A 72089-nucleotide genomic window follows, 5' to 3' on the forward strand; every position below is an offset into this window, starting at 1 on the left:
AAATCCCCAACTAGGGTTTTGGCAAGCCATAACAAGGAGGCCTTTTCTACAATTACACAGAGAATATAGAGAAATTGTTGCTTACACAGGAAAGGGGATCCCTCCTCCTCTTCTTGGCACCTCACAATCACTCAAACACTCTCTAATCTAACTCAAAGATGAACCCTAGGCTCCTTGTTGTGCTGCCTCTCCTCTGCTATCTTCAGAGCTCACACTCCAAAGTTTGTATGTAAAATTTTGTGCAAAAGCGTAATAATTTCTGTTGCCCTAATTCTGACAATTCAGGCTTTAAATAGGCTCTGAAATTGCGTCGTCGCGCTTAGTGCGAGTAAATGGACTTGGGCTTGGCGCCAATGCTGTGCTGAGCCTGGCAAGAGACGAATGACTCGCTTAGTGAGCTGATATTGTGCTTAGCGAGCTGATTTCGTGCTTAGCGAGCTGAGCTCGTGCTTAGCACACTGCTTGGATTCAGGTGCTCTTCTAGATTCCTTCTTCATGCTAAGCACGCTGAAGCCGTGCTTAGCGATGGATACGCACTACGCCCACTGAGTTCGTAGCACGACAGCCACTTTGGCACTTCAAGAAATTATCTCCTTTTTACCTAAAGTTATGCAGACTTTAACATTAATTCCAATAAAACAGACCCTAATGACAGAGATCAAAACACAACAAAGTTTATTTACGACTCCTACAAAAGAACTATAAATTGGGGAAAACTATACATATTTTGAAAAAAAAAATCTATACAAAAGTTAGTCATATAAGATGACTAACAAACTCCCCCAAATTTACAGTTTTGCTTGTCCTCAAGCAAAGAAAGAACATCTCACTTGTCCTCAAGTGACAATATCTACAGTGGTTATAAAAAACTTGTGTTTGTCTCAAGAGAATTCAATCACATGAAAATGAATGTCATTAAATTCTTCAATCAACAGCCCTTCACAAAACATGCAGCCTTTCAAAGATAGGAACATTTTTATTAGGATTCACAACTAAAATAAGCTAGTAGGAATGGCAGATATCAAGGAAGGATCATTACCCAAAGCCTCACAGTCACTGTTTCACTCACGCACAAGTGTTTAGGCTTATTTAATCATCAACAACTAACACAGATCTCAACCTTTGCAATTCATCTTATGCCATTCAATTATAAACACACAAATTGAATCAAAAGGACTTTTCTTAGGCTTGTAATGAGGCTAGGCTGCAAATAATTCATGGTTTTTCTAGGATGCAAAAGCTTAGATTCTAGGAGAGCATTCATCCATAGATCAACCTTTTTATTTTTATTCCCAACCCTATTACTTTCCCCTTTTTTACACTCAGCTTTCTTTTTATTAAATGGTAGCATGCACACACTTTTATTTTATAATTACAGTTTTTTAACTGTGCGCTGCTCTTTTCTTACCATTTCACACTTTCACCCAGTAACTCCCCCAAATTTGGGACAAATTTGACTTGAAACATAACTCCCCTAAATTTGGAACAAATTTTCCTTGAACCAAGATTCTTTCTATGAATGATGCTCTTCTAAAACCAAAGACAAGGTAGCAGGAGATAAATTGTGCAGACTCAAGGTTCAATCAATCAAACATACTTTCAGCTTAAATTGGGTGCAAAGGATAATTCATTCATACACATGGTAAGCTTTTTGGCTAAGTGGCTATTTACAATCAAAACATAGCCTTCATTATCCTCAGATTCATGCATTCATTCCATAATTTAGAGATTTATGCAAAATTCATTACCCAATGTTATTCGTTTCTCTCAAAATTAAGATCACACTCTCACTGGGTTACAGTTAACGCATTCCTTCACAATCAATCTGACAAACCGACTAACATTTTCAGTCATAATCCTAATTTCATGTTCTTTCTCTTCTAATGACTGCATGCTTGTTCAAGACAAAAGATCTATGCATTCCACTTCAATCAATTCATACAATTGCTTCATTCAATTCAATCAAAAACATTGAATTTCACATCAAAAGTCAAACCACTGAATAACATTCAATTCATTGTTCAATCTTGTTTTTCACAAGCTACAAACATACTGAAGTTTAAAATTGATTGAAATTTAAAAGCTAAAACAAATACATAAACTAAACTAAAAACATAATAAAGATAAAATGTTCAAAAGATGAAGAAATTTAAAAGTCTTGGGAATGATCTTGTGCATGCTCATTAAGATCCAACACCAGTGCAACTGGTGGATCCTGAACAATGGGCTGATCAGGCGCTGATGCTGGTGCAGATGGCAGTGGATCATCAAGAACTGGAGCTGGAGATGATTGAGGAACGGGCTCTGGTGATGCTACCTCCTCCTGAGCACTAGCTGGATCAGTATCATAAACAAATGGCTCAGGAGGGATGGGCTCGTCCTCCTCTGGCACAGGCTCCTGGGCTGCAAAGGCCTCACCCCCTCCCAAAGGAGAAGGTTGGACTCCTGGCCAGGCCACCTGACTAAGGAACTCCTCAATGCTCAGCACTGGCTGCTGCTAGCCTGAGCTCTGCAAGCTCTGCATGATTATAATTTGGCCTTTATGCAGGCTCTGCAGCATGGCAAATAAACTCTCAGAGCTAAATGTGGAGGGCCCGAAAGAAACTAGGGCTGAAGCTGGAGCAAATGCAGCTGTAGTAGAAGTAGAAGGAGTTGAGGTAGGGAAAGCAAAAGATGGTGGAGCCTCATACCTCTTGTCCTTAGCCTTGTGGGCCCCCCGAAAAGTGACTGTGGGGTCATCAAGGTTCCAGCAATTCTTCTTCACATAAGCCAAATTAATGGATGGGCTGAGGCTATCAAAAGATAATGAATCAGAAGTGACTCCTCTGGTCTTGAACAGGGCAATAATGAGGGCAGGAAAACCAACCCGTGAGGAGTCATGTTGTGCGATCATAGAAATCTGACTTAAGATAATGTACCCCAAGTTCATATCCATCTTCTGAATTATGCCATATATCAGCCTGGCCCTATCCAATGTAATATCAAAAGTGTGGGAAGTAGGGGCCAAGTTAGAGAATGACAAAATGCTCCTGGTCTGAGCCAGTGTGGTCAAATTCTTTCGCAAAATTTTCAAAGGCAGCCCATCTATATTTAGCTCAAATCCCCTCCCAGGGATGCATAATCGGGCTACCAGTTCCTGTGGATCTGGCCTCAGTCTACAAAACCTGGAGTAGGCAGATAGGCTCTCCCCCTCCTTAATAATCACAGGCGTGTTGAGGAAAGTGTTGAGAGCATCCTCATCAAACATTATCAAGTGACCCTTAACCCTTACATGCTTAGGAGATTTATCTTCAGGGTATTACAAATTAGCATAAAACTCCTTCATTATAGCAACATCGATGCTCTCGTCTAGAAAATTGGTCAGCTCCTTGTGCCAATTCCTTCTTTCCAACTTAGTCTTGAATTCATCAAATTCTATATGATATATCATTACATTCCTCTCAGGAAGAATCTTCCTGCCAATCACAATGTCAGAATAGTGATCCCAGGCCTCTTGGGATGTGAATCTCGATCTATCATAGTAGGCCTAAGATGCTGAGACTGGTTCCTTTCTTTTGCGGGAAGCCATCTGAAAAGAAATAAACAATAAAACAGGATAAACAGAAGTTATTCTCAATTGAAAACAGAAAAATAAAACTAAAAATAAGATTGGGCGCTTAGCGCAGAAGCCGAGCTTAGCGCGCCTTATGAAAATTAACTCATGGGCTAAGCGCGATAGCCACGCGCTTAGCGAGAGAACACAGAAAATCTTTTTCTGCAGAATAAGCTTAGCACAACGGGTGTGCTTAGCCTAAATCCACAATTTTTCAAACAGAGGGAGATTTGAGCTTAGCGCGGCAAGGCGCGCTTAGCTCAACCTCACAAAAACATAGCACAGGCTTAGCGACCAGGTTCGCTAAGACTTTTTCCACAAATAGGAAAAACAGAGACAAAATTGCACTTAGCCTAGTAGCCAGGCTTAGCGCTGAACAAAATTTTGAAACTTTTCTAAGTGTCAAAAACACTATTCTCGCATAGCGCACAGACGCGCTTAGTGAGTTCACCATTGATGCTCAACAGAGAAGATGAACGCGCTTAGTGCGACAGGGCCACGCTTAGCATGTTCATCTGGAAATTAGAAATCTTCATCAGAAGTGATGAACTCGCTTAGCGCAGCATGGCGCTAAGTGTGTTCATCGCGATTTCAAGAAAAAACCCAGGGGGTTTTCACCCCTTTCGACTAAGGCCTCTATTAGGCCCCTAAACCAAACTACATTACTCCTACAGCAAAACCCTAAGTATATTCTAACCATAACTAACCTAATAACACTAAACCTAAACAGAAATTCAACCTACAAACTACTAAGTCCTCTATCCTAAGGTTTGAAACTTTAATAGAAAATAAAACAAATAAAGCTTACTTGGATTGTGAAGTATGAACTGCAAAGAAGAAGAAAAATGTGGGGAATGCAGGGACTTGATGCACAAAACAAAAGGAATGCCAGAAATGGGCGAGTCACAGAAGTGTGTGTGGGAAAAAAATGCTCTTTAGTGTAAAATGGTAACTGCCTAGGCAGTTCCCATTTTATTTTAGCAGTTTCGTGTTGCACGCTTAGCGTGACAACACAATGTTTGGTCCTAGAATCTGCGCTTAGCTGCCAAAGGTAGGGCTTAGCGCATAAATATGCTCCTCCATGCAGTGATGGGTTGCACTTAGCGCTTCATCGGCACTTAGTGCTATTACAAAGAATTTCAAAATAGAGAGGGAATTGCGCTTAGTGTGTCACCTCGCTAAGCCCAATGAGAGAAATTAAAATCCGGAGAGGTATTTGGGCTTAGCACAACGACACGCGCTTAGCGCTATCCACAGATTTTCAAAGCAGAGAAGGATTGGCGCTTAGCCCATCACCTCGCTAAGCCCAATTTGAGAAATTCAGATTCCAGAGATATAATTGGGCTTAGCGTAGTAAAGCGCACTTAGCGCTACCATCCAACAACTAATCAGGGGTCTAAGCGCTTAGCGCGAGGGCACGCTTAGCACGTGAAGACTTGGCGCTTAGCGTGAGTGTTGCGCTTAGTGAGTGAACAACTGAAAAATTTTCTAAGTTCTTTTTCTGTTCACCTCTTCACCAAAGCTTATGAACCCCCTTTTTCAATATTAAACAAGCTGAAAACACATAATCACAAGCAAAAACTACACTAAATGCAAGCAAAACAAAATTAAAAATGACTAGGTTGCCTTCCAGCAAGCGCTCATTTAACGTCATTAGCTTGACGCATCGTTCTGTTATCCTGGATCAATCTTGGTTCTCTCCTTCAAAACCTTCTTATCCAACTCCTTTACTTGTAAGCATACATCCTGGTCCAGCAATTCTCTTCCTTCATTAAATAGATCAAGGCTGATTTGTTGGTTTTCAAGACTCATTTCCAACTTTTTCTTCCCCATGTCCACCACACAGAGATCAAAACACAACAAAGTTTATTTACAATTCCTACAAAAGAACTATAAATTGGGGAAAACTATAAATATTTTGCAAAAGTTTTTCTATACAAAAGTTAGTCATATAAGACGACTAACACTTTACTCCTTTTCTATTAAGTCTGCATATTTCGTTTAAAGAGAGAATTAAAATTTGTTAGGGGAAATTTTTTAAAATTAATTCACCCCCCCCCCCCTTCTTAAGTTATTGAGGTTGCTTGTCTAACACTATGAAACATAAAGCAAAATACTTCGAGTCCTATGAAACTAAAACCAAAGGATGTTGAGTCCTATGAAACATAAAGACAGAAGACATTAAGTCCTGTGAAACATCAAACAGAGGACATTGAGTCCTACGAAAGCATAAAGACAAAGGATATTGAGTCCTATGAAACATAAAGGAGAGTCTTAGACAAGTGGCCTCAGATATCTTAAGAAGGGGGGTTGAATTAAGATATCACAAACTATTCCCTAATTAAAAATTTCTATTTTGATTTAAACCCAAATCCCAAGATTCCTTTTAAAATGAATTCCTAAATAATTATTCAAATTAAACTTACTGAATAGAAGCAATAAGCAATAATAAATAAAAGAGTTTAAGGGAAGAGAAAGTACAAACTCAGTTTTATACTGGTTCGACCACACCCTTGTGCCTATGTCCAGTCCCCAAGCAACCCGCTTGAGAGTTTGCAAAAACCCTTTACAAGTTCTAAACCACACAAGAACAACCCTTCCTTTGTGTTCATATTGCTTTACAACAAGAGACCCTCAGTCTCTTAATCCCTTTTCAGAAGTAAGAAAAAGAAAAGAAGAAATCCCTCTTGAAAGAGATAGATTGAACAATGAAGCACTCAAATAATTCCTTATTGAATTGCAAGTGTTTTGGCCAAGGAATGCTTTTAGAGGATAAGCCAATTTTGCTTTTGAGAGGATAAGACTTTTTGTTCAGAAAAAACTATAAGCAAATTTGTGTTCCAAGTCACATATAAATAGACCTTTGATGGCCATTCAAAAACCATTTGAACAGATGTGACTTTGGAAATTATTTTCTTAAAATCTCCTCTGGTAATCAATTACAAGACTTGCATAATCAATTACAGGCTTTAAAATTTGAATTAAAACATTCAATAACTGCTGGTAATCGATTACCATCCAAGTGTAATCGATTACACATTGTAAATTTTGAATTCAAATTTCTAATAGCTGTTATAAATAGTTTCAACTGCTGGTAATCGATTACAATACTTATGTAATCGATTACATGCTTCCAAAAGTATTCAAAATCATTTTAAAAGCATTTAAGGAATCATTTTGGCCACTAGTAATCGATTACATCGTCTGGTAATCGATTACCAGAGAGTAAATCTCTTGTAAAAACATTTTAACTTATATTCTTTGGCCAAACCTTTTGCGGTTTCAACTTGGAATTCCCTTCCTAAGTCTCTAGTGATTATCTTGATCATATATCTTGAATCACTTGGATTCTTGTCTTGAATTAAACTTGAGAAGCGCATGATCCTTTTACATCAACAAAACATCAAAATGTCTTTGCTTCTACAGAGAGGACATTGAGTCCTATCAAACATAAAAATAGAGGACGTTGAGTCCTATGAAACATAAAGACAGAGGACATTGAGTCCTATGAAACATAAAGATAGAGAATGTTGAGTCCTATGAAACATAACGACAGAGGACATTGAGTCCTATGAAACATAAAGACAGTGAATGTTGAGTCTTATGAAACATAATGACAAAGGACATTGAGTCCTATGAAACATAAAGCAAAGAACGTTAAGTCCTATAAAAACATAAAGATAGAGGACATTGAGTCCTATGAAAACATAAAGATAGAGGATGTTGAGTCCTAAGAAAAATAAAGGAGAGGATGTTGAGTCCTATGAAACATAAAAACAAAGGAAGTTGAGTCCTATGAAACATAAAGATAGAGAATGTTGAGTCCTATGAAACATAACGACAGAGGACATTGAGTCCTATGAAACATAAAGACAGTGAATGTTGAGTCTTATGAAACATAATGACAAAGGACATTGAGTCCTATGAAACATAAAGCAAAGAACGTTAAGTCCTATAAAAACATAAAGATAGAGGACATTGAGTCCTATGAAAACATAAAGATAGAGGATGTTGAGTCCTAAGAAAAATAAAGGAGAGGATGTTGAGTCCTATGAAACATAAAAACAAAGGAAGTTGAGTCCTATGAAACATAAAGATAGAGGATGTTGAGTCCTATGAAACATAAAGACAAAAGGCATTGAGTCCTATGAAATGTGCCAATAGGTACTAGTATCCAAGGGCTCAACCTTATAAGAAAGCAAAAGGTTGACTCTTTAAAAGGACCATTAATCCCAAACTTAAAAGATAGGACATTGGATTTTGGAAACTGGCATATAAAGAGAAATCTATGCACTTATAGCCTGATATGAAGCATATGAGTTTTGGAATGCATTCAGATGAATTAAAATAGACATGTAAACTTCACCCTGAAACGTAGTAAATGTAGGCTTTGTACCCAACAATGCAATGCAAAAGGTTTTGAATCATGAAAATTGTGCAATGCTCATGACATTCTTTCTCTCTTATTATACTTTGTTTCTTTTTTTGTGAAAAATAGAGATTGACTGTCTCTTTCTAAGAGATGTGATAATTCATGCAATCTCATCGTATCTTTTGCAGATCTCTTTGGAGACTCCCTCAGAGTGTATGTTTTGTTTGATTTAATCACTTGAAAATTTTGGATGACGACAATGGAGCCATTTGACATTTAACCAGTCAACTGAAATATTGATCCTAGGGTTCGTCCCTTTCTTTTTGTTTAAAAACTTCGATTATTCTGTATAGTAATGAAATATAAGGCTTTGGGACCGACCATATGCACCATTGAAGGATGGCAATGGATTGTTACACTTTGGTATATGACCAAGTGAAACTTTCCTGATATAAGATCATAGAGGGATGCCATGGATCTGTCGAACTCGCTGAACTAGGATGACATGGGTTGATCCCAAAAGAATTTATATAACAAAGGCTACCCTTGGATTCAAAAGGAATCCTAGGGAGTTTGCATGAGCGACTAACGTCAGATGTACCCTACTATCACAATTGTCTTTGGGCATCTTCCACGAGCTCCTATTCAAATGATTTTTCTTCTCAAATACGCAAGTAAAAACCTCAGGGATTCTCTTTTTTATTTTTTATTTTTATTTTTTTCAACAATCATTAGTGTGTGCAGGTTCCATTCCAAAATCCAAACTCAAAAGCAAAATTAGTCCTTCCTTGATCCACAGGGGCTTTATTGGGCTTGTAACATGGTCAGGGGGTAAGAGGGTTTTGAAAGAAATGATCAGAGAGGCTCAAAGAGTGTTTAAGGGTTACATTGAGTAAGAACCTTGAGAGCCTTGCTTGTACTTTTATTCATTTCAACTTTTTGATTTGGGCTCTACTCCCTTTGTCTTATACATTAATCCTCATTGTACTTTTGTGCCTTCCTTGTAAAATTTGAAGGTCTTTTGTCTCCTTTTGCTTTGCTCGCCTTTGGCGGATTTGCTTTCTGCTTTTTTTTTAACATCATTATTGCCCAACCTAGAACTTAGTAAACCTCATGCATGCATTGTTTGCATTGCTCTTCCAGCCAATTTAGTGGTGGTTCCTACTCAGGGTGTTTATTTTGTTTTTTTTTTTAAGAAAACAACTATACTTTGGCTCGGAGGGGGTAGCAAGGGATAAATTAGTGTTTTGGATGAAGAAACACGGCCATGTGTCATTTCAAGTCATGACTGAAGACTCTTATAGTTTGAATTTTGGGATAGAACCTCTTATAAACATGCTCCTGATTATTTTCTTTTATTCTTTCTCCTTTTCATTTCTCTTTTTTTTTTCCTTTTATGTATACCCTAAATTTTGCCTAGGCTGCCCTTTTCGAGTTTTCAACCTACAAGGTGAGAACCTTTTATTTGCCCTTAGGTTTGCTTGAAACTCGTGCATGGTGTCTGCCATACCTTTGTAGCAAGAGGAAATGAAAAGGAAAGAAGAAATGAAAGAAAATGTGCTAGTTCTCGAAAGAAAATTTTCAAGGACGAAATACATTTGAAAAATTTACAATGAATTGATTAAACCAAATGACTCTTACTTTTCACAATCTTTTAAGAAAGACAAAACCTTTAAGAAATATAAAATGAGGTCGCTTGAATGCTTGTACTTATAATTTATTGATTTGAAACACAGTCAATCAAATGTTTATTCAATTTTACTCATCACTTACGACACCCCTACCACCAAACGTGTATAATGCGTAATTTCTGATTGGGTAGACTTGGAGATCAACTCTAGAGCGCATGTCACATGAGCAAACAAACCAACGGCGTACATTCATATTCTAGTGAAAGTTAACCAAATATGCAAAGATATGATTGTGAGAGAATGATAGACAATAACATCAAATTCATCCTTATTATTAGCATTGTGACTATTATTTACAATAATGGCATAAACATGAAAATCCTAATGAGTCCTTGGAGACATCCAATAGCAACCTTCAAATTACCTCAAGCATCATGCATAATATCGCTTGACGACGTCAGAATTCACAAGTGATTGTTCTCTTAAAATCTCAACCAACTGCATCAATCAAACAATGCTCAATGGAATGCCCCGGACCTCCCTCACGATAAGCACATATCACATTTGAGTTGTATCCTCGGGGAAATGGAGTGAGGAATCTTTGATTGGCTTATGGCTACCATTGCATTATTGAGCAGATATGAGAGTAAGTCAACATATGATATCGAGATTGGGGTGAATTCTACAAGCTTCTTTTCTAGGAAATTTCTTGCGTAGTTGGTGTTTTGGTTGGTATTAAGGGTGGTGTTTGGTCTTGGTTGTGCAATAGGTGGATTTTGTGGTCAATTTAGGGGTGGCCTTTGTGGTTGATTGGGTGTTCTTGGTTGGTAGGCTGGTGGGTAATGGGCAGCACTAATATTGGCTGAGTAGTGATTTTGTTGAGGAGGATATTTGTACATGGGACTAAAGGGGCTAATAAGTGCCAAATTTCAGTTAATTTTGGGATTAAATTGTTAGCACTTATCTTTCGATTGTGATAGTTTTCTTATAAACTACCCTTAAATCTAGTTGTTTTATATATATTGTACATTTACTGATGTTGTTGATTAAATATGAAAGACTCATCCATGATTTTGTAGGTTTTGATGGTTGTTTGTTAGATCCATAAACAAAGCCAAAAATAATGGAAAAATGGTCATTTTACAAATATTTTTGACACCCAATTCGCCCAGGCTAGCAACCAGTTCGCCTGGGCTAGTGATCTTGCTTCATCCCTAAGTAAACAACTTGCTTGGGCGAGCTGGTTACCTCAATATTAAGCAATAAATTGTATGGGTGAGTTGCAGCTCGCTTGGGCGAATTTTCCTACACTCTTTGGCTATTTTCTATAAATAGTCATGCATTGTTGAAGGAAAAAATCATCCAGCAGGATTTAGTAGCAGAGAAAACACATAAAGGCTAAGGAAGAAAAAGGAGAAAAGGAAAAGTGGAGCTGAGGCACTACAGAGTTGTGATTGTGAATCATATCCTTTGTCATTTCTCTTGTTAGTCTTGTGCTCTACGCAATGATCGGTTTGTTTTTATTAAGGAATGGATGTAATCTTTGTACCCTTATGTATCCCTTTTGTAATATATATGTATGAATGTTTTCTACTCATTATTGGTGATTTCATTCTACTTGTAATGCTTGATTCTATTTAATCACTAGTTTCATGAAATTGGATTTTAAGTGAGACTTGAAAGTAATCTTAGAATTTGAACAAAATGATTTTACTCTTTACATTACGTTGCTAGGAATAGAGCATAATGTTTTGATTGCAAAAAGTATGAGAATATAATTTTAATGTTGGAGTATTATTGTATATGCGAGGGATTGATATTTAGTAAATATTCTTAGGTCTCAAGTGCGAGGGATCGACTTGGGATAACTTAATGTGTGCATCAATAATATTGGAAAATGATTTGTATATGTTAATCTTATTAGGATACTAAAGGTATGAACGATGAAATCCAATCTTATGTTTTCTTGAATTAATTAAATTCATTTTTATTGTTTTTGCAATTTTACATATTTCTGACTCACGAAATTTTGTTATTTTCGTAAATTCCTTTATTTCCGTTATTCCCGTAATTTTGTTATTTTCGTTATTTCCATAAATCCGTTATTTTCACTATTCTTTTACTTTAAGTTATCTTTAGTTAGTTAAACCAAAACCAATGACATTCGATTAAATTTGTACATAACTATTGAACTAATAACCTTTATCTGAATGAATTAAGTAATTCAAGTCCCTATGGAGACATACTTTTTTTATAAATGTGTACCCTACAACGAAAATTGGTACGCTTGCCAAAAGTCTAACAGGGGCTAGTGGAAAGTTTGTCCATGCAGGAACTGCAGCCACAACATGTGGCTCTCTCTCCTTCCTTTCGCCACTCCTCCCGAGGTCCCCCATTACCAGGATTCACAAAAGCAACATAATTAAATTTTCCTTTCCTCATACTTGCTTCAATTCTCTCACCAGCAAACACTAGATCTGCAAAATTTGAAGACATGTAACCTACCATCTTCTCATAGTAGAACATTAACAATGTGTCCATTATCATGGTTATCATCTCTCTCTCCGTCATGGGGGGGTACCACTTGAGCTGCCAGATCTCTCTACCTTTGAGTGTATTCTTTGAATGATTCATTATCTCTCTTGCACATGTTTTGTAGCTACATTCTATCTGGAGCCATGTCAGAGTTGTATTGATATTACCTAATGAAGGCATCCATTAGATCCTTCCAAGAGCAGACCCGAGAAGATTCCAGGTTAGTATACCAGATAATAGCTGCCCCAGCCAGGCTTTCCTGAAAGAAATGCATCAACAATTTTTCATCTTTCGCATATGCTCCCATCTTCCTACAATACATCTTCAACTGATTCTTTGAGCAAGTGGTCCTCTTGTATTTATCAAAGTCTGACACCTTGAACTTCAGAGGAATAACCACATCGAGTACCAAGCACAATTCTGACATGTCAGCAAAGCCATAATTTCCTCCTCCTTCAATGGCCCTTAGCCCCTGCTCTAGATTAACAAATTTTTCCTTCTCAACTATAGTAGGAGGTCCTCCTCCCATCACAAAATGTAAGGGTTGTGATGGTGGTCGATACTGAGGGTCCCCCAAAGCGTTTGGCACGATAACACCAAAAAATGCATGCCCTTTAGTGGTATATCCTGGATAAACCTCGAAACAGATCACAATGTGGTTTTGGGGAGCTTCATGTGTTTCCCCCATGGGTTGAGAGACATGGGCATGAGTATGATCAAGTTGGGGTTGTTAATTCTCAATGAATAGGGGTGTGGAATTACCGATATTCTCACTAGGAGCGTATACAGTAGTGGGTGGTGTATAATTGGGAGGCAAGCCATATGGTGAAAAAGAAGACTTTCTCTAGACCTGGACATCATGAGGCCCATATGCATTTGTCGCCGCCTCATCTCCTTAATCTACTACTTCTGAGACTGGATGACTCTCTTGATTGAAGCTGGGCAGGTGAATTGGGTCCTTCTCAATAGCAATACTGGCAATAACAGTTGTAGTAGGGTTGACCTCCATCATCTTTCTCATGCTCATCATCACTTCCATCATCGTTGTCATCTGCTCATTCATGGCCTTCATATCAGCCTTCATTTTCTCTTGTATTTGTTCTATGCCACTTATTATCTTAGTCTTGGCACACGTCTGGTATGGGTGTCATAAAGCACAATCTTTCTTTCTTAGCACAATGATTACTTTTTTATAATTTCAAGGAAAGAATGTAATAAGAAATGTATACCAATGCGGAAAAACAAATAAGCATGGATGCATGTAAACGATAAGTTGCTGAAGTATTGTGAATTTTACACAGAACACTCAATAAAACATAGGGTTGAATCAACTCTAATTTTCATTAAAACAACATTGCTCATTACTAGGGGTGGGTAAGCGGGTCGGCTCACCCCACGTAAGGCCTGCCCGCATTGACAGCGGACTGGGCCAGCCTGCCCTGCATTCTTACACGAACCTAAAAAATTGGTCTACCCCGATCCATGGACCTCGTAGGTTAAACAGGCCGGTCCACGAGCTTAGTTTTAAAAGAATTACAATTTTAACAAAAATACAACACAATCAAATTAAGTTCAACACAAATGTAAATAAAATCTCAAAAATTATTCAATTACATTAATAAAATAAATAATGTCTTAACAATAAATCTAAAATATGAAACTTAAACATCTCCAACAACAAATGATTCCATATTTGAAGTAGCTTGAGCCTTCTCCTTCTCCACATCTTCATCTTTTTTTCCTAAAACTCAAAACAATAATAAATATTAGAATCAACTCAAGTTATGTGATTAAAAGACAACAAGTATTACACATTATTTACCTTGCACATCAAATCCTAGTAACCAATTTTTAGTACATATCAAGGCTTGCACGTTGTCAGCAAGAAGCCTAGTTCGATATTTGTTAAGCACCCGTGAACCAATACTAAATGCTGATTCAGAAGCCATAGTTGTAATTTGGATGCTTAAAATATCACAAGCCAATAATGAAAGATTTGGAAACCGAGCTTGATTGTCCTTCCAATCTTGCAAAACATCAAGATTAGGATGATATTTATTTGGAAGATTTGCCTCTTCCAAATATGTATCTAGTTGAGATTTACCCACTTGAGACATATCTTCATCTTCAAATTGTATAAACTCCTATGTTAATTCCACAAAAATAAAAAAGAGTTAGTCAAAGTAAATAAGAATAAATGATTGGTAATTAAAAAAATTAAGTGAAACCTTGACTTCATCCATAACATCAACTTAAGCAATACTAATAGTACTAGTAGTAGCCATAGTCTCTTGTGATGAACCTTGACTTAAACCAACATTGCTTGTTGTTTCTTTGGAATACATTTAAGCATACTCATTATATAGAGTATACAACTTGTGCTCCACAACTTTCAACTTTGCTTGACAAGATATTGGATCAAGACCAAGTTTTGAATAACAATACTTCAAAAAGTTTGATTTTAAAGTGTGGATCTAGAATGCACCCAAAGGAAAGCGCATTGCTATAATCACTCCAATATTTATCAAACTTTATTTTCATATCAATTTCCATGGTTCTAGTCAACTCATCTTCATTACTCGAATTTTGAAGCAACAAACATTCAATTTTCCACACTTGCATGAAATACAAATTAGATGTTGGGTAAGAGGAACTAGATATCAACTCTTTGATTTGAAAGAAATGATGCGGAAAATCACACATTTTTTTTCCTCTCTCCCATTCTTCATTAATATGACAACTTGAATAGCTCCTATCATCAAATGCAAGACTATAAAAAGCACGTCGATATACAAGGGCACTCTCAAGCACAAGAAAAGTAGAATTCCACCTAGTAATGACATCTAAGCGCAAACCCATCTTTGTATGAATACCACCAACTTTTGTAACACAAGCTTTAAAACCTTTCATTCTATCCTCTGGTCCCTTAACATACTTAATGCTTTCTCTAATTTTGTTTATAACAGGACTAGCTACTTTCAACCCCTCTTGAATCGGATATGAAAAAATTCACCACCACTTACTAAACCATTATTATGCAAAAGAAGTCTTTCCTTCAAATAGTATTGAATTTAGGGTGTGAGTTTATTGCAAAATTAGGGTAGACAATTTATTGCAAAATTAGGGTTTTTAGTCCTTCAAATAGTTTTTTCCTTTTGGGGGGGGGGTGGACAAAATTAGGGTGTGACAGTTTATTGCAAAATTAACATGAATAAGAAAGCTTTATGCGAGTACTTAAAATAACATCAATATAAAGTTAGAATACTCATTGTGTAAAACTATGGTGTAAACCAAACCATATTACATTAATCGGTCAAATTATGTTAGGCCAAAGCAAAAAAACTACAACCACACCTTGTCATTCCAACAATTACATGAATCATTCACTATCTCAAAACCCATTCATTATCACATTCCCTTTCTAACAATTACAAAATACAACCACAAGTTCACTGTCACTAACCCAATTAACTCAATTTTTGCTTCCAACTAATACAAATACAACGAACAATAAAATGACCCAAGACAAAATTAACCCAACTATTAGAAAATTTTCCCTCATTTTAAGGTCATTCAATTTTGACTTCAATTCATTTTGAATCACCTTAAATTCATCCACCCTCCTCAACAAGCCTACAATGATCCTCTTCTCACACAAGTTCAATGAAGGATCATGCCACTAAAAATGGCATTCATTTTTCTCAGAAACCTAAGAAATAAATAGTGTTTTGTAATTAAGATTAACAATAAATAAAACATACACAACCATTATTTTACATTAGTTGTTACCCAGTAAAACCCATATCTAAAAAATCTTCTCCCGGGATTTTTGTATGTCTAGGAGTAACCATTAAAGTCTATAGGTTGTAATGACAAACCACGTGACATCATCGAGGTTGGGACTCAAAGGTAAATGACCCTGCATGAAAAAATATGATGGAACTCAATAAACCAAGAGGGGGTGAATTGGTTTTCAAAACAAAATATACCTTTTAAAAAACAAAGTTACAAAAAAAATTTTGTATGGATCGTATCACAAACACATATATTAAGTGAACACAATCAATACTTAATCAATCCTTCCTTAAACATGATCCTTCATTAACATCCTTTCTTTCACAAATATAAAACATGAAACTTTATGAGAAACTTGATTAATACTTGAATGAGAGAAAAAGATCAGAACAAGAGAAGAAAGGCACAATCTTTTTATACTAGTTCACTCTCTAATCCAAAACCAGAATTATATTTTCACTATGCATCAAGAATCCTTATAAGCAATCACAAACAATCTATAATTCCCACCCCGAAAAAAGAGACTAAGGCACCAAACACTAGGGTCCTTTGTGAATATAAGCCTAAGAGAACTCTACTCTTAGCCCAAACTAGAAAACCCTAATCTAGCATGCTTTAAGCGATTCATGCATAACCAAAAAGACCGTGTAAAACCATACACAAAAAACGAGTAAGAGAGATACAATCTGGCCAATCTTTCCACAAAAACCTTGCTGGATTGAGGAGGTGATCTTCTTCAACTCAAAAGACACAACTCACTTCCAAGAAAAGATCTTTATAACCAAATGATTAAGAAGTTGAGTTACTATAAAGTTTTTTTCTTCTCTTCTCTTATTCACTAATGACAGCTCGAGATCTTGCTCATTTAGAGGCTAAGATGATATTTTTGAGATATTGAGTATTCTCTGGATGTGTTGATTGTGTGTATTGGAGTGAACACAAGCTGGTTATTTATAGAGAAAACAATTATAACCGCCTATAATCGATTAAATCTACAAAGTAATCTATTAATTCAATGAAGTAATCGATTAGATTATCTAAGTTATCGATTAAAGTGTTCTTCCCAACATCTAGAAATAACTCAAGAACAATGTAATCAATTAAATTCTCTAAGTAATTGATTAAAGTGTTCTTGTTCACCTCTGAACAACTAAATGAGAGAGAAGTAATCGATTAATCCACTTGGTAATCGATTAAAGCAGAGACTCCTGAATAAATCAGTCATTGTCTCAAACAATAGTGTAATTGATTATGAGACTACTATAATTGATTAAACTGATACGAGACTCAACTCTACAAGCTTTAGATAGCTTGTTGTAATCGATTACGACAACCCTGTAATCGATTAAAACAGAGAGTTTTGCCTCTTGAAGAAACTTTTCTAACTTAGAAACTTTTCTTCACACTAATCATGATGATGCATGATGCAATACAAATATCAAATGTACTAAGATGCAACAACCAAGATAACAACCAATACAAATGCCACACAAGGGATTTAGGCATGTAAAAGTGAAAACTTCTTCAAGCTTTTCTTTGAGCTTCAAGCTTTAGCCTTTAGGTTGTTCACCATGTTGCTCCTTCTATCTCTAACACTGCACTCCATTCCATCCCACCATGTTTGTCCTTAACCTCGAAAAACGACTTTGTTATCCTTTGTGTAGACCAAGCAATGAAGTACATAAAATTTGGGATAAATATACTTGGACACCTAGTAAGAGAGAGAGAGAGAGAGAGAGAGAGAGAGAAAATATAAGCAGAATAAGTGATATGATAGTGATAAGAAAAAAGAGAAAAAAAAATAAAAAATATTGATAAGGTGTTTGAATTTTTGGATGTCCAAACATCATGTTTCTAAAATTTGTCTAAGGCTTAAGAGCATCTCTAGCATAGGGTTCTTATCTGGTTCCTTCAATTGAAGAAATGGTTTCGTGAAGAAATTGTCCATTAGAGCGTGTCTGCGTGGCGGAACCAAATCCTTAAAAAAAAAAAAGAAACGCATCTTATATAAGAAATCAGTCCTTACAATAAAATATTATTATCCAACATCAACCACCCATGTCAAAAAAGAGGGAAACAACGGAAAAAACTCAGAATACAAACCAAAAAACACAACCGTCTCACATATCTAAAAAAATACAATCACGGCTTGAAGAGAATCTAAAAAAAAAAAAATTCAAAGTTAAACACAACTTTACTAATCTTCTCTTCCGTTCTAGAAGTAGACAAGGTTGAAACTTGAAAGGAGTGGACAAGTTAAAATACAAACCGCGATGGAGGTGACGCCATCATGGTGGTGCTACAGTGAAGAAACGAATAGGGGGTGGGCACAATGGTGGTGTTGCCATGGTTGTTGCGATGAGGAAAAGAAGAGGGAGTCTGGCGCAGTGGTCGTGACACCATGGTGGTGCCACGATGAAGAAAAGAAGATGGGGTGTGGCACGATGGTGGTGCTGCCATGGTGGTGTCGCGATGAAGAAAAGAGAAAGAGAATGAGGGAAGTGGGGAAGTGAAGGTTCACAAGAGAAGTAAACATGGGGAAGTGAGTGGGTAGGTAGGTAGGTGGGGAAGTGATGGTGGGAACGGTCTAGAATTCTTGGGAAGGTTAAAAAAATTGAAACGTTAAAAGAATATTAACGTTGAAAGAATATTATTGTTGTGCATTTTTTTTTTTACCGTTAGGGACATTGTTTGCTATAAATTTGGGTAGTGTGATGGAGTTTTGCACTCAATATTTGTACTCCAATTTTTTTTTCTTGTTCCTATTAAGTCTCGATATCACAAGGAGAAAAGTGAAAATTATTTGTACAACGACAAGAATCGGCAAAAAAGGATGTAGAATGGGCGTTTGGAGTGCTCCAATCTTGATTCACAATTATACATGGTCCGACATGTTTTTGGAATGATGGTAAAATAAAGAATATCATCTATGTATGAATCATATTGCATAACAAGATTGTTGAGGACGAACGTGACACATATCAAAATAATATTGATAACGATAATGTATGTAATAACACCTAAATCTTTAGGTGCTCATCCTAGTATTAGATCAAAATACTTCCAAAGAAGAGTAGAGGTTCATGACAAACAAAAATACCACCAACTTCAAGCAAATTTAGTTGATCATATTTAGGAACGTTTTAGAAATGAAAATAAAAATAATTAATTTTATGAAATATTTTTTATTTTTCATTGTTATGTTTTTTTATTTTAATGTCATTATATTTAATTATCTACTATCATGTAAAAATGTATTTTTTTATTGTTACACATTTTATTGCAATGTTATGTAATTTTGTTTATTTTTAATTGATATTTAATATTTTCTTCAATTATTCATTCATATTTATTATTTGTATACATAAAAACTGAAAAAAAATAAAATAATTATTTTATTGAAATGATAATTAAGTTATAATAAAAAAAAATTAAGTACGTGAATTATTTGAAATTTCTGACATAACACTGTGAGGATAAAAAAATAGTATGAAAACTATATTAAAAAATCCATATAAAAAACCTGCGCGGATATGCTATAAGAAATTATATACACGACCCTGGTGAATGTAAGAGAGAATCTATAACTAACACATATCTCTGCGAAATTTACTAATGAAAGCTAGGCGTAATTAATAACTCACCCTAACCAATCAAAGTTCGATTTTTTTTTTATATATTTTAAAATACCCATATTAGTGTGGGATACTCGTGTAACAAAGCAAACAAAAATTCTGCCCGATTTAACAGAACGAGCCGAAGTGGCAGCGTGGAGATTTGGTTGGAGCGCGTGCGGTCCACGCTCGAGTAACCAGAAACATAAAGAGAATCCGCTCCAACTGTTTTAAGTCGCTCACTTGGCTGCTGCAATTTGTATGGTCTGAAAGAGCCCAATGGCTACTACGAAGATAGGACTCGGAGTTGGTCCCGTCCCAACAACCACTCACCGAGTCACCGCCGTCGCCGCCCCTTCCTCCGCCGTATTCTCCCCGCCGCCGCACCGCCTCTTCCTCATCAACTCGCGCCGGCCGCCCCTCCGACCTCGCCCCTCCCCCTCCCCCTCCGCGTCGCCTCCTCCTCCTCCTCTTCCTCCTCCGTCGCCGCGCCAGGTCTCGCCGCCACTATTATTCTCTTCAATCAATGTGACTGTAATCTCAGCGCGGCGAATTCAATGCGATTTATTTTGTTTTGTTTTGTTATTTTAGTTTTTCAATTATGCTTTGCTGTGTGTGGAGTTTTTTTTCCGGAGAAAACGAGAATTTTGCTGTGTTTCAAATTGTGAGGCTGTGTTTTGGATTTTTGCAAATTTCAATGCGCATGACGGATTTCAATACACCAAATGAAGAAGGAAAAAAATTGTCGCTTTTAGAGTGAAAGTACTTTTGGGCTCTTCCGACCTTAATCCAAACATGCACCGAGTTGGTTTTGGAGCATCGGTGTTGAGGGATGAAAGTCTCGCATTGCCAAGGTTTTGTTGAGTGGTGGCATGTGCGGTTAGGATTTAAGTTGTGAGTTATTTGATGTGGAATTGAATATAAGGTAAGGGAAACGTGTGGTTAGAATTGGGTGATGGGAAAAATGGTGGGTGGTAGTTACAGGGTTCGATAATTTTGCACTTCATTGTTGAGAACAGGTATTTAACATAGAAACGTCAAGCACTTGGAGTTTGGAAGGTTGTTTTGGAGTTTCATAGTGAAAAGCTTGAATTGTGTGATTGTTGAATACGTGTCGTGGCTTGTGTTTGTGGGGATTGGTTAGAGTCTCAGTTAGTATTTAGGTCAGCGAATAAAGGCACCATTGTTATGTTTTTTGTTAATCCTTTTCGGTTATTTGGTTAAGAGTAAATAATGTATACATTGATGGTGTAAAGGTTTTTTTTACATTGTCATATATGTTAAAGTTCGTTGATTTTAACAGTAGTTACCTTAAAAGCCATACCAACAATGATTTTTGATTGGTTGTCAGTGTAAATTTTTTTACATTGACAATGCATAACAATTAAACTTTTTTGGTTAATCCAGTATTCTCTGCCCAAAGCTAGTGCTGACCTTTCTGGCAGGTGTTTTTTTTATGACACTGTAGAAGTTTGATGTTTTCTCTGATCATAAGACTGATGCGTTTTTAGTTACTGAGAATGTAATTATTAACTTTTCCATTCTGAGTTTGTTCTTTTGTGTGATAATGTAATTGTTGTTATTGGTCTTTCTTTTGATATTCATAGATAATTGAAGTTGACAATGGCATCTTTTTTCTTCTCACAGGAAAAGGAGTTGAAAATGTGGTAATTATAGGTTCAGGCCCTGCAGGATACACGGCAGCAATATATGCTGCACGTGCCAATTTGAAACCTGTGGTGTTTGAGGGGTACCAAGCTGGTGGTGTCCCTGGGGGGCAGTTGATGACTACAACTGAAGTGGAGAATTTTCCTGGATTTCCAGATGGCATAAGTGGACCTGATCTGATGGACAGGTATTAAAAACTGAAGTAAAAGTTTGGTATAACTCATTGTACTTTGTAATTTATTTTACTCACATATCTTTGGAGCTCTCACATTTTCTACTTGTCTAGGATGCGACGGCAAGCTGAACGTTGGGGTGCAGAATTGTATCAGGAAGATGTTGAAGCTATTGATGTGAAAAGTAGTCCTTTTACTGTCCAAAGTAGTGAACGTAAGGTGATATATTCGCTAGCAGCTAGCTGAATTACAATTTCATGATTGTGTAGATATTCATATTCCTGAAGATTCAAGGTTATATCTTTTATTTTAATTGTTTCGTTGAATCCTCTCCGTGATGTTCTTCTCTTATGGATTTAATTAATGAAAATCCTTGTACATATTTGGTAATAGCTTTTATTTAGAAATTAATATTTGGAGTATTTTTCCTTCATAATGAGGGTCCTGACCTGAAAGTGGTTGAATTTACAAAATATGTACTGAAATTATTGCCATTACTTGTGATATTGATTTACATTAAGTTCTGACATCAATATGATGTTAAATTTGAACATCTTTTTAGTTGTGTTTCTTTGGAAGAAAAGTAGCTGTAGTTAACATCAGGTTTTCTTGAATGTATTATAATTCAGGTTAAGAGCCATACTGTCATTTATGCTACTGGAGCTACTGCAAAACGACTTAGGCTACCCCGAGAAGATGAATTTTGGAGCCGAGGAATTAGTGCTTGTGCAATTTGTGATGGAGCATCACCTCTATTCAAGGGTCAAGTTCTTGCTGTTGTTGGAGGGGGGGATACAGCTACAGAAGAAGCATTATACTTAACAAAATATGCTCGCCATGTACATTTGCTTGTACGTCGGGACCATCTGAGGGCTTCCAAAGCTATGCAAGATAGGTGTGTCTGATTAAAATTTACCAACTCTTTACTCAGGTTATTAAGGAACAACTAACTGTGCAATGTATGGTAAAATTTACCATGATCTTGCATGTTAATATAATCTGATCCGATCATGTACATTCTATAAATTGAAGTTTCTTATATAATTACCTACTTGTATTCACTTCATAATGGGGCAAATTATGTTTTTAGTCCTCGAACTTTTACCAATTTTTGTTTTTAGTTCATGAACTTTTATTTGACCGGTCTTGGTCCTTAAACTATCTTTCCGTTTGGTTTTTAGTCCCTGCCGTCAAGTCTCTCCATTAAATCATGATGTGGCAACTAACCTGTGAGATTTTTTTTCTGGCAGCTAAAAAAGCACTCAAAATTGTTTGATGGAATAATTTAAAATGTGATTAACCATTTTCTGGGGGTTAAAAACTGCTAGAAATTGTTTCCCTAAATTTTAAAGCTAGAAATTTAAAAGTTGTTCTTCCCAAAAATATATGCACCGAAATTTAAAAGCTGTCCTTCAAACAAAAAGAAGTGCAGATGCAACTCCCAAGTCCCAACTATTTGTATTATGCATAAAAATTTTCTCACAGCCACAAATCATACCAACAGAATCCCCCCACACACAATACATCTTCAGTCTTCACTTCACTTGTGCCCCCATTCCATCCCACAGAAACAAACCACAGTAACAGAATCCTTCTCGGAGGGACTCGACTTGGAGGAGCCGAATGCAGTGTGGCGGGACCTGGAGAAGATCTGTATGGCGTTGGAGCACACCGAGGTGGTGTTGTGGGTTGAGCATGCAAGACGCTTGTTTGGGTCACAGATCTTGGCGGCGAAATTGCCCCTCGGCCTCTGCCGGAATCCTCTGTAGTGCTTCTTCTCCAGTGCAACAACCTTCTGATTTGAATCCACTTGGTCTTCTTCGGGAGAGAAATTTGCAGTGGTGGTTTTCGATTCAGTTGAGGTTTCTCCTTGATGGTTTCAGATTTAATGGGTTTTGGAGTCAAATTCGAAGAGGGGAAATGGAATTTCAGGTTTGAGGAGCTCATTTAAGTTGTGGTTTAACGACAAAAAAGAGTCAGAAATAGAAGATTGAGAGTGTTCACCTAAAAAACTGCAATTTGATGTGATTCAAGGCTGGAACTTCAGTTGCGTTCACCATGACTGTTATTTATGTGAAATTTACTTTCATACTTTTGTTATTGTTTATGACTGTTATTTGCAGCTTCTGGAAAAAATTGGTTTGAAGAATAACTTCTAAATTTTATTGGAAATATTTTAAAAATTTAGGGAAACAATTTCTGGCGGTTTTTAGCCACCAGAAGCTGTTAATCTCATTTCAAATTATTCTGGCAAACAATTTCTGATGGTTAAAACTGTCAGAAAAAAAAATGCCACAAAATAGCTGCTACGTCATCATTCAACGGAGAGGCTTAACAGCAAGGACTAAAACCCCAATGGAAAGATAGTTTAGGGACCAAGACCTGTCAAATAAAAGTTCAAGGACTAAAAACAAAAATTGGTAAATGTTTGAGGACTAAAAACATAATTTGCACCTTCATAATGTATAACTTCAAGTTTCTCAATTCTGTCTCACACATGCACACAAACAAAACCACAGTTTTTACACCCGTGGAAAGATAGTTTTAGGCAAACTTTGTTAGATCTATCTTTTAATCTCATCATCTGTGCCTGCTTCTCTATCTCTGAACCTTTATATTTGTATTAGATACAGTATGTCCTTTATTTGCCACCTTATGCTTAATTGAGGTTATGCAACTTATAAATTATTTTTTCCCCTTTTATTTTGTTTCTCTGTTTAATAAATATATTCGTAGGTTCCTTTTCATATACATTACAATCATTATTTTTTAATCTATTATGTGAATTTTTTAGGCATTCTCTGTTTGTTTCATTGTATTGGATGTCATCAATAGTTTGTGGGCCTTTTTGTGAACAAGTTTAAGTTTCTTTTGACTATAATTAACTTGTAAAACATTTCCTAGATTAAGGTTTGCCTGTGCCTTGCTTTATAGTGTATATGAAAAACTCTATTTATCCCAAGGAAATAGAATGTTTGATCTTAATCATCGTCTCACTTATGGGAAACTGCACTCCCCCTCTCTCTCAATATCCACCTAAAGACATATAAACAAAGATATATTACATGATTACAAAATGAAGCAGTGGATAATAAGCATGGTATTCTTGTTTGATAACATCAGTCATCAAGTCTGGAGTTCCTGTGGACTTGAAAGATAGTTGTATTATATTATAGTACCATTGTAATGTAGGAAAGAGAAGCAGTTTCTTTTGGACATGAAGTTTTACATTACTTGCCAAATATTATAAGCATATTGGATTTCTTGTCAAAGTTATTGTTCAGTAGTGGTTATGGAATCATGCTATGGTGTTATAGATGTGGATTCTAGTATGATGTGTATTTGGTGGAAAAAGTGTTTATTTTTGTTTTACATATGATGAAAATTTTTGGCTTAGTCTATGACATCGAAGTCTGTGTTTAGGTGGAGTTTTTCTTTATGACGGTGAATTATCTACTAATAAACATTTTGTATGTTGTGAGTTTTCAACTCCCTGAATGTTTGTTTAACAGGTTGATTATCACGAATGTTTCAGAGTGTTTGACAATCCCAATGTCGCTGTGCACTTCAATACAGAGGCAGTGGACCTTGTAAGCAACACCAAAGGACAGATGTCTGGCATTTTGGTAAGAAAGATTGATACTGGGGAGGAATATGTGCTTGAGGCAAAAGGGCTGTTTTATGGCATAGGCCATTCGCCAAATACCGAACTGTTGAAAGGCCAAGTCGAATTAGACCACTCTGGCTATGTACAAGTTCAGGAGGGTACTGCAAAAACTTCAGTTGAAGGTGTATTTGCTGCTGGAGATGTGCAGGTATCCTATCATATTGAGTGCCTTCCACTTTTTTAGTTGATTTTTCTAGCATATTAGAATCAATACTACATTATCCACAATAATGTACAACTTCTAATTAATATATTTTATACCATTCTAACGGTCGTTAACATGGCACAATAGCACCATTTGATTCTTGTGGTGTGGCCAACCCCGCCTAGTGAACTAAGGCTTTGTTTTATTACTTGTTTATTTCTTTATGTCCTCTCCTCTTCATTTGAAATTCCATTTTAGGGGGCAGAATTTTTACCCTTTTCCCTTCTCAATTTAATTATAAATTTATGATTGCTGTTAATATAGACACTGAGCATATGTTTTGCTATGAACTATGCAAATTCATTGGGAATTTTATTGTCTGAATTTATCTTGTGATCCGATGTTACCTTTTGTACGAAAAAATGCAGTAACTGTTGTAAATATCTATATAAAAGTTATTTTTTCTTATTCTCGTAGGACCATGAATGGAGGCAAGCTATAACTGCTGCTGGATCTGGATGCGTTGCAGCTTTATCAGTTGAGAGATATCTTGTGAGCAATGATCTTCTTATAGAGTTCCATCAGGTATTTGACTTCAAAGAGCTTTCACTTATTATTCTTTTGGTATATAACACTGTAGATTGAGTGTACAAATCACATTACCAATTTACTACATCTTTATTATTCAATGTCTTAATTCTTATACATTCCATAGAAGCAGATGTAATTTTAGCAAGATTTGTTTGTAAAACTTATATCTATAAATTGGATAAATTTATAAAACTTTATAAATATCGTGCATCTAATTGTTATTTGATAATGGAGATAATCGTTGTTGATAAAACACAATTTCTTAATTGATATCAGGGTGATGCTGAACCAATATCAATAGCGTTGTTGAACAAATCCCCTACCTTTCCTCTCCCATGTATAATCATTAGACCTGGACTCTCTCCCTTCCAAAACAATCAACACCCTCCAATTTCTCTTCCAAACTGCCTTGTAATTAGTCTGTGCACAGTAATCAACCAAGGGCTTATTTGTTAAACACCCTGAATCAATTCCTCACTGTGACACATTTTATTGTAAAATCTATGGTTGAGACTTGTGATTAATTTGGGCACACAACCCAGTTACATTCAATGGTACAAAATTAATTTTATCAAATCAGTTCTACCCAATTTTAAAACAAGTGGGTCCTAAACGGCTACTACCGGAAGGAAGTACTACAACAAATATGAATAAATGATACCCAACTACTATATGTATCTAGTGGAATTCACATATTTCTTCTTAGAATGTAGATTTGCACCTAACTCAATCCCAAAAGTTACCTCATGGGGTGAGGATTGTCTCCCACTTATATATTTTATCTTTGCTTTATCTCTAGCCAATTGAGACTTGGATTTCCCAATACACCCCTCAAGCCTTACACTTTTGGGTTTTGTGCGTGGATAATATGATACCGTATTATTACAGTTTTTGTGTAATTGTGTGTTGAGACCACACATATGATCTTATTTATGACAGAGAAATAAAATCAACAATTGATTACATGATCAATCAATTACTGATTATTAGGAAATTCAATCACTGATTTCTATCAACTAATAAATACACGATAATGTATAAATCGAACATTTCTTTTTTGGCCATAACTTTTAAGGTTATATATTGCTTTGTTTGCTTTAGCCATCATAAAACTGGTACTAGTAAATACTATATATTAATTCACAATTACTAATAATAGTGAAACTGACTTTACATTAAATCCGTTTATTCATGTAACATAATCCAATGGGAATCTAATCCTTCCAATTAAATTACTTGTAACAGCCCAAAACTGAAGAGGTTAAGAAGGAACTAACAGACAGGGATGTACACGAGGGCTTTGACATTACACTTACAAAGCATAAGGGGCAGGTATGTGCTTCCGTATCAAATGCTTATGCTAAATGGGATTAAGTCTGGGTATTTGTGATGTCCAATTAGTTCATTTTATATTTAGTTCTTTGGTTTTCTTTATAATTCATTTTCTTTGCTGGTGTGATTTCCTCTTTACAGTATGCTCTTCGAAAATTGTATCATGACAGTCCAAGGCTTATATGCGTATTATATACATCACCAACATGTGGTCCCTGTAGGACTCTGAAGCCAATCCTTAGTAAGGTATGTGAAAAGGGGAGATTTAAAATTTTATCATGGTCCTGAAGTTATATATCGTAATACAAATGGGTATTTTCAGCCTGTGACATGACAAATAAGCACTTAGTAGGAATGAATACACAATTTTATCATTTGTTAGCACAGAAGCGTATAAAATAAAAAAGAGAAAGAAAAGTCAACTACGCTGCATGATGCATTAGCTAGTCTGCAGAATCAGTATGCACACCATTATATTTTTTTATATTTTAATAAAAGAAACAATATAATAGAAGAGAAAGAAGAAAGAACTACTAAGAACACCAATAAGATACCTTAAAAGATGTCTAAGAACACAAACCCAAACCAAAAAAGGGTAAAATGCACATGAACTATGTTGACCTCTAGATTCCTAATAGACTCAATCTCACCATCTATATGCTTTGACAATTGTTGCTTCTCAATGTTTTTGGGCAGTGAAGTAGTTGCTTTGGATGCCTCCATGTCACTCTTCCTTACACATAACATTCGCATGAAAATCAAGTATACTAGATTTATGTTCTATTATTTTTTTATTTTACTTGATTGATCGGAACCACCTTGTAAAAATCTCTTGGTATCTTCTTTTCCCTAGTTTGGAAATAGCTTATGGAGAGTATGAAAGGGGATGTATTTTTTCTGGTAAAAAACAAAATAGGGGATTTATGATTTTCCGTTTCGAGGGCGAGCCCTGGTGCAGCGGTAAAGTTGTGCCTTGGTGACTTGTTGGTCATGGGTTCGAATCCGGAAACAGCCTCTTTGCATATGCAAGGGTAAGGCTGCGTACAACATCCCTCCCCCATACCTTCGCATAGCGAAGAGCCTCTGGGCAATGCGGTACGAAGTTTTTTTTTTATGATTTTCCGTTTCACCCCAATTTTACTTTTGAAACACTCAAACCATTTTTAATTAAAGGAAATTGATGTTACAAAATTGTGACTCTACCTCGGTGCTACTGTTGTCGGGACACTGATCATAACTTTGCTGCTATCATTGAGAGACTTAACGCAGATTGATAGAGGGGAGTTTATTCTACAGGGTAATTTTGGAAAACAAAAATAAAAGGGTAGTGCATTAGTAAGTAAAGGGAGTGTAAATAGCAATAGCCTTAAATTTGTACTGGTCACAGGCCATCACATGAGCCAGTAATAATGACTTCAGGCCTTTTCTTCTTAGACCCAGCATTTGTTCTTGTACACCTAGCATTTAGGGTGAAAAACCAAAAACACCCATACGTATAACCTATACGGATTGTCAATCCGTAAGGCCTTTACGAATTCGTAATCCATAATAAGGCCATGGACCTCCGCGGCAAGGTTAGCAGCGACAAAGGACACGCGTGGCGTGACGGGGAGGCGTGGACGCACGAGATGTGAGGGGGAGGTGCAGACGCGCGAGGCAAGAGTGGGAGGGACCTCGTGCGGCGTGAGGGGAGGGACCTTGTGGTGCAGCGTTAGGGAAGGACCTCGTGGCAGAGGTTGGACGAGACCAGAGGGAGGGCGATGCTGCGGCGCAACCAGAGAGGGCGATGACAATGAAGGAGGTGGCGGTGCCGCGGCACGTCGGAGGTTGGAGCAAAGGGCGGTGGCGGTGCTGTGGCGTGGCGGAGTTGGTGAGGAGGAGGTGGGGAAGGTAATGGCCTTACGGATTGTCAATTCGTATGAAGGATTCATACGGATTCACCGTTGCGGATTACGAATTCATATGAAGGATTCATACAGATTGACGATTCATATAATTCTTACGGATTTTTGTCAATCCGTATGAATCCTTTATACGAATTCGCAATCCGTATGTTTTTAAAAAGGGGTAATTTTGGAAAAACAAAAAATTGTTGGGTGTACTAGAAAACATTGGGTGCGAAAAGTAATTCCTGTGACTGCTGCTAGGGCTCCTTTAACATTAAATAATATTACATATACATTAAAAAATTGTGCATGTTCCGTAAATCCATTCAAGGAATGGTTTAATGGAATTTTACCATATCAGTTAATGATTCTAATTGAGCTCGTTGGATATACCCCACAGAAACACCCTTAACGAGATATCAATGCCACACTGAAGTTTACATCTACTGTTTTGAGTTGAATAGAGAGAATTTTAATGCAGAATATTCACTGGACCCAGTAATTTTCCTTGTAGGCGAGTGCATTGAAATAAAGTAACTTAATTGGTCTATGTGTTATGGGTAGGATAGGTCTGTCAAAGCCTCCGCTTGAACTACACCAATATGATGCTTTTTTATTCCTAGTCAGCTTTGCTAAATTGCAACTTAACATACCAATGATAGCAATTCAGTTAACGTTTTATCAATGAACCAATCAGCCAAATAAGGCTACTTTTAGTTCGTCAGTTTGTGAAAAAGGTTCTGTGTACTTTGCTGAAATTATTGCATATTAACATTAAATTGCGTACAAGAAAGCAGTATTTAAAATCAACTTTATGTGTGCTCAACCTGAGAGTAGCCAGGTTATGTTTGCTTGAAAGTGATATACAAGAGAATGCATTAATACTGATCTAAATAAAACTACTCCCCATTTCATGTTAAATGTCACTTTATTTATTTTCAATCTTAAATTGAACAGAAAATATTTATTTTAATGTTTTTGTGACATCTCCCATTTCAGGTGATTGATGAATTTGATCAGAATGTACATTTTGTTGAAATTGATATAGAGGAAGATCCAGAAATAGCAGAAGCAGCTGGAATAATGGGTACTCCATGTGTGCAGTATTTTAAAAACAAGGAGATGCTCAAGTTAGTATTATTTGAACTTTCCCCTTATTCTGTTATGGTTCTTGCTTACAGTGCCCTAATTCAGGAATCATAAATAGAAAGTTTTTATTGTTGGAGTTGCATTGGAAATCACAAAGGAGTGTATTATTACACTTCCAATAAAAACTTTTCACTTTTGATTTCTTAACCACTGCTCTTAAGGCACCTGTTAGCATTTTTCTTTTATTATTTATCATCTATACTAAATATATGATTCCCGCACGGTTTGATATCATTGTATCCCCCAAGATACAAACATTAATTGTTTTTTCTGTCATTGCATCCTTACATAATTTGATAAATGAAGTAATAAACTCTAATTGCTATCTTAATCCTTTAGAGTCTGAGGGGCCATTGTGATGGACTTGCTTTATGATTATTTCTAACTAATTTTTTATCACTCAGTTGTGCACTGATTTTGCAGGACTGTCTCAGGAGTCAAAATGAAGAGAGAATACAGAGAATTTATTGAAGCAAACAAATAGAAGTATTTATTTAAAAAAATTGAAGGGTGATACCTGAATTCTGTGATTCAATTTTGTTTTCCAATTTAACCAGCTGAATAGCGCTGTCAATTTTGACAACTATTCCTTGAACTAATCAGCAACTTCATAGTTTGTACATGTAGAGCTACCAATCACTATTACTGTTTTGATTGTTCAATATTGGATTTTTCATATTTGAATTTAGCAAGCCTCAACTAAGAACATCTCGTTGACACGTTGTGGTGAGGAAATTGTGATCATCATCCAAGCTGAAATGATAAGTGTCGTTTTTGTAACCTATATTTGTTTATTTTGTGTATATGTCAGATAAGTTGATGCATGATTTAACGTTAAATAAGGTTATCTACCGAATGTCGTCGGCGAAACAAATATCTATGTATTATTATTTTCGTTTTTGCTAAAATATATTTTTACTCTTTCATTTTATTTTGGTTTCTGTCTGGCCTTCAAGTTTAAAACATTTATTTTGATTAAAGTATTTAATGTTAGAACAAGCTGATCTTTCTGTTATATTACCACACCAGTTTAGTCAATTTGTTGATACTTGACTAATTATGAGGTGTTATATGAAATGAGCATTTGTCACGCCAACTAAATTAAAACCTTTAATACATTAATAAAAAGATAGAAGGATTAATTTGGTTAAATAGAGAGACTAAAGTGATATATTTTTTTAATTTAAGAAACCAAATTGAAAAGAAAAATAAGAGAAGGAATCAAAAGTGTTTTAACCTTGATTTTAACAAAATATATTCAATAAGGTATAGATCTACTAAGTTAAGAAATTTCGGTTTTTCATCTCTCTTATTATGAACTCAAGTCACATACAAAGACAAAACTTTTTTTTTACTGAAACATATTTATATCATTTCATCCCACTCAAATTAATATTTAACAAAAGAAATTCCACACCATTACTTTGTCTCTTAACAAATCTAATAGCATTCAATGGATTAAGATGACATACTCCTACACTCATGAATTAATTGTCTTAGATTTGCCCTCTGCTGAGATGTTGATTTTGGTCATTTTTCTCTAGTTAAAATTGTTGGTTTATTTCAATAACATATACTCATATTAAATTAGTGCCTTGTGACTTACACGGGTATTAAATCCACAATATATAACTTATAGGAATAGTTTTTATATTATTTTGAATTTTTAATATATTATTAATTATTTAGTTTAAATTTTAATAAATATATGTTAGGAGATATGTCAATAAATATTTAAATATATATTTTATACATACAAATGCTCCATAATATTATTATTATTATCGGGGTATTATCCTAGATATGATCCCCTTTATTACGGTGATGTCCTGAATGTTTCCTTTTTATTTTCTTTTAAAAAATTAATCTAGTTCATTTTGTATTATTGATAAAAAAAAGTATCTAGTGACTTTATCAATAATTAATATTTATCAAAAAGTGACATTTGTTCGCATGACAAAACCTTCTTTTATAATAGATTTTTAAATTAAACTAATTAATTATATATGTTAAATTTATCATATATATATATATATATATATGAAAATGTAATAAGTAGTAAAATTAATTTATTAGAAATAGTGATAAAAAGTAATAGAATCGTTTGGGTATATATTTTCAGAAGAAAAAATGTATCAAATTAGAAATTTTTGTATTTGATATAATAAACAACAAATTATTTTTAAAGAAAAGTGATTGATGCTTGATTTCAGATAATAAAAATTGAGTTAAATTATTTAATTACAATAGAACTTTTTATTTAATTTGCCTTTTTAAGTTTTGTACATCATCTAAAAATGTTTAAAATGAAAAAAAAAGTTATCAAATAAAATTTAAATATCATATTTAGATAAAATTATATGAAAAATTATAAAAAAAAATATAATCTTACATTATAAACCCCTTCAAGTGGGATTAGTATTATATAAACACAAACGTTGTTGTGTATGTGTGTCCATATTTTTATTGTGTTATATTATATATAAATTAAAGAGAGAAAACACAAGTATTCTCTTATATTTATTTTATTGTTGGAAAAATATTTCTTATATTTCTTTAAGAAAAACACATTTCAAGTTTCTCAGAATAAAAATAAAATTAAAGGAAGTAGTGGAATGGTTTGAGATTTTAAAAACAAAAAGAAATGACAATATGTAAGTAATATTGATTTATTTAATAAAAATATAAAATTTATATTTTAAAAGATAAAGATACCCATATAATTTTTCATGTTAATTGTTGTTTCTATTTTCTCTGTAACTTGCTCGTCTTTTAGATCATTCATTTTTTGTCTTTTATTTCTTGTATGTTGTCTCGATGTTTTCTCTTTGTTTTTATTCTCTTGATTGTTGAGTATTTAAATTTTTCATAGTATTTACATCACCTATTAAAAAATCTGTAAATGATAAATAGAAAGAAAGTTCACAATATATAAGAGGATTTTGTAGTGGGGGAAGAATAAGATGGGGGAGAGAATAACATAAAATAAATGAATTTCTTTAAAATCAAACTTACCTCAAAATCTAATAAATTCTTTTGAATTTGATTGTTAATCAATTTCTTAAAGAACCTTTTTGAAGTTATGGAGTTTTGATAAACTTGAAATGCACATAAAATATTAGAAAAAATTAAAACACATACACAAACAATTAAAAGAAAATACATAAACTATGACAAATTGGGAAGATGTGTTATGCAAGTAGAGTCTAAGTTTAAAACATACATTAAGAGAGAGTGAGTGTGACAGTGAATGTGAATGGGTGGAAAAAGAAAAAGAAGATGAAAGTTAAATATGTGATTAGTATGGAGAAAAAAAAAGAACAGAGAACATATAAAGGAACAACGGATGCAATTAGTACATGATTCAGTTGGATATGCACTTCCTTGCGTGGGAGTTAGATAGAAAAAAATAATAGAGAAAAATAATGTACACTTACAGAAAAATAACGTGTAGCTATTATGTAAAAATCTGGATAAAAACTGGATGTAGTTATTCTTGGTGACTTAGCGGCTTTGTGTAGTTCCTTCCATCCGTTGAAGAGTAAATTTTAAAAATAATACACAGATTGCAATTATACATGAACAGTTGAAGGGAAGGATATTAGTTGGTAATTTTTTTTATTAATTCAGGAATAAAATCAACTAAGTAAAAGTGGAGAAAAAAAACTGTTATTGAAAAATTATCTCATTACAAAGAGGAGAGATAAAATTATATCAGAATAATATCAAAAGTATTACATCAAAGTCATTGATTTTAATATAATGTAAAGCTTGTGATGTAACTACTAAAAAATAGCACTTACTAATCTTCTTTGGTTTCCGTTCAGCCTCCTACGAACAAATGGAAAATAAATAAGGCTCTATGGCAGTCATTAACCGAATCGAATCGGTAATTTTTAAGACCTTGTGCCTCTATTGAATAGAAACCCCTCACTAGCAGAAAATATGTAATTGCTACAAAACAAGGGGTGTGAATAAAAAACCATCTTTTGTTGTCATTCTCCAATAAATCTCCGAATACTAAAAAGAGGGCAATCTCAAATTGGATAAAAAGATATATCAAATGTTGTGATTTCACAATTTTGAATATGATTATATGAATGAACCGCTACTGTACTTGCTGCAATGATGAATGATGACTAAACTGAGATACGTGATCCCAAAATATGTGCCTCTTAGAATCTAAAAACCCCTTTTGTGTTGCGCATGAATTACATAAACATTGGGATCACCATGTACGGATAAACCCAACCCTTTCATATTAATCACGCAACAATTACACAAATTCCCAGATGCTCAAATACTCATAAAATATGGTTGTTCATCAATTTGAATAAAAAAAAATCATCAAATGTTACAATTTCACAAATTTGAGTTATGATTGAGAAAAGGATGCTGAAGTGGTATACGATGAATTAGTTAAAATCCGTCATTGTTGTTATTATTAACTATTTTAATAATATAAATGACAAGCGCATGGCAATTGGCGATTGGCGATTGACGATTGTGGTTTTTTTTACCAATCTGCATATTCTCTTTTCATTCTTTTCTTAAAATACACTACTGTGACCTTTTATTCCCAAAGTACATCTCTTTTGGCCACTTCAGGCAAGTCGGGTTCTCACACCCCGACTTCTGTTTTTTCCTTTTTTTTTATTTATAAAAAAGTTTATATATTATTAAAATTAAATATTATATTATATAAAATTATTTTTAATTAATTTGAAAATTATTTATTTATTAAATTAATTTATGTAATATTATTTTATAATTTAACTTTGTTATTAAGAAAATGATATTATTAAATTTACGTATTTTTGTTATATTATTTAAATTATTTAAGATATTTTTTGATAAATATATGTTTTAAAATCTGAATTTTGTATAATAATATATTTATTTTAGTAAATATTTATTTTGTATAATAATCTGAATTTTAAAATTTTTAATTTAACTATTTTACTAAATATAATTAGTTTGTTTATGTTATTAGATTTAATTAAAAATGATAAAATTAAAGCTTTTAACAATTTATTTATATAAGAACATTATACTACGTCATCAATAAAATATTTAAACAATGACATTTTTCTAAGAAAAAACTAAGATGAGGATATATTAGGACAATTATTTCTGCTATGACCATGTTGCTGGGAAAGTCCACATTTTTTTCTACTTGCTCGTTCATTTTCGTCTTCGTCCATCTCAGTAGAAATGCGAGTTGAAACGGGACGACCCTTTGCAGTCCTCTTTCTCCTTGGATCAGGACCCCACTGATCTCCTTCATATTCTTGTCACATTGATTCGTGTGGCAATAAACCAAAGGAGTTGTCGTAGATGTGCAAAATGTGTTGTAAAGTGAATATCATCGGCAAATAGGTCATGGGATCAACATTGACAGATTTACAGGCAGTCATGACGTGAGAACACGGTAAATGTTTAGCCTGAAATTCACCACAATCACACTTTTGGGATTGTAACATTACTCTAAACCTTCCAGGTGGTTTGGGTGTTTCAAGTGGGGATTGAGTCTCGGTTATAATAAAAGTGTGATTGTGTCTGTCGAATTCATTTACAATGTGTGTATTAGATTCTTGTTGACCACTATTGATTGCATCGAAGACAACTTCAGAATACTGTGAGCCGGAGTTGATCATTGCCTGAGTTTGTCGATCTCTATTAGCAAAGAGTTGTGCGGTCTTGAAATAGGTCTCCTCAACCAATGATGACACCGAAAAATGTCTTGTGTTTTTTAACATGGAATTAACAGACTCCGACAAATTGGTAGTCATATGTCCCCAACGATTCCCCTCATCAAAGCATTGTACCCATTTTTGTTTGGGTAATTGATCAAGCCATTCAGCTGCACTTGGCTTATTCGCACGAATATCCCCAAGATGTCGCCAGTGCATCTTCTCCGTGTATGCGTACCCTGTAAATATTTAATCAATGTATTATGTTATAAAATTTGATTGAAAGAAAATTATAACGAATAAATAAAATAGATTCTCACCAGCCAACATAAGTGGTTTCTTTAAATGTTTGCAGTTTGAGTTACCACGAAGAAAGTTTTGTGCAATGTGGCGCAGACAAAAGAAATGGGATGTGTCCTGGACCCATAAGTTACTTGGGTTGTTGTAGGCACTTATAATTGAGGGGTGTCGGTCTGAAATAAGAGAAATGTTAATTTGCGGAGTAACATGTCTTCTCAAATTCTTTAGAAAAAACCCCCAAGCTGAAGTTGTCTCCCCTTCTACAATGGCATAGGCAATCGGGAAGATATGGTTAGCTCCATCTTGTGCGGTAGCTATCAACAGTGTGCCAGTATACTTTCCGTAAAGTCATGTACCATCTACTTGTACAATGGGTTTGCAATATGCAAAACCATTAATGCATGGACCAAATGACCAAAAGACACGTTTAAACAATCTTTTGCCCGATACTATTTCTCCCCCCTCATACAAGGATTTTGTTTGAGCAGCGACCACAGTCCCGGGAACACAAGATTGCAAAGCTCCGAAAAGTTTTGGCAGTTTGGCATATGATTCTTCCCAGTTTCCATGAATCATCTCCAATGCTTTTTGCTTTGCTAACCATGTCTTCTTGTAGGATGGGGTATAATTCATGAACGTTTTGATCTCTGCAATCAATGTCTTGATGGAGACAGTTGGGTTTGTTTTGACAATTGGTTGGATGATCTGTGCTATGACGTGTTTGTCGAGTTGGCGATGATCTTGTCTGAGCATTGGCACGAGACAAGTGTGATGACCTCTGATACTCTTGATAATCCATTTGTTATGCCTCTTTGAATTGCATGCGCCCAAGCTCCATGTACAACCATTTTCATGTAACTTGCAGACGAAGTGTAGCCTTCTTTGGTCAGAGTAAATTGTTCTGCAATCAAAAGGATTTCTGATGTTGTATTCTTTGATTGCTCGAATACATTGTGATTTGTCATCGAAGGTCATGCCAACCTCGAGTACACCGACTGGTGGTTGTACATTGTGTTGCTGATGAACAAAATGGGGTCGATCAATATAGTGTGGTAGATGATCAAAGTTCAAGTCTACTGAACACCTAGGTTGCTGATATTGCAATGGAGGTGACAGAGGTGTCGTTGGCCTGCCAACATCCTCGTCATCGGTTTGGTCATCACTTTGGTCATCGCTTTGCAGATTGATGTGATCAAAGAACTGTTGATCCTCATTCTCAGTAAAATCATCCATGTTTTCATGATGAAGTCGTATAATGGGATCTTCGTTAGCAATGAGATGTTCATCTCGGTTTGATGTTTGCGTTTGTGGTAGCTGTGAAGGTGGCATAAAGGGGGATGAAGGATGGTTTTGTTGGTCAAAGGAGGTTTGTTGGTCATGAAGAAAGGAATCATTCTCGGATAATATTTATGTGTATGAAGTATAAATGTCAAAGGGGTCTTGTGATTCAAGGTTGTTGTATGAAGATACTGGATTATTGAGGTCTATGTTGTTGTACGGTAACTGTTGTGGAGGCGGCAGTTGTAGTTGTGGACATGAGGGTTGTGGAGACGATGGTTATGGTTGAGGAATAAGCTCAGTAACAACATAGAATTTGGCAAAATTCAATTGTGGATTCTAGATAATTGTTTCCATCGTGCCTCTAAGATCATCATTGTCGAATAGTTGAGCTGAAATAAAATGTGTCTGACCGAGATGAATTGAAATAGGGACATGAAATAACAATTGAGCAACTTGTTCAGTTGCTCGAGTAGGAAGACGATTGTTAATTTTTCGAATGAATTGTGTAAACGTAATAGAATGAATGGCGTAAAAAAATATTGGGGTCGTACATTGGTACGTCGATCCTTGAACTGGATTGTCTACAATGTGACCACTGTGGTAAATGAGAGTTACAAATCGAGTTTTGTTTTGTGAGAAAATTGTTGTGTGTGATATGTTGTTGTCAAATGGTGATATTATATATAGACTGAGAAAGTTTAGTACCAGAGTTAGATTGTAATGTTAGGTGGGAGAGTTAGATTGGAAGGTTAGGTTGGGAGAGTTAGTTACGAGGGTTAGATGGGAGGGTTAGGTGGGAGTGTTAGATTGGAAGGTTAGATGGGAGAGTTAGATTGGAAGGTTAGGTGGGAGAGTTAGTTACGAGGGTTAGATGGGAGGGTTAGGTGAGAGTGTTAGATTGGAAGGTTAGGTAAGATAGTTAGATCGGAAGGTTAGATGGGAGGGTTAGGCAGCAAAGTTAGTTACGAAGGTTAGGTAGGAGAGTTAGGTAGGACATTAAGTGCATGTGAATAATTTAGTGTACACATGTGAGTGAACAGTATGCAACCTCACACATTAATATACATGACAGACTAATCGTTTAATCATGATTGTTGACCGCAGTGTTCCGTATCACATGCCAAGGTCACATGGATTGTTCAGAAACATGTTAATGGGATAAACATACGCATGTGAGTGAACAGTGTGCAACACCAAACTTTAATGGGCTGTCAGTGCATGTGAGGGTTAGGTCTGACATTGCTTCACATCTCTGAAATGATGCATATGTAGACTATTATTACTGAAGTAAATTAAAAATAACAACTTCAAAGCATGCAACAACTACAACTAGATAATAAAGACGGAGAAAAACTTCAATGCAATACAACAACAAAATATGTTAAATTATTCATTCTAATTTCATGGTATTCTCCAGCTTCTGCTCCATGTCAGCCCAACTTAGGTCATTAACTTGAGTAGGTGATAATGAATTATGAACATAAACTTTAAGTTCCATACATATTACACTTCCCATATTGAGAAATGTATGAAACATGCATGAGACACCTTCTTCGTCAATAATTTGAATTGCCCTATATTGAACTTCACCATTTAATTGATATATAGGACAACGATACCAAAGGGTATTAATTATAGGCGTAACACCATTATTTGTAATTGATGACTGTATTGCAGTGATTATATTTGGCAGCGTCATTGTTGGATTCAAGATAACGACTTTGTGTTGTCACCTCTGAAAATTGCATTTGCACTTGAACTTTGAATGATTTCACCATTGATATAAACGTACACACAAATAGGCTCTGACCTCTTGCTAGCCCTCTCTGTTTTCTCTCACAATTTAATTAGACTCAACAGTGCAAAGTATTAGGTGACATGGTAGGTTTATATATGCAATCAATCACGGGTCCATGGTTCACGTGAATTAGAATCTCGATGCATCACAGTACCACAGTCGCGCTAATGTGCTTTGGAATCTCGAGGCCTTACAACGAGACAAAATATAAATGTGGTTTGGAATCTCGAGGCATTACAATTACATTAAGTGTAATGTTGAGGCCATGCGAAATGTTGAGAACAAAGCTAATGCGGTTATCGTACGCATGTGGGTGAATAGTGTGCATGAAAATGTCATTGGTTCACGTGCATTAGAATCTCGATGCATGACAGTACCACAATTGATGTTAATGTGCTTTGGAATCTTGAGGCCTTGCAACGAGACAATTTATAAATGTGCTTTGGATTCTCGAGACATTTACAATTACCTTAACGTACGCATGCGGGTGAACAGTGTGCACGAAATTTTAGTGATTCACGTGAATTAGAATCTCGATGCACCACAGTACCATAGTCATGTTAACGTGCTTTGGAATCTCGAGGCCTTAGAACGAGACAAATTATAAATGTGCTTTGGAATCTCGAGGCATTACAGTTATCTTAAGTGTATTTGTGCTTGCAAAACCGAACATAGTGTAAATAATAAATAGATGAGAGGTGCATGTCAATACCACATTTGCATCACCCAACTTCAAATTTTATATCATTTGTATTCGGTTTACCATTTGACATCATTCTCATGGATGATAAACCTCTATTGCGTCATCAACATGTTCATCGTTCACATACTACGATTAATGAGTTAATCACTTCCTATTACCATACAATACCTGAACCAGAACCACAAATTATACCATTATTATCGTCTACCGGGTTCCAACATATTGCCTTAATCAAACAGTGTAAAATTGATCCTGCATTGATCACTGCATTGGTTGAACGATGGAGGCCTGAAACACATACCTTTCACCTGCCATGGGGAGAGTGCACCATCACACTCGAAGATGTTGCACTTCATCTAGACATTAGAGTCGATGGTCGTGTTGTGGCTAGACCTAGCTTCTTACATTGGGATGAGTTATGCCACGAGTTACTAGGGGAAGTCCCTCCCGAAAATGCACGTAAAGGAGCCGCACTGAAGCTAACATAGTTGCTAAACATGTTGCGCGCACCATTGCCTGAAGAACCAACAACGCACCAACTACAATGCAAGTGTAGAGCTTACATAATGTACATGATTGGCGGTGCTTTAATTCCTGATAAATCTTGAAATATAATTCATTTAATGTATTTGAACCTATTACGTTATTTGAACAACACAAAAAAATATAGTTGGGGTTCGGCTTGCTTAGTAAACCTGTATAGAGAACTATGTCGAGCATCATCGGAGGTTGGTAAATCTATGGGTGGTTGTGTCATACTATTGCAGTTATGGGCTTGGTACGACATGCCTTTTATTGCACCAAGAGTCCCACGACCGGAAACAACTTTTCCATTGGCTAAAAGGTTATTTACATATAGCGAAATGTAAATTTTTTTATTTCAATGACGTGTATTATAACATTACAATGAATATTGATTTTGTATGTTTTACATTTTAGATGGAGTGGTGGTAGATTAGAATATAGGGCCACATCGCATGGTGACTTAGTCGGATATAGGTGTTGTATAGATCATATGGAGAGCCATGAGGTATGATACTATCATGATCTGCACCTTAAATATAAACATACATACTAACATGTTGCCTTGTTGGCATATATTTCAATTTTCTTGGGTCCCATATAGAGGATTTGAAGAACACCTACCCAGACGTGCATATAGAGACATGGAGATTTGGTCTGCATGTACTGCAATTATTTGTTTCTCGATTATCGAATGGCATCAAACAAATCGGGTGAAGCTACAGTTTGAACTACAACAAGATATCCCTGTTGATCCCATGAATCTTGATCTACTTCACCAACTTGACATGCGAGGCAATCATTACACTGATTGGATGAAATATCATGCGGAGTGGATTAATATCTGGAAAAACAAACACAATGATATTTTAGCTGGGCAATGGGTTGAAGGAATAGTGACACATACACCAGCGTACATGGAATGGTATAGAAAAAACACTACTTTGTTCTTGTCTGTTGAACAACAACTACATGATCCACGCACAACAATTACACAAAATGTTGCAGGGTCAGGTGTTGAACAAACACATTTTGAAATTCCACATCCTCAGTCAATGTATTCTACTCCTTCATCTGTTCATCAAACTTTTGGCCACACTGGCGAGTCAGTCACCGCAACCACCCATGAATGGATGACCGATTTATTTGGCGTCGATTTCAATACACCAAATTCAGCGACATCATATTTAGCTACTTTACAATAGTTTGATGCACCACATTCGTTTGGAGAACAAGGTCAAAGTTCTTCAGCTGCAACAACCAACATTGAAAATACTAACATAGAACAACAACATGATCATGACGTGGAAGAACCAGTCATACTGGAAAGAAGAAATCCGCGACGTAATCGGCGTCCACCACCTTGTGGGACTGGTCATCGTCTTGGTCATTGAAGTATAAAATGTTGTGATAATGGGATCAAATATGTGTAAGTACCCCTGTAACGGCATCATCAAATATGATTTGGACCCTTGCAACTATGGTTAAGTACCCATGTTCTGTATTTCTTTAAAATTATGTCGAACACATTAATGATGTTTGTGACTCATTTTTACTATAGTTTGAACGTCAAAGAATCCAAAAAAAATTATTTCGTGCACCAATTCCATCGACTAACACCTCAAAATACAAGTACAAAATAAAAAAACTATGATTTGGACCCTTGCAACTATGGTTAAGTACCCATGTTCTGCATTTCTTTAAAATTATGTCGAACACATTAATGATGTTTGTGACTCATTTTTTCGATAGCTTGAACATCACAGAATCCAAAAAAATTATTTCATGCACCAGTTCCATCAACTAACACCTCAAAATACAAGTACAAAATCAAAAAAACTATGATTTGGACCCATGCAACTATGGTTAAGTACCCATGTTCTGCATTTCTTTAAAATTATGTTGAACACATTAATGATGTTTGTGACTCATTTTTTCTATAGTTTGAACATCATAGAATCCAAAAAAAATATTTCTTGCACCAGTTTCATCGACTAACACCTCAAAATACAAGTACAAAATCAAAAAAACTATGATTTGGACCCTTGCAACTATGCTTAAGAGCCCATGTTCTGCATTTTATTAAAATTATGTCAAACACATTAATGATGTTTGTGACTAATTTTTTCTATAGTTTGAATGTCAAAGAATCCAAAAACAATTATTTCGTGCACCAGTTCCATAGAATAACACCTCAAAATACAAGTACAAAATCATAAAAACTATGATTTGGACCCATGCAACTATGGTTAAGTACCCATGTTCTTCATTTCTTTAAAATTATGTCGAACACATTAATGATATTTGTGACTCATTTTTTCTATAGTTTGAACGTCAGAGAATCCAAAAAAAATTATTTCGTGCACCAGTTTCATCGACTAACACCTCAAAATACAAGTACAAAATAAAAAATACTATGATTTGGACCCTTGCAACTATGCTTAAGAGCCCATGTTTTGCATTTTTTTAAAATTATGTCAAACACATTAATGATGTTTGTGACTCATTTTTTCTATAGTTTGAACATCAAAGAATCCAAAAAAAAATATTTCGTGCACCAGTTCCATAGAATAACACCTCAAAATACAAGTACAAAATAAAAAAAACTATGATTTGGACCCATGCAACTATGGTTAAGTACCCATATTCTGCATTTTTTTAAAATTATGTCGAACACATTAATGATGTTTGTGACTCATTTTTTCTATAGTTTGAACGTCAGAGAATCCAAAAAAAATTATTTCGTGCATCAGTTCCATCAACTAACACCTCAAAATACAAGTACAAAATAAAAAAAAAACAATGATTTGGACCCTTGCAACTATGCTTAAGAACCCATGTTCTGCATTTTTTTAAAATTATGTCGAACACATTAATGATGTTTGTGACTCATTTTTTCTATAGTTTGAACATCGAAGAATCCAAAAAAAATTATTTCGTGCACCAGTTCCATAGAATAACAACTCAAAATACAAGTACAAAATAAAAAAAAAAAACTATGATTTGGACCCATGCAACTATGGTTAAGTTCCCATGTTCTGCATTTCTTTAAAATTATGTCAAACACATTAATGATGTTTGTGACTCATTTTTTCTATAGTTTGAACGTCAGGGAATCCAAAAAAAATTATTTCGTGCACCAGTTCCATCGACTAACACCTCAAAATACAAGTACAAAATAAAAAAAAAACTATGATTTGGACACTTTTTCCATGGTAATAACGTGAAAAACTTCAAAAAAAAAAATATTCGTGACACACTGCAATTTTCACAAATCAATTTTTTTTACTTTGAAATTATAATGGACTTCTGCTGCATCAATTATCAGGGATAAATCACAGTCGAAATTGACAACACTCGGCAATTTCTATAGGTCTCTAAAAAAATAAATGTCTCACCAGTAAAACTGACATGACATGCACTACTCAATTTTTTTTCACTCTGATAATTATAATGGACTTATACTCCATCAATTACCAGAGATAAATCACAGTTAAAATTGACAACACTCAGCAATTTACACACGTCTCTAAAAAAATAAATGTCGCACTAGTAAAACAGACATGACATGGACAACTCAATTTTTTTCACTCTGATAATTATAATGGACTTCTGCTACATCAATTACTAGGGATAAATCACAGTTGAAATTGACAACACTCGGCAATTTTCACACATCTCTAAAAAAATTAATGTCGCACCAATAAAACTGACATGACGTGGACAACTCAGTTTTTTTTCACTCAGTTGTTTTTTTCACTCAACAATTTGCACATTATGGACCCTTGTAAATATGCTTAAGTGTTCATTTACCCGTTCATCTAAATGCACAGTTAACTAGTGACTCACTCAATTATAACCAAATTCTATAAATACCACTACAGCTAAAGACATTCGTAACAATTTCAAATTTTCATCTCAATCCCTACCACAATGTGTCACCTAACTGCATATGTTTGTGTTTACTACGACGGCCAAATTTGCAATACTAATGAGGGCACCACCTTCGTTAGTAACAACACAAAAACTTTCATGGTCGACAAGATCATAACCTTTACACAATTGCTTGAACTTGTTCACCAAAAACTAAACATTGACCCAGAACAACATATCCAACATCTCCATTTTCGGTGCCCTATATTTGAGTCAGGACAACGTTATATGTACACATCTTTTATTCTGCGAGATGATGCTGATGTTCGACAAATGTTCAACATTTTTGACAACAACCCATCACTACCATTTGTGGAGTTATTTGCCATAATCTGTCACAATAATGACCCACCAGGAAACCAACATGGCTCAACCTCTGATCTTGAGGACTTATCAGGTGAATACGAGACTTGTTGGCTCAAAAACCATGATAGTGATACGGACTCCTCTTCCGGGCCCAAAGGAAGTAACCTGTCTCCATCCCACGAACCTATATTCAAACGGGATTGGTAATTTATGGATCATTCATGTCTAAGTTATTTCTTCTTTGAGATTTTCATGTAATGTCTTATGTCTGTCTTCAGTTATCACTTTACGTATTGAAATAATTTTTCCTTTAAATTTAAATTAGCAATTTTCAGTTTACCCACTTTTACTGCAGTAGTTGACATGGTAACATAACTGTCAAAATTCACAATACTTTGTCATTTACACTACACTGTTTTTAAAAATTCAATGTCTCATCGACAAAACTGACATGAAATGGACAACTCATAATCTCTTTATTCACTCTGAAAATAACTATGGACGTTTGCTGCTTTAATTACAAGGGAAAAATCACAATCCAAATTGACAATACTCTACAATTTGCACACGTCTGTAAAAATTAAATGTCTCACCTGCAAAACTGTCATGAAATGGATAGCCCATCATCTCTTTATTCACTCTGAAAATCATCATGAGCGTCTGTTGCTTTAATTACATGGGAAAAATCACAGTCCAAATTAACAACACTCTGCATTATGAGTTGTCCATTTCATGTCAGTTTTATAGGTGATACATTTAATTTTTACAGACGTGTACAAAACTGACATGAGATGGACAACTCATAATCTCTTTGTTCACTCTGAAATTATAATGGACGTCTGCTACATCACTTACTAGGGAAAAAGAAACATTGGATTCCAATACACATCAACGTGGCAGAATACTCATACAACTATAAATAACACAACATAGATACAATACAAACACACAATCTCACACAACATAATTTCACAAACCAAATTCAATCTTATTACTATGTCATTTTTGGGAGAAACAAGCAGTCAGACCATTACTAACTCCAGATTAGCTTTCATTTTTCCAAATGGATCAATCAGTTATAACCAAACTGGTTTTTATTTTCAAAGTCTCATTCCAACACCAATGCGAGTTCCTAATAACTGTTCTTTTGATACACTCAAGCGTAGAATGCACAACACCCTTCAACTAACCAATGATCAATTACTGGATGAAATCTACTACCGACAGTCATTCATAGATGCAGGTCAACAATATTTTTTTCAATCTTTACAATTGAAAAATGATGATGATGTTTACACAATGTTAATGTGCAATGACCAATACTCGTGTGTTGGCCCTATAGAATTATTATGTACCATTATTAGAACACCGGATGCTATACTCAACCTGCTTCAATCAACCATCACTCCTACTCATGATGCAATTATGTATTACAACGGGAAGTGGAACATACCACGTCAAGGTGAGTTTTTGGGTTACTCCTTTAGTGGAACTAATCCAATAAGATTTGGCATTCCTTCGGGATGTGGCATGGAGAAACTCAAGGATTTAATCAAGCAAGTTACACCTACAGGGGTTCCCCCGAATGGAATTCACGGATCACAATTGGTTAGACGATTGTTCTTTCGACAACCAGGTCATTCTAAGTATTCCAAAAATTTGATTGAATATGACATAACAGAATTGAAAAATGATGAAGACGTGCTAAAGGTGTTAGCACAATCCAACTATTGGAAATGATTCTGCACAATAGAAATTTTGGCTATTTTTAGCAAACCAGTAATCTAAATAGAAGAAGACATGTATTCTGCACAACATATTTCATATCCTCATTAGTTTTATTATGTTTGCATTGTAAGTGTAATTTTTAACATGTTTCATTATTGTCGAGTATCATTTCAGTTACTGTAATTTAAGTATTTTGTCTATGACAGATTTGTCATATTTTTTTTTGCGGTGTTTTTTTTTTACTGTATTTTAATACTACTAATTAATTTTATTATTTTTTAATTACAAGAACATACAAAAATTAACAAAACATAAATTTAACTACACAATTACATATAACATAAATAAAAAAATTATACTCTAATTTTATCCAATTTTTATATTTTTCTTTATATGTATATTTCTCTTTACAAAAAATTATAAAATAATATTACATAAATTAATTTAATAAATAAATAATTTTCAAATCAATTAAAAATAATTTTATATAATATAGTTAAATTAAAAATTTTAAAATTCAGATTATTATACAAAATAAATATTTACTGAAATAAATATATTATTATACAAAATTCAAATTTTAAAACATATATTCACCCAAAAAATATCTTAAATAATTTAAATAATATAACAAAAATACTTAAATTTAATAATATCATTTTCTTAATAACAAAATTAAATTATAAAATAATATTACATAAATTAATTTAATAAATAAATAATTTTCAAATTAATTAAAAATAATTTTATATAATATAATATTTAATTTTAATAATATAAAAACTTTTTTATAAAAAAAAAAGAAGAACGGAAGTCGGGGTGTGAGAACCCGACTTCCGTGAAGTGGCCAAAAGAGGTGTACTTTGGGAATAAAAGGTCAAAGTAGTGTATTTTAGGAAAAGAATGGAGAGAGAATATGCAGATTGGTAAAAAAACCGGCGATTGTTAATAGCTTCTTCCCTAATTTCCTGCAAGCACAGGGCATAGGAGGTAACTACCGCAAAGTCTTATTTATTTTCAGTGTGTCCAGGACCAGGAGGCTCAACGTAACCAAGGAGGAGGAGTCCTGTGCTTTTTTTTTTTAGTAGTTACATCATAAGCCTTAGATTACATTAAAGGACATAAAATGATCATGCGAGAATATGGATAATTTCAACTATTAGATTAAAATGTAAAGTTAAGATTAAATTCAAATCAAAATTTTATTTAATCTTAAAATTTTTATAAGATTTAACAAATAGAAAATTAAATATTTTAAAAATTAATTTATTACATCCTAAAATATCTCAAACTTATAATCATCATGATCTCTATCATGACTTTGTTTCCGTCACAATTATCATGATCACCACCATACTACTATGACCATCAATCGTCACCACCATCAATATAATTATTGTGCGTTACTGAAATAACAAGAAACACACTAAAGAGTGGGGGGGGGGGGATGAATAGTGTGTATATAAAAAATATAAACTTTTGCGATATAAAGGCAGATATAGATAGCAATATACAAACACAGGTCATCCACTAAAGATAAAGCTGATATTTAATGAAGATCAATATGATCATCTAGTGAGAGATAAAAGAAAGTTTTTCAACTAAACACCTGGTGTTAAAAAGGTGATAGAAAGTGTTATGAGAATACTTAATAAACCATTATGAAGAGAAATAGAAACACTTGATTTATACTGGTTCACTCAACTTCAGTTGCATCCAATTCTCCTTTATTCACTAGTAAAGGGTTTCACTAATCAAAACTTGATTACAAAACAAGTATTATATTCTAACTTGCCACTTTTAGCTTTACAAGTATTCTTAATACCATTTCTGGTACCTTCTTAGACTCCCCTTTAATTACAAAACAACTAGCATATAAGATGAGTTTTGACCCACGTTCTCCTTTTGAGGAAAAGATTAACTCAAGAAGTTGAGTTAAACGCTCTCTAAATCTAAAAATGTTTGTGTTTGAGCCCTAACATAAAAAACTAACTCAGAATGAGGATAATTCCCAAGACCGGATATTTTAAGTGTGAAATTTGCAAGATTGGACATATGTAAGTAATTCAACATTGGCTCCATAACAAGTGACTTGAAAAAGCTAATAACAATTATTAGGATAAGCTTTACTACAATATCTTTTGAAATTTGTGAATTTAAACCTAAACTAACTCCAAAAACTAGTTCATAAGATAACGTTATGACATACTTATTTACACGTTATTTTACTTGTATTTGTTTAGCATGAGATATACAACCCCTAATAAAGAAAATAGGAAAGTATATATGATTATATATCCCTCAAAAGTGAACAGATCCTTGGTTCATATATGATCTGGTATGTCCAAAGAATCACATCGCTTAGGAGTTGAGACCAAGGATCATTTATGAACACCCTCTCCTTTCAACCCATCAAGAAGCCTTTTACTAAGGCAAAACTGTGATGGTCGACCGAGCACCTAATCAAGCAATATCTCAGATACAGGGACCCTAAAGATGGAAATGGACTTGAGGTTGGAACATTGGGGCTAGAAGGAAGGCCTAAGCCACTCTCGTCCTTTAGCCTCGACCGAGGGGCTTGTTCCGATAACCATAAAGTTTCACATTGCTTAGGAGTCAAGGCCAAGTGTCGTTTATAAACACCCTAGCTCTCTTAGGTGCCTTTTACTAATGAAAAAATTGCGATCATAGTTATCAAACTCTCGAGTTAACTCGCTAACTCTTACTAGTTTAGGAGTCCACTTGTCCTCTGCGAGTTGACTCTTGAGTAAACTCTTTTTTTAGTAGACTCTGGGTAAACTCTAAGTAAACTCGGTAGACTCTCGAGTTTACCACCAAGTCAACGAGTTAGCAAGTTAAAAAAATTAGACCAAAATGTAAGTCATTTTAGACTGTTTTCTGTCTGTTTAGCATTCAACATACCTTCATTTACAGTGTTATTCTCAAATACAAAATTCTCACCTTTAATAATAACAAACTCTTATTCTTTAATAACATCAAACCCTCGATGAGAATGATCTATCACTACTATAACCTCTACAAGTTATTGTCTAGTAGTGCTGTGTTATTACTAGACTTGGTTATTTAAATATTTTGAACTTTATGATTTACAGTTTTGAATTATTATATTGTTGAAATGTTTAATTAGTATGTTATTTATAGATATTTTGTTATTATTTTTATATGAAGTAGACTCTTATGAGTCTACGAGTCGAGTTTATGGAACTCTCATGAGTCTGCGTAAACTCTCGAGTTTGATAACCTTGATTGTGATGATCCATTAAGCACCTAAACAGACAATATCTCGATCAAATATGAGAACCCTAACAATGCTAAAAGATTTAAGGTCGAAACCTTGGTGCTAGAAGGAGGGCCCGAGCCACTATTGCCCCTTAACCTCGACTGGATGCTTGTTCTGGCAAGGGAGAACGTACTTTGGAGGGTGCCCCCCCCCCCCCCCCCGAATTTTTATAATTTTTTAATATATGTATATATATTTAAAAATTATATATTAGAGTAATTAATTTTAGGGTTAACAAAGTTTTTAATCATTAAACCTTTTTTGAAATTTGATTTTTAAACTTTTGTTTGACTAGTAAAGGTTCCTTAATGATGTAGCTCCATGTCGAGCTTGTAGGCCTTAGATCTTCTTCATCAATGGAGTCCTTTGCTTCTTAAAGATCAATGGCAACAGAATGTAGAAGGAAGAAAGATGATTGGAGATGCCACTTCAAGGAGAAGATGAGTCAAGAACAAGCTCATCACCATAGGAAGCCATGAATAAGAGCTTAAAGGTAGGAGAAGACGAGTGGAGGGAGAAGGAAAGAAGGAGCATGAAATTTTATGCCTCAAATGAGGTCTGAACTTTGAAGTGTAATCCTCAAATGATCAAAGTTGAAAAAAAATGTATACACAAGGCCTCTATTTATAGCCTAAGTGTCACACAAAATTGGAGGGAAATTTGAATTTCTCTATTCAAATTTCACTTGAATTTGAATTTGTGGAGCCAAATTTGGAGCCAAAATTTCACTAATTACGATTAATAAATTTTAGCTATGGTTTAGCCCACTAATCCAAGATCAAGTCCAATACTATTTATTAAGTGTGCTTAGGTGTCATAAGGCATGTAAAACATGAAGGACATGCACAAAGTGTGACTATATGATGTAGCAATGGGGTGTAGCAAGCAAATGCTCACCTCTCCCTTAAGATGGTCCAAAATTTAATTGGATTGAGCTTCTTCCAATTCAATTAAATATATCTCCCAACACACACACATCAGCACTTAATGCATGTAAAATTACAAAACTACCCCTAATACAAAAACAACTCTTGGTGCCCTAAAATACAAGGGTTGAAAAATCCTACATTACTAGGGTACCATCCCTACACTGTGAAGCCCTAAATATAAGGCCCAAAAATAATTAAACCTTAATCTAATATGTACAAAGATAAGTGGACTCATACTTAGCCCATGAGCCCGAAATCTACCATAAGGCTCATGAGAACCCTAGGGCCTTCTCTTGCATCTCTGGCCCAATCTTCTTGGAGTCTTCTATCCAATGCCCTTGGGGGTAGAATTTCATCATTCCCTCCCCCTTGAAAAGGATTTGACCTCAAATCTAGAGGTTCTTGAAACTCTAGGCTTCTTCCCTCAACACCTGTAAAAAGAATAAAAACATATATATTAGTGGTGTTTAGTATGTTGGAGTAAGGTAAGGTCTGAAAACCCATTTCCTAGGCATCTTCCCATGAGGGAACATGGTTCCTCACCAACTCAATGAATGGTGCTACAAGTATAGAAAAATATGGGACAAACCTTTTGTAAAAGTTTTTTAAGTCATGGAAGCCCCAAATTTTCCTTATACTTGGTGGAGTGAGCCACTCACGAACGACTTTTATTCTCTTAGGGTTTGTGGGAACCCCTTGATCACTATTTAAAAAAATTAAGGAAAGTATGACCAAAAGTTGATTATTCCTACCAAAAAGTACAACAAACCTAAGGTGTTCCATATGAGCACCTAAGTTTGTATTGAAACTAAAAATAAGAACAAACCTACCTAATGAGTTCCTTATGTATCTGAATCATGAAGATGTTGGATGCATGGGTGATTTTACAAAAGTGGGTTGCACCACTCAACACATTCATCATACCACCTATCATAGGGATTTGGTGCCTCATAATACCTATTTTGGGCATCAACAAAGCACAAGGAGTTAAGCTCTTAAGAACTAAACCCTCATCCAAAAACTCTTTTACTTGAGGAATAACCTCAAGCTTAAGAGGTATGGAAATGCTAAGGGATGTTTCCCTTGATAGGAGAAGGTAGAAAGATTTTTTAAGAAGGAGTGCTCTTTGGATATCACCTTTTGTTGCAAAATGATTTTCCTTCTTAATAATCTTCATGGAGGAATCCCTTTCCTCTTTTTCCTTCCCCTTGGCCTTTGAAGACAAAGCCTTACTATCCTTCTTTTTCTATTTTTTTCTTCTAGTTTTTCTTCCTCATCCCTCTTATCTTTCATAGTTAGTTGATCTTTGGCCACCTGTGAAGGTGTTTGAGGATGCAACACAAATTTAGTGCCAAGATGGGTGAGGGTAATCTCATTAGTTAGGCCATTGTAAATGATCTTCCTATCAAATTGTCATGGCCTTCCTAAAAGAATATGCCCTGCCTCCATGGGAACTATATCACAATTAACTTCATCCTTATATGTCCCATTGGAGAAAGGTACCTTCACTTGTTGGTTAACTATCATTTCCTCTTGCTCATTGAGCCATTGAAGTTTATAAGGTTTTGGGTGGGGAATGATAGTGAGGTTCAACTTGGAAACTAATCTTGTACTACAACAATTGCAACAAGATCCACTATCGACAATGAGAGAACAAGTTTTATCTAAATTTTGCATCTTATATTGTTAGTGCTTAGCTTTACTGAGTTTTAAAAGATTGGCTAAAATTTTGTTAAAACATAAGCACTTAGACAATGAAGGAAAGCTGGAGTTGCTGCACATGATGTCCAACGTTATGTCAAGGAATCAGATTGGGCTGCACAATGCACAAGGCAAGATAAAATGTCAAATGAAGAATTGAAGCTGCAGGATCCACGATGTCGGATACGATGTCCAGGACATCCTGCCCGAAAATACTGGACACATAAATCTGTTATATCTTTAACAGATTAATGTGCAGTTAGCAACAGATTTGGCGATCTATCTTTAGGAACGAATTAAAAGATAATTAAAGTTCGAATTACAAACTTGAATAGTTCGTTCAGGGATTAAAGATTAAAGATAAAAACTAAAAGATCAAACTTTATCTTTTAGATCTTTAAGTGCAGATTTTCAGGAGAATGATAGATCTTATCCAGCGCAAGTTGTTGCAGCCCAGATACGCACACTGCTATATAAACATGAAGGCTGCACGAGTTTTCTACCAAGTCCGAGATTGAAGAGTTATTTTGTGAGTTTTGGGACTTGAGTGTTTTGTGAGCCACCTTGATGTTACCCTAACATCAAGTGTTGGACCTGAGTGTGTAGAGTTGATCTCTTTTGTTCAGAGAGCGATCTCTGGTGTGTCTTTGATTTATTTGTAAACACGGGAGAGTGATTGAGAGGGAGTGAGAAGGGTTCTCATATCTAAGAGTGGCTCTTAGGTAGAGGTTGCATGGGTAGTGGTTAGGTGAGAAGGTTGTAAACAGTGGCTGTTAGATCTTCGAACTAACACTATTTTAGTGGATTTCCTCCCTGGCTTGGTAGCCCCCAGATGTAGGTGACGTTGCACCGAACTGGGTTAACAATTCTCTTGAGTTATTTACTTGTTTAATCTGTTCATACTGTCAAATATAACCTGCATGTTCTGAAGCGTGATGTCGTGACATCCGATACGACATCTGTCATTGGTATCAGAATTTCATATATGAAAGATGTTCTCTCTTTGGGATTGAAATAGATCACAAGATTGACCTCCAAGGAGCCTTCTAACCATTAGGAGGTCACCTTCTTCAGGTAGACTTCCTCACTAGACTCTACACCCCTTATTTCATCTTCACTTTCACTAGAGGAAGGGGGAGAAGTAGTATCCTCTTGACTACTATAAATGTCTTGACCCCTCATAATTATGGTTTTCTTTACGGGGCATTGAGAGGCAATGTGACCTCTCCCAAAACATTTGAAGCATTTAATGTTACTAGTCCTTTCTTGGGAACTAGTCTTAGGGGTGAATTTCTCTATGGTCTTACCCTTATCTTCCTTGGGTTTTGAAGGTACAACCCCCAAAATTCCTTGGGCTTGGTCCTTCCTTGGATAAGAGTGAAAGCCATAAGATTTTGAAGAAGACTTTCTTTTAAGTTGTTGCTCCATTCTTATACAAAGTTGGACTAGCTCATCTAGGTCCCTATATGGAAGGAGTTCAACCTTGCCCCTCACTTCCATATTAAGTCCACTAAGGAATCTAGTTATGCTTGTTCTTTCCTCCTCCCTAAATCCATCTCTTAAAAGGAGTAGTTTCATTTGTTGTCTATATTCTTCAACACTCATACTCCCTTTTCTAAGCCTCTGGAGCTTGTCCATAAACTCCATTTCATAGTAGGAGGGAATGTGCCTCTTTCTAAGGGCACTCTTAAGATCATTCCAATACTCTATTAGAGGATCCTCATGAATCCTTCGTTCCCTAACAAGGGAAGTACACCAATAGAGGGCATACCCTTGAAATCTAAGGGTAGCCAATGGAACTTTTCTCTCTTCACTAATATGATGGAAAGCAAAAAGTTGTTCAACCTTCATTTCTCAATCTATGTAAGCCTCAACATTATCTTTTCCATGGAAATATGGTAGGCTAATGTTAACCTATTGAGGCCTTCTATCCTTTTCTCTTCTTTGGGAATGATGTTTAGTATGTGAACTATGATACCCTCTATAATAGTCGCTAAGTTCTTCACTTAAACTCTTGCAAGAGTCATGACTACTATAGGAGGCATGTTTTTCTCTTTTCATTTCTTTCATTATTTTTCTTCTTTCTTCCTCTCTTATTTGTTCTCTCTCATCTTGATTTATTTCTACCTTCTCTTTTTCTTTTTCTTTTCTTTCTAGTTTTTCTTTCCATAACTTGAGGAAATTCAACTTGTAAAAGATTCTAGATAGAAGATCCTTATGACTAGCACCCTCACCATTAACACTAGATGAATGATAACTCATGTTGGTTCCTAAGTTGTGGTTCTTTCTTGTTGGGGGTTTGTAAAAGATAAAATCTAGGGTGCAAAAGAACTCAAGATAAGCGTGATAAGCAAGAAGAAAGTATTATGTAATTACAAGATAAACTAGGCATGACTAGTAAAGAAAATAAGCTATGAAAGTAAGCAAGAAATTAAAGTGCAAGAAATGTAAACTAGGCGAATCCTAGGAGTGTTTGGATGACCACATTTAAGGTTCCCAACAAAAAACTCACTATCCTAAGGGAAAATTACCTAAAACTATTACACACAAATGGAAGTTTGGTAACCTATTGGAGGCTCCCACCACACTTCCAATGAAAGGTCTTTTTGTTACAAAATTTGAAAGCAATGAAGGTAAGTAAATTGTCAATTACAAAATTACAAAACAGTTCTCAATTTTGGTGGTTGTGCTCTCTTTGGTGATTCACTCAATTTGGAGTGCTTCTTAGTCCAATAGCTCTTAAGGTGGTTGGCCCCTTGCTTCTTGACTCAAATTCTTCAAGGGATGACATGAATCCTCCTTTCCAATTCCCTATATGGCAACTCACAAACAAGGAAACAAAGAGACAAGAAATAACCAAAGACCAAACAATGAAATAAAAGCTAAACCAATAGAGTTTTAACAAGACAAATTTTCAAGGATTATTCAACAATTAAAGCAATGAAAAGCACACAAAAGCAAGTTAGGACTCAAAGAGAAACCTAGAATGGCTCTAGAGTAGAGTAAAAACAAAACAAAAAAATAAGACTCAAGAAACCTCTAGTTTTGGCACTTGTTTTCACACTAATTTTCAATTGAAATTTTAGAACTAAGATTGGTATAAAATAGGCACTAATTATATAGCAAATTTTGAGCCAAAACAACACGCACACTTCCCTTTCACTTTTTTTTGGTCCAGATGTCTAGAAAATGTAGTAAACATTTCAGCTCAAAATTCACAGTGACCAATTCCCAGTAATTTTTACAAGTTCGTATGTTCAAGCTGCCAGCACCAACGATTTCAACCTAAAAATCAAGAGTAGTGTTTATGTTGCTTAAGGCTTGGATAATTACAATTTGTGTTTGCTTATGCTCAAATGTCTTGAATAACACAATTCAAGAGAGCTTAAGAATTATTTTGATTCACAAATCTAGCCACAACTCAGCACCACAACTCAATTTCTTCATAGGCATCATATAGGAAACTTAGAAAACAAAACAAAGTTCAACAAGACTACTTCTAGGAATTGATTTAGAACATGTTATGAACTAAATAACATGCATGAATTAGACTCAAAATTCAAAAGATAGGCTAAGAATGATGAGAATACATGAACAAATGTATCTAGGATTCAATCAACAAAATCAAAATTCAACACAAACTTAGAACATAATATGACAATTATTATGACTAAACATGACTCTAAGACAACATGGATTAAGTGATTTACACTTAGATTTTTGTGTTTTTTTTTCTAATCAATATTTTAGAAGAAAATTTAGATCTAAAGGTTTAACACAAGAAGATTATGACTAAAAAATGATAGAACCTAAAATCAACACAAAAAAATGATTCAAGAATAGATTTATAAAATTTGAACCATAGAAATGCAAGAACAAGTGTAGATCTAAGATTTAATCGGTTTTTTTTTTTAATCTACTTTAAACAACACCAAACCGCAAGCCAATGGAGGATATACATGGAGAATAAGATGAAGAACAAGGAATTAAAGTGAATTGACTGAAGAAAAAGATAGAGGAAGCAAAAGAATATCACCTAGACGAAGATGCTCTGATACCACATGATGTAGCTCCATGTGGAGCTTGTAGGCCTTGGATCTTCTTCATCAATGGAGTCCTTTGCTTCTTGAAGATCAATGGCAGCGGAATGGAGAAGGAAGAAAGATGATTGGAGACACCACTTCAAGGAGAAAATGAGTCAAGAACAAGCTCACCACCATAGGAAGCCATGGATAAGAGCTTGAATGTAGGAGAAGACAAGTGGAGGGAGAAGGAGAGAAGGAAGACAAAATTTTGTGCCTCAAATGAGGTCTAAACTTTGAAGTATAATTCTCAAATGATCAAACTTGAAAAAAATGCACACACAAAGTCTCTATTTATAGCCTAAGTGTCACACAAAATTGAAGGAAAATTTGAATTTCTATTCAAATTTCACTTGAATTTGAATTTGTGGAGCCAAACTTGGAGCCAAAATTTCACTAATTATGATTAGTAATTTTAGCTATGGTTCAGCGCACTAATCCAAGATCAAGTCAAATTCTCCACTAAGTGTGCCTAGGTATCATGAGGCATGTAAAACATGAATGACATGCACAAAGTGTGACTATATGATGTGACAATGGGGTGTAGCAAGCAAATGCTCACCTCCCCCTTAAGATCGTCCAAAATTTAATTGGATTGGGCTTCTCCCAATTCAATTAAATTTATCTCCCAACACACACATCAAATAATGCACTTAATGCATACAAAATTACAAAATTACCCTTAATACAAAAACTAGTTTATCTGCCCTTAAATATAAGGGCTGAAAAGTCCTACATTACTAAGGTATCCTCCCTACACTGTGAAGCCCTAAATATAAGGCCAAAAAATAATGAAACATTAATCTAATATGTACAAAGATAAGTTGACTCATACTTAGCCCATGGACTCAATCTACCCTAAGGCTCATGAGAATCCAAGGACCTTCTCTTGCATCTCTGGCTCAATCTTCTTGGAGTCTTCTTTTCAATGCCCTTGGGGGTAGGATTGCATCACTTATCTTTTTTCCATTAAGGTTTTTAGTTCCTAAAATTTTGAAAATTTAATTTTTAGTCCTTAAAATCTCATTAAATAAATAAAAATAATAGGTTCAAACTTTTGTTCAGGGACTAAGAATTTATAAAAGAACTTTGAACAACCAAAAAAAAAGTTTAGGAACTAAAAACTAATGGAAAAAGTTGAACAACCTTAATCAGTCAAACAAAAGTTTAGAGACTAAAAATCAATTTTCAAAAAAGTTTAAAGACTAAAAACTTAGTCAACCCTTAATTTTATTTAGGGACTTTGATTATATATGAATAGATATTTAAGTGTTGTAATTTATCTTGTCTATTTGTTTTACGAAATATTATACTCCTTTTGTTATCTTTGTTGTAGATACAATTATATTTTATTTATTTAGATAAAAAAATTATAATTTATTTTCTTTTTTTTAATGATTTTTCGTTCTATAATTTTATTGTTATTTTAAAAGTTATAAATGAATAGTTTTGTTAGTTTTTCCTTTACATTGATTTTACAATTAAATGTTACTAGTATTTATTAATCTCTATCAATGAGGTAAACTTACAAACACTCTATAAGATATAGGTAACTTGAACTTTGATACACATTAACAAAAATTCTATATCTTTCAATTTATCACTCTTCTTATATTCTCTTTACTTTTCTTGTCTCGTCTTTGTTCTTGTTTGTATTTTTGTGGGATTTCATTATACTTCTAGTCTCAAGTACACGAGTCTTGACACACATGTTGTATAAACTTTAAAAAAGTAAATTAGATATGAAGCTAATTGAAGGTCTACCACATAATTGCTTTTAAAGTTATAGTATGATACAAAAATCTTCTTTTATTTTCTAACACTATAATAATATATATTTTTTAATGATTATTGGATGTAGTTATCGTAAAAAATAATTTAGTGAGTAACATCATTTATTCAAACTTAATAAATTTTTATAACATAATTAATAGATTTTTTTGCAAAAAATTATGGTTAATGTAGATACAATTTTTTGATTTCTTAAATTGATGATTGTTATATCTAATCTTGAATCCTTAAAAAATATATTTATTTGTCCTTTCATATAAATCAATTTTTATTATATATTCTTAGTTTATTTTAGAAAACACATAATTATAAATATTTTGTATGGATTTTAATATTTATATGATGACATTTTTAATTGGAGATGTTCTGGTATGAGTTACATGTGAATCAAACCAATCTATTCAAATTTGTAGATTTTTGGGTTGGGCATTTATATGTTTGGGTTGAACCCGAACCTACCTATTTAAACCCGTTAACTTTTGAGTCGGGTAATGAGTTTTGATTTATAAATTCGTTGATCCATGAACCCGTTATTTAATATTAAATTAATATTATTCTTTATATATAATATATATTTTTAAATTAAAAAATAAATAAAATATTGTTATTCTTAGACTATTACACTTACACAAGTTTAATGATTGAGTATCTCTATTGACTTCAAGTTATTTAGTATTTCTTGTGTCCTGAAAGTTTAGAAATATATTGAAAGTGTAAAATGAATGTTACAAGTTGCAATTAAAATTAATGCTATTGAGAGTAAGACACACACATTTTGAGTAATGCTATGATAGGAATGAAGTCATGGGATTTTATGTATTTATTTTTGTTTTGTCATTTTTATATAAATTTGGGAAGGAGATATATATTGTTTGAACCTAAGCATTGGACAATGTGAGGTCGCTCAATATTTATTGTTTGGGTTGATAGCTGAAGTATTAAATTTTGTATAGACTAATGAATTCATTGCCCATTGTATAGTAACCTCTCAAGCTTATATATACAAATTCTCCAAGCGTCCATATAGCTGGAATTTATTTTTATTAAAGCTAATACACATCATCTAATATGCAACCATGTTAGTGTGAACAAATTAATTTAAATTATGAAATCATGTTTATTTTTGGAAAAATTTGTTTTTAGTCCAAATAATTTAATTCAAATGCAGTCAAAGTCTCTATGGTTTCCTTGTTGGATCAAGTGGTCTCAGAATAATTAAGAAGGGGGGGGGTTGAATTAATTACTAATGAACATTTACTAATTAAAAATCTATCCTTCTTAATGTTACTAGATTCAATTAGGCTTTTACTATAATGTTAAGAAAGTAAAGAACAGTAATTGAAACTTTAACCAAAAGTAAAAGTGATAATTAAAGTGCACAGTGGAAATTAAAGAGTGTAGGGAAGAAGAAGACAAACATAAGAATTTATACTGGTTCGGCAACAATCCGTGCCTACAACCAGTCCCTAAGCGACCTGCGGTCCTTGAGATTTCTTTCAACCTTGTAAAATCCTTTACAAGCAAAGATCCACAAGGGATGTACCCTCCCTTGTTCTCTTTGAACAACCAAGTGGATGTACCCTCCACTTGAATTGATCCACAAGAGATGTACCCTCTCTTGTTCTCAGTTACGATAACCCAAGTAGATGTACCCTCTACTTGTACCACAAAGGATGTACCCTCCAATGTGTTAAGACAAAGTTCTTAGGCGGTTAGTCCTTTGAAACTTTGTGAAGGAGGGTAACAAAAGATATCTCAGGTGGTTAGTCCTTTGAAATCTTTTGTTTAAGGGAAAGGGAAGAATCAAAAGAATTCTCAGATTGTGTCGTTTTGAATTCTTTGACAAGGAAGAAGGGAGACACAAAAGAATTCAGGCGGTTAGTCCTTTATTCTTTTGGAAAAGGGAGAAGAGAGACACAAAAAGAATTAAGGCGGTTAGTCCTTAGCGAATTTTTTTTGGCAAAGGGAGAAGATAATGAAAAAGATGAATAACACAAGTTTTTGAACAAATAACTTTTCTTGGAAGAGAAAGTTTTGGACAAAAACTTTTAGAAAGATGAAGAGAAGGTGAATTAGAAAAAATCTGTTGAAAGAGATGAAAGAAAATTGAAAGAGATGATTAAGATCAATGAATCAAAATGTTTCATGCCAAGGTCACATATTTATAATTTCTTGATGACTCAAGTCAAAACTTATAACTCTTGGCAATTCCTTTAAAACTAATTACTTAAAAAGTTATGACTTTTGAAAGAATCTTCAGAAACAAGTCACTTGAAGAATTGTGACTTTTGGAAATGAATTTTTTGAAAACAGTCACTGGTAATCGATTACCATTAAGGTGTAATCGATTACACATCAACAGATGTGACTCTTCATTTTGAATTTTGAAAATCTTAACGTTTTAAAATACTGGTAATCGATTACATGTTTATGGTAATCGATTACAGCTTTGTAAATCAGTTTGAAAAACAATGCTGGCTAATGGTAATTGATTACTACCTTTTGGTAATCGATTACCAGAGAGTAAAACTCTTTAGTAAAAGATTTTGTGAAAACTTCATGTGCTACTCAATGTTTTGAAAAACTTTTTAGTACTTATCTTGATTGAGTCTTCTCTTGATTCTTGAATCTTGAGTCTTGAATCTTGATCTTAATTTTTCTTGAATCTTGAATCTTGAAACTTGAAACTTGATTCTTGAATCTTTGCTTGACTCTTGATTCTTTGGTATCATCAAAATACTCTTGGAAGACATTGCTTCCACATTCTTATAAATGAATGTGATCCTCAAATTTTAAAAAACATGTGATTCTTTTTTTTAAGTTAAGAGGAATTAAATTCACCTATTTTTCAAAGTTTGAGAATTCAACAATATAAAAATATAGAGGCATTGACTACATTTGACTAAATGTATAAAGGCCACAAAAGGTGTTAAATAACACTATAAAGAAAGTAAATCAGAAAAATATCCTATATAATGTTCTTATAATAATTTTCTTGATATTTTAAGAAAGTATTAAAAATAAATAAATATGGTATTTTTTCGCAATAAATATAGTATTTTAAAAATATAAGAATAATCAATAATTTTTATCTAATAATTGATAAAATTGGTATTTATTATTTCTTGGGTCCTGTGAAGTTTAATAATAAATTAAGAACATGATCAGAAAGATTGAAAGTTTTAAAAATATGTTACAAGTTACAATTAAAATTAATGTAATTAAGGGTGAGACACACACATTTTGTGTAAAACTATGACACAAATGAAGTCTTGAGATTTTATGTATTTGCTTTTGTTTTATCCTTTTTATATAAATTTGGGAATGGGATGTATATTGTTAGAACCTAAGACATTGGACGATGTGAGGTCCCTCAAAATCTATGATTTTCTATGATAACTAAATATTAAATTTTGTATGGACTAATGGATTTATTTATGTGTTATAGGAATACACCATCCAATCATTGTATTGTAACCTCTCAAGCTTATATATACATATTCTCCAAGTGGCCATATAGATGGTATTTGTTTTTATTAAAGCTAATATACATCATTCAATATGTTGTGAAGAAACAAGCACCCAAAATGTTTGTGAAAACCAATACCAAAGTACTGAGAGTTTTACGCGTCCGGAAAGGAGCTGACTAGCTTACACAAATTGATTTATATCTTAGTTAGTTAACGTCAAATCATGAGCTCATACGCTTATACGTTCCTGAGGTTGATACACTTTCTAGAAACTCTTAAATATTTGTATTTCTCTCTCATGATTTGAATTCTAATCATTTAAATTTCAAGTGTGTACAACAATAGCTCAACAGGAAAGGATATCATCTGCAAACCGTTATTGTACAAGTAGTGGAGTAGAAATCATGTATTGACTGTATTATTGTCTTCTTTCTTTCTCCTCTACATGATGACATGAGGTTAAAGATGGCAACTATATGACAATAGGTATCTTTGAGAGGCATTGATCCCACAACAAATATATTCCTCTGAAGCCTATAAATAGAAGATCAAGGCACTAAACTAAACAACCAAGCTATTATTATTTACAAGTGCTGAAACTTTGCTAAGATCCTTGGATGATCAAACGCTAAGATAAAAGAGAAAAGCTTTGTCTTGCAAAGTTATTCGTTGTATTCAAGTTGACTGTGCATTGTCTCTTGAGAGCTTTGAATATTGTATTCAATTTGAACTGCTATTTGGGAAGTCAGGAATGGCTTAATAACAAAAGAATACTTGGGTGTTTCTTAATTTATTAAGGAGGTGATTAAGGATGTTCTAGGAGTGGCCTAGAGAATACTTATTGTAGTTAGAAGTGATAGGGTAAAAAATTTGTTTGTAATCAGTTTTGTGATTAGTGGAACCCTTCAAAGATTTGAAGGAGAACTAGATGTAACTTAAGAGTTTGAATGAACTAGTATAAACTTTATATTTTTACTCTAACTTCTGATATGACTTGTTTATCTTAAGTTACTCCTTCCACATCTTGGATGCACAAGCTTTGCAAAAAATCTCCTTTGAGAAAATTTGCTTTAAACTGCTGAACACTCTCTTGAAGAACACCTCTTTTAAACCTTTAGCAATTTTGCTTTTGTGAAAATATCCATCTTACAAAAAGTTTTTAAAATTTTATCTAACACACTATTCAATTCCCTTCATGTGTGTTACTTGTATTTCATATACTCCCATGTTGTTGTACAATACTAGTTTTGTGGTGATTCAAGTGTATTTTAATAAAATTTTATATTATAAAAAAATATTAAATTTTAAAAAATAACAAGCAAATTTAAATGTTTGTGAACGGATTGGTTTAGGTTTAGTATTACCAAAAAAAAAGACCAATCCAACCATATCTTTTTAAATTTAATCGTGTTGAATCATGAGTTTGGTCAAACTCGACCCAATTTTGAGCTCGTGAACTCCTACATTTACTACTACTAAAACAGATTTATGTGTAATATTTACTTTCTGCACATTTGACACAGCTAATATCTTGTCTGAATCATCACCACAACTTGACCATTATTTTCTTTCCCATGTGATGATCATATGTGTAATATTTAGCTGTGATCTTTCGCACATTTGACACAGCTAATATCTTGTCTGAATCATCACCACAACTTGACCATTATTTTCTTTCCCATGTGATGATCATGCAACCTCACATCAACATTCCAACTTGTCTTCGTTCAACTGTTATTCTTGCCCACTCATACCACACTCGAAGCACGTTTGAAATTGTGCTATTAAAGATTCACAAATCCCATCGAATATTTCCGACAAGACAACCTTTCTTATTCTCACTTATGATATCAAATCAAACATACCCAAAAAGATTAAAATAAAATTCAAAATATTTAATCATAATATTGAACATCTTGAATTTTGAGACACACATGAATTTCGATTTCTTTAATCTAATCTTAGTTTATATTAGGTTCTTCTTCCCATCAATTAGTCACAAGTCAATGAATTTTTAAACCCTTGTTAACTTTTTACAATATATTAAAGCCCTACAACTCTAATCATGTTTGTGATAGTATATAATTATTTATATACTCTTAATTCCTTCTTGGTAGTTTTGTTTCCCTCAATTAGTAATTCTTACTCAATTTCATGTTCGTGGCCATAGTAAGGTAATTTTGGCAGTTATTTTAGGTCTCTAATTTAATAATTATGATCTATTTTTTACAATTAGGATATAATTTTATTATAATATGATATATTATCTGTTATATTATTTTCATTAGTAAGATTACACAATTTTAAGATATGTAAATAATTAAGTGTAATTTTATTATTAATTATTTATTTAAAAAGTTAAAAAAAGTTTTGCATGTATTTGGACTCTACCTACCCCATCTTTCCCAAAAAAATGGCAATTAAACTTAATATGGAACTTAAATTTCATGAATAAATATATAATCTATAAAAGGATATTTTAGTGAAGCTGGTAGTAGTAATATCACACATTTAATTAATTAAATATTAGTTTCATATTAATAATTTTATATAGATATAACTGGATCAATTTAATTTTCTATTGGAAGTTAGTTTGAACAAATTAATTTAGATTATGAAATCACGTTTATTTTTGGTAAAAACTTGATTTTAGTCCATAAAATTTCATTCAAATGTAGTTAAAGTCCCTATGCTTTCAGATAAATGAATGTGATCCTCAAACTTTAAAAAATATGTATTTTTTTTAAGTTAAGATGAATTAAATCCACATGTTTTTCAAAGTTTGAGAATCAAATTCAACAATATAAAAATATAGAGACATTGATTACATTTGACTAAATGTATAAATGCCACAAAAGGTGTTAAATAATGCTATAAAGAAAGTAAATAAAAAAAATATCCCATATAATGTTCTTATAGTAATTTTCTTGATATTTTAAAAAAGTATTAAAAATAAATATAAATATTGTATTTTTTAAGCAATAAATATAGTATTTAAAAAAATAAAAATAATCAATAATTTTTTATCTAATAATTGATAAAATTGTTAAAAGAATATTACTCGAAGATTTTTAGAATTATCCTTCGTTGACTATATGCTCAGAAGTTTTAGGTCGTATCCCATACATAATAGCTACATATAAATTGGAATCTTATTGTTGATATCTGATACATTTACATTGTGTGCCACAAAGGTGACACTCTTCCACACATGCTGGAAAATTTTATCTACCAGCATCACAATGTGCTCCTCGCACTTTGAACGATTTGCATTGGTGCTTTTTAGGTGAATTAGAGAGAGCAATGATCAATTTGCCTATTGAGGAAGCAACGAGTTACTGAAATCAATTTTTTCTCTGAAATTTTCTTTTGCTGCTTGATTGGCCCATTCAATAATAAAAAAATAAATGCTTTAGGAATTTAAATATGTGCCTTTTATTTCTATTTCCCCGATTTATTGATATTATTTGTTTTTTTTAACATTGATATTATTTTTTGTGTAATGTAAAGTGCAGAAATTAACATGACGTTCCTCTTAGTGAAATTGGATTCTGATTTTTGAAGTAAAGTTCGGACATCGAATTTTGTGGATGAAAAAAGAAATATTATTAAAAAAAAGATTTCACTAAAAGTGATCAATCAGATTTTCTAATAGAGATTAATCATCTGCATCAATTTTATGTAAAAAAAACACAAAAAGTTAATTTAAGATGCTTTCTTTAACTAATTTTTATTTAAAACCTTTTTTTAAAGTATGATTACTCAAGTTCAAGTCAATTAGGATTAATCATGAAGGTAGCAAAACTCTCTTCATTAATTTTTAACACAAGAAAAATGCTAAAAAAACTACTCTCTAGTACACTCTTTTGAATAAAAAAAATTCTTATTAATTAAAATGTATTGTAAATTATGAAAAAATTGTGGTCTCATATCTTAGTTAATGACTTTCTATCACGATTTTATAGTTTCTAATAAATTTCAACTAGTAATAGAAAGTGTATTAGGAAGAGTATGTTAAAAAGTATGATACATTAGCACTCTTAACACAATTGAATTTTTAAAACTTGAATTTGACGTATTAATTAATTAATTTTTTGTTTTCCACTTTGGTACAATCTTATTTTTTTAGGGGTAAAATGTGTTTTTGGTCTCTCAACTATTTAACATTTTTATTTTTAGTTTTTCAACTAAATGTTGACCGGTCTTAGTCCTCAAATAATTTTTCCGTTTCAATTTTCATCCTCACCATTTGTGACTCCGTTAAGATGTGAGTTGTTTGTGTTGAAGTGGCAAATTAGAGGTTGCTGCATGGCCATTTTAATTAATGCGGCTTATTCTCAACTTAAAAACTTACTTTTTATTTATTTTATTAGTTGTTTTTTAGATTTTCATCCTAGGGGTCATACACGATGAAGAAGCGAAGTCCAATGAGGAAGAGTCCATAATTGTGGTTGTAGGTGTGGGCGAGGGTATGGGTGTAGGGAAGAGACCATGGGAAGAAATCATAAGGATCACGGGTGCATGTGACCCTATTGTTAGGGAGAGGAGACAAGGGTTGGAATTTGGAGAGGAGAATTAAATAGAATGGACATGGTGGTGGGTGGTTTAGGAAAGAGGAGGGTAGTTTAAGGTGAAGTGGAAGACCAGGACGAGTTATGTTCTTTAATAAAATAAATAAAAAGTAATTTTAAGTTGAGAAAAAGACACATCAATTAAAATGGGTATGTGGAAACTCCTAATTTGCCACCTTAATAGATAGCTCACAACTTAACAAAGTCACAAATGGTGGGGATGAAAATTGAAATGGAAAAATTATTTGAAGACCAAGACCGATCAACATTTATTTGAGGAACTAAAAATAAAAATGTTGAGTAGTTGAGGGACCAAAAATATATTTTACTCTAAAATTTAATAATAGTATAAAAGAGCAAAGGTGCAATGTTATAGATATTTAATTCAAAGTGTGGATGGATAGTGATGTGAACTTTTATTAGGTTTACTATTTAGATTGGCAGATGAATTGTCTTGAGATGTGACTATTGTTTTTACTATTCATTTAATATAAATTAGAGTATAAATTACTATAATATATGATAGAGCTTACCTTATCCTAAAATTGTGAGATTTCAATGAGAAGGAGGTTAAAGAAAGAAGTTTTATGCTCCAAGAGAAGTCTTTTTCCAACTCTTGTTTTAGGTTTGACTAGAGAAGTCCTATACCAACATCAAAACAAGATCCTGTTTGTCGAGTTGTGGCATCAATTGTCCCGTGGCGGAGGCCCAGGTGGGTCAAGTCACAATCGACTTGTGACGTTTGGGCTATTACGCTCTTAAGGAGAAAGAGTTGTGCCTTGACTATAAGCTATAACTTTTGGACTAGTGGTAAGTGCTCGATCCAACAATTGGTATCAAAGCTTGGCCCTAAGGGTTGTGTATCTAACAATACTAAGGAAAATATCCTATATATCAAAGATATGGAAAAGGGATTCTCCGCCAACAAACCACCTTTGTTCGAGGGGTAAAGTATGATTACTGGAAGGAGCGTATGATAGCCCACTTCGAATCGATTCATATAGATCTTTGGGATGTGGGGGGAAATGGAGATTATATTCCATATTATGATTTGCTGAATGAGATTCCTAGAAGCCAATGAATGGAGCAACAAAAGCTCAGATTTTTGCTAAACTCCAAGGCTCAGAATATGATGTTGTGTGCTCTTTCAAAAGAAGAATATACCAAGGCACACAATTTTAGAAGTCCCAAACATATGTGTGATACTCCAGTTGTAACATACGAAGGCACGTCATAGGTAAAGAGGAAAAAACTCAGTCTCTTCCCTCGTAAGTATGAACTCTTCTCCATGGAAGAAAATGTTAGACAAGTGGCCTCAGTTATCTTAAGAAGGGGGGAGGTTGAATTAAGATTCAAAAACTATTCCCCAATTAAAAATTTCACTCTCTCTTTTTGGATTAACAATGCACCCTTAATATGAATTACTCAAAAAATGATTCAAAATAAACTTCTTTAAAGAAAAAGATAAATAGCAATAAATAAAAGAAGTTTAAGGGAAGAGAGAATGCAAACTCAGTTTTTATACTGGTTTGGCCACGCCCTGTGCCTATGTCCAATCCCCAAGCAACCCGCTTGAGATTTCCACTATCTTGTAAAATGCATTTTACAAAGTCTGAACCACATAGGGGCAACCCTTCCCTTGTGTTCAAAAATCCTTACATCTTAAGAAACCCTCGGTCTCTTAACCAAATCTCTTTGGATAAGAAGAAGAAGAAGAATTTTCTCTTTAAGAGAAAGATATTACAATTGAAGATCAATCAAGATTCCTTATTGAATATGCAAGTGTTTGGCCAAGGAATATTTTTGAGAGGATAAGACATTTTGGTTTTGAGAGGATAAGACAATTTAGTTCAGAAAAACTCTCTTAGGAATTTCGTGCCTCAAGTCACCTATTTATAGGCCTTTGATGGCCATTCAAAAATCTCTTGAACAGATGTGACTCTTGGGAGTTATTTTCTGAAGAGTTATGACTCTTGACTTGGATCAAACTTGAGAAACCCTTATCTTTGGCATCATCAAAACTTCATATCATATATGCTTCTACAAAAAATGAAGACATGCAATGTATGTTTGGACGTTTTCAAACCATTCTTAATGAACTAATATCCTTAGGTAGAACTTATGATAATTATTACCATTTTGACAAAATTTTGAGAAGTCTATCTAGAAAATGGAGACCGCGGGTAATAGCCCTGTGAGCGTTAAAGAATCTTGATTCTATGTCTCTTGAGGAACTTATTGGTACTTTCAAGGTACATGAACAAGAACTCCAACAGGGTGAAGGACTTAAAAGAGAAAAGTCTCTGGCTCTCAGTAGTCAGAAGAGCAAGAAGGTTTCATTGTCCAGAGAACTAGTCTTAAGAAGTTCATCCAAAGCACTTAAAGTTGATGATTCATCTGATGATGAATCTGAAGAAGACTCAGATGAAGATGATTTCGCCTTCATTTCTCACAAAATCTGCAAGATATGGAGAAACAAAGGTGGGTCCAAGTGGAGAAACTCCTTAAGAAGAATGCCATGAGACAAGAAGGATAAAGACAAAAGCTCCATAGTTTTCTATGACTGCAAAAAGCCTGGACATTTCAAGTCTGAATGTCCCGATCTGGAGAAAAGTCAAGATAAAAAGAAATTCTTTAAGACTATATAAAAGAAAGGTCTTATGAGCACGTGGAAAGACCTGAATGAAACCTTGTCTCATGAAGATGATGAAGAAGCCATCATATGTCTGATGGCGGATACAACTTCTAAGGGGTCTGAATCAGACTAGGAAGATAAGGTAAATTTCGATGACCTTGAATCTTTTAAAAAAGCTTATCATGAGCTTCTATCTAACTCATCTATTCTCTTAATAGCTTACAAAAACCTACGAAGAGATTTCAAGAATCTATCCAAAGATCATTTAAAACTTGAGAAATCCTTTCAAGATCAATGGATGAGTCCACTTAGACATGTGAAGCTTGCATAACTCTTAAAGAAAAAGAGTCCAAGTTATGTCTTGAGATTGAGACAAATGCCAGTGAAAAAGCTACCCTTCTTAAGAACTTTTACGAGTTGGAAAACAAACTAAAAGATCTTCAAAAGGATCTAAAGAAGCTGAATGAACTTCATAATCACAAAAAAAGAGGAAAGATATGATCTTTGGGGAGAATGTGCATAAGCACACAAAGATTATGAAGACCTCAAAATGAGTAAACATAATCTTTGGGTGGAATGTGAAGAACACAAAAAAAATATGTGAGTTTCTTGAATCATGAGCTTCTGAAGAATCAAGAATTTAAGGGTCAACCTTAAGATGTTGTCAAACTTCATGAGAAAATAAGAACCTTAAAGACTGCATTATCCAAATTTGTCAATGGAACAAATAATTTTAACTGTTAGGATACTGTACAAGTTTTTTAGAAAAATATAGAAATGGATATGATGGGAAGGTATATGTTCATGATGAGGATGCCATTGTATGCTATTTTTATGGAAAAACTGGACACATAACATCCAGATGCAGGGATCATTCTAAGGAGTGTTCACCCAATCCCTTCATGACTAACACAGAAGGACCCAAAAAGATTTGGGTACCTAAGAAAATGATTTTTCCTGTTGTAGTTGTCCTTGATAATAAGAAACAAATGCCTGCCATGGTACCCATACAGTGGTTGCTCACGACATATGACGAGAGAAAATTATGTGTTCCAATGTTGGACTCCTTATCATGGTGGAATAATCACTTTTGGAGGGAATCAAAAGGTAAAATAAATTATGTAGGTAAGAAATGTATTCACCTCTATCCCTCTATTGATAATGTTTTGTTTGTTGAAGGTCTTAAACTCAATCTACCGAGCATAAGTCAATTATGTGATAATGGATATGATGTCTCCTTCAACAAGGATGAGTGTGTCGTCCCATGTGATAATGGGTCCCCTTTATTCTCTGCCAAGAGAAAAGGAAGTCTCTACAAAATAAGATTGGGGGAAACTCTTAAATCAAAATGTGTTATGCTTACTATCTATCAAGGAAAATCATTGGTTATGGCATAGAAAACTTGGCCATGCAAGTTGGAGGTTAATCTCCAAACTATAGAAAAACGACCTTGTAAGAGGTTTACCAAGTATGTCATATAAGGATGATTTACTTTGTGAGGCCTATCAAAAGGGGAAACAAATTAAAAACTCTTTTATCAGTAAAAACATTGTTTCCACCTCTAGACCTCTCCAGCTACTACATCTTGATTTGTTTGGTCCAACCAAAACTGTGTCTACTAGTGGAAAGAGATATGGACTTGCCATAATGGACGACTACTCTAGATGGACATGGGTTATGTTCTTAAACCACAAAGATAAGTCTTTTGATATCTTTTTTAAATTTTGTAAATGTGGTCAAAATGAAAAAGGAGTATGCATTACTTCAATCAGAAGTGATCATGAGGGTGAATTTGAAAATGACAGGTTTCAACTGCTCTGTGAAAAAAATGGAATTCTTCATAATTTTTCAACACCAAGAACTCCTCAATAAAATAGAGTAGTTGAAAGAAAGAAAAAATCTCTCCAAGAGATGGTTAGAACCATGCTCAATGATAATTCAACTCCTAAGCAGTTCTGGACTAAAGTAGTGAATACTGCATGTTACCTTCAAAACAAAATTTACATAAGACTTATCTAGAAAAAGACTCCCTATGAATTGTGCACGGACGAAAACCCAACATATCATATTTTCATCCATTTGGATGCAAATGTTTTATTCTCAACACAAAGGATAACTTGAGAAAATTTGATTCGAAAAGTGATAATGGGATATTTTATTGGATACTCAGAAACTTCAAAGGCGTTGAGAGTGTACAACTCAAGAAACTTAGTTGTTAAAGAAGTTATTCATATAAGAATTGACAAAAAATAAGTCTGATAAAGATTTATCAAAGCTAGATGAGTCTTTTGCAGATTTACAACTGGACGATAGCTTTATAGCAACTAGCTCGTCCAGACAGAATCCTAAGATAGTAGCATCCACTCAACAAGATGTTCAAGCTAAAGTAAGAGACCAATGGGTGCATCATGGGAAGAAATCATCCAGAAAGTTAAATCATTGGTGATTTAGTAGATCATGTTCAAACAAGATCATCTCTCATAACTGACGGGAACACTGCACTGATTTTTGAAATGGAACCCAGACACATTGATGACGCAATGCAAGATGACAATTGGGTGAAAGTGATGCAAGAAAATCTTGACCAATTTCAAAAGAATAATGTCTAAAAGCTAGTCAAACTACCAAAAGGGAAAAAATAGTTGGAGTGAAATGGGTCTTTCGCAACAAACTGGATGAATATGGTAAGGTTGTGAGAACCAAAGCAAGATTAGTTGCTAAAGGTTACTCACAACAATAAGGTATAGACTACAAAGAAAATTATGCACTTGTTGCACATTAAGAGGAAATACGCATCTTACTTTCATCAAATGTCTCCACATGCACGTGTTATTCAAATATGCATATGTTGTCCACATGCACGTTAAGAGGAAATATGCAATATGAAGTTGTATCAAATGGACGTAAAAAACGCATTTCTAAATGGCTTAATCCAAGAGAAAGTTTATGTTGAACAACCTCCAGGGTTTGAAAGTGAAACATTTCCTCAACATGTTTTTAAACTCAATAAAGCCCTATATGGACATAAGCAAGCTCCTACAGCTTGCTATGAAAAACTAAGTTCATTTCTCTTTAAAAATGGCTTTGAGCAAGGAAAGGTTGACACAACACTCTTTTGCAAAAACTACGAATCTCAGTTTTTATTAGCGCAAATGCATGTGGACAATATCATTTTCGGTGCTACTAATGAAATGT

At 34.1% G+C, this 72089-nt stretch overlaps 1 protein-coding gene and 1 pseudogene across 2 annotated transcripts; one reads left to right on the top strand and one right to left on the bottom strand.

The window, feature by feature from the left end:
* The first annotated feature begins 19706 nt into the window (after positions 1–19706).
* LOC114393006 lies at positions 19707–30930 on the top strand (annotated as a pseudogene). Its single transcript, XR_003662453.1, has 10 exons — positions 19707–20034; positions 21187–21394; positions 21494–21599; positions 22010–22275; positions 24916–25195; positions 25670–25777; positions 27029–27115; positions 27257–27361; positions 30001–30131; positions 30574–30930. The product of XR_003662453.1 is annotated as an NADPH-dependent thioredoxin reductase 3-like (transcript).
* A 4292-nt stretch (positions 30931–35222) lies between these two features.
* LOC114393016 lies at positions 35223–36265 on the bottom strand. The gene is made up of 2 exons (XM_028354279.1): positions 36164–36265; positions 35223–36082 (listed from the first exon to the last, which is right to left on the bottom strand). The coding sequence occupies exons 1-2, from the start codon at positions 36171–36173 to the stop codon at positions 35445–35447; spliced, it is 648 nt and encodes a 215-aa protein (XP_028210080.1). The 5' UTR covers positions 36174–36265; the 3' UTR covers positions 35223–35444.
* Positions 36266–72089: the final 35824 nt, after the last annotated feature.

This window comes from Glycine soja, chromosome 2, assembly GCF_004193775.1.
Source record: "Glycine soja cultivar W05 chromosome 2, ASM419377v2, whole genome shotgun sequence".
Taxonomy (NCBI): domain Eukaryota; kingdom Viridiplantae; phylum Streptophyta; class Magnoliopsida; order Fabales; family Fabaceae; genus Glycine; species Glycine soja.